The 72,089-nt window shown below is 39.2% G+C and overlaps 3 protein-coding genes across 3 annotated transcripts; 1 reads left to right on the forward strand and 2 right to left on the reverse strand.

Annotated features, from left to right (window-relative positions):
* The first annotated feature begins 3,696 nt into the window (after window positions 1-3,696).
* Window positions 3,697-6,968, forward strand: LOC111894799 (probable alpha,alpha-trehalose-phosphate synthase [UDP-forming] 11). Its single transcript, XM_023890897.3, has 2 exons — window positions 3,697-6,344; window positions 6,500-6,968. Exons 1-2 carry the CDS (start codon window positions 4,038-4,040, stop codon window positions 6,809-6,811), a joined length of 2,619 nt encoding a protein of 872 aa, XP_023746665.1. The 5' UTR covers window positions 3,697-4,037; the 3' UTR covers window positions 6,812-6,968.
* Window positions 6,969-36,604: 29,636 nt separating this feature from the next.
* On the reverse strand, window positions 36,605-38,222 carry LOC111894785 (uncharacterized). Its single transcript, XM_023890884.1, has 2 exons — window positions 37,869-38,222; window positions 36,605-36,628 (listed from the first exon to the last, which is right to left on the reverse strand). Exons 1-2 carry the CDS (start codon window positions 38,220-38,222, stop codon window positions 36,605-36,607), a joined length of 378 nt encoding a protein of 125 aa, XP_023746652.1.
* A 2,113-nt stretch (window positions 38,223-40,335) lies between these two features.
* On the reverse strand, window positions 40,336-41,889 carry LOC128127806 (uncharacterized). Its single transcript, XM_052766504.1, has one exon. It carries the CDS (start codon window positions 41,887-41,889, stop codon window positions 40,336-40,338), a length of 1,554 nt encoding a protein of 517 aa, XP_052622464.1.
* Window positions 41,890-72,089: the final 30,200 nt, after the last annotated feature.

Below are 72,089 nucleotides of genomic sequence, written 5' to 3' on the forward strand. Positions count from 1 at the left end.
TACAAACCGATGTGGTATTATGGAGTTAGGTACCTAAACTTATATAAGGTTGTTAGGTATATTCACTTTTCCATATATATATATATATATATATATATATATATATATATATATATATATATATATATATATATATATATATATATATATATAAAACTTTTCTTCATTTTCTTTTTAAATAATTTTATTGTAGTAGCTATTAGAAAACAATTTTGCAATTTGCAATAAGATATATTACAAAATTTATTGTCATTTTATTATTAAAAGAAAATCAAAAACAAACATTTTGTTAGATTTACGAATAAACGTGAGGCGGGCGCACCCGAGAAGTGGGTCCACTCTCACTCCCGCCGGCTGTCATGTTTATCTCGACAAGTCATCACCTCCACGTGTCAGTTTCCAAATTCCTAACCTTTTTCTACTAATGCCAATGATATTTTCGTTTTAGCCCTCGGTTATATAATTATTGCCCATATCCTACATTCTTTTACCAAAAAATGACAATTCAGTCATTCAGCCATTTTTAATTGGACTTTCAAGTTTCAACCGTGTCTATCCTAACAAATTTTCCAATTATCTTTATATCAAATATAATAATAGCGTTTTTATTTAATATATTTTTATCGATGCATGGACAACCAATGTATAATTTTTATTAAAAAAGTCCCTTATTAATAATTAATAAATATTAAATAGAAAATATTATACTGTTTACAAGGATTTACTGTATTTCAAGAACTCATTTAATAAATTAATTAAATAGATGTTCGTATAAGTATATTTATAAATTAATGAAATATTAGGTTTATATAATAAGTAAATTATATAAATATATTCATGCAATATAATAAATATATTATAATTATATGTTATTATTAGGTTATAGGCCCACAATATATGTGTGGCTTTGCAAGTGCCCTTATTAGTTATGTGAAATGGCTAAACTCACTTGTAGAACCTTTGCCTCATCGATGTTGTTGGTCTCACAGGCAAAGTATACTTTTGCAAAAAAGCTCACACTGTTTCGTGACAACAAGCAATATCACCTTTTTATTTAAGTTTTTTAGTAATCATTTGAAAGTTGAGGTTATATGACCTTTTGTTATAAAGAGATTTTATAAACACTTTTTTTTAATAAAATGTCAAATAAAGTAAAAATTATACAACACTAACAAATCAAACATAAACCTTTATTTGATACTTTTGACATAGGGTATAACCAATAGTCTATAACTTTCAAAAGTTATCAATTTGGAACAATTTTTGAACAGAAAGAAAGTAGAATATAAACATTTAAACTGTCTATGAAAATTTGATATAACTTGTAATTTCAAATGCCATAGCACCTCATTGTTCAAATATCTAAAATTAAATAAAATTATGAATCATATCGTCTCGACGGTTCACGTTAACTTGTATCATAGCTCATATAAGAGGTTAATCACAGATCAGTTGTTCAAAAATTTTAAAGTCTTTACATCTATTTATTTCAACTAAATCTATTGAAGGAGAGAACATATATAGATGATTAATATAGGGAAAATGGTCCAAAATGGTAACCAATAATAAAAAATTTACCCACTAGGTGACTGAAATTTTAATTGCACCCAATTGATCAACAAAATTTTTTTTGTTGTTTATTACTAGTTGTGAGACTCATGTATTAAATAAGTTTATTCAAAAAAAATACACATGAAGATCTAACAATTTAGAAAATTTTAATTTATAAGAAAAAAGAAAATTATTTAATTATTAAAATTAAAGTGTTTATTTATCTTATAATTTAATTTAATAATTTAAATACATAAACAAATAAAATAATTTGATTCAATTTAAAATTTTAGAAATTATAAAAAAAATGAATTGATGAATAGAACATGCATTTATTATTATATTTATTATATTTAAATATAATATAAATTTTAATAAAATGGAAAAAATCACAATGACATATAGATATAATTTAATCTAAATTTACCACAAAATGACATGTGACATAATATATATATATATATATATATATATATATATATATATATATATATATATATATATATATATATATATATATATATATATATATATATATATATATATATATATATATAAGAGGATAATAAGTGGCAAAAATGATTTTTATTTATTAGAATAAATATCATTGATATCGGAGATAGCCGGTTACCAACCTACGTGGAGTCCACGTTACCGGTTGTGTCTATGTAATCTATGGTATAATATAACAGAAAAGAAAATTTTGCTAGTCAATTAAATACAATTATAGTATAACTTTAGTGACTTAAAAAGCAAATAAAATGTTATTGGTTGTCATGTTATGACATTTTCATAGAATATATTAAAAAGTTTTAAACACTATATATATATATATATATATATATATATATATATATATATATATATATATATATATATATATATAATCTTCAATTTTGCATCGACTTACTTGTCTTAAAAATATTCATATGAGCCATATGACAGTTAAAATATTTTTCAACGAGATTTTTTTTTCTAAATTCTTGTTAAAGCCCATATAACTATCTTTAAGACTTAACAATTTAAGCATTATGTTTTCAAAGATATTAAAAATTATTTTGTTTATTACATTATCTTTTTCCCAAACCAGTCCACTAAATATAAATTGTTAAGTCTTAGAAACAATTATATGGGTTTAATAATGAAGTTACAAGTAAATGAAAAATTGTCATAGAAAAATATCTTAATTGCCTTATGGCCGGTCTGAATTTTTTAAGATAAGTAAGTTGAGGCAAAATCGAAGATTTTGGATATATAAATGGTGTTTAAAAGTTTTTTAATAATTTTTCTATGAAATGTCATAAAATGGCAACCAGTAACATTTTATTTGTTTTTTTAAGCCACTAAACTTATATAATTGCATCCAATTAACCAACAAACTTTTTTTAATTGCTCATATCAATTAACTAATAGAATAAAGACTCATACAAATTAATCATATGTCGGAAACTAGATTTGAACCGGTGACACGAGGATTTTCAGTCCTTTGCTCTACCAACTAAGCTATCCCACCTATTCTTTATATCTCATATTCATTTTCATTTTACTAGAGAACTTGTTCTATTATATTATCAAATTACATGAACACAACCAGTGACATGAATTCCACATGAATTAATAACTGACTATCATTAATTGTATAATATAACAAAAAAAAAAGTTTGTTGATTAATTGGGTGAAGTTAAAACTTCAGTGAACTAGTTGGTAGATTTTATATTTTCCCATTAATATGTACGATATAGGTATAGAAATATAGTTAATTTGATATCCTTGGTTGTTATCATGAAAACCATGTGGGTATATCTGGTATGTCTCTTAAACTATAAGGGGTTAAACTGTAATCTTGTAAACTAAATAAAATGCTCACTTTTCCAAGTCCAAACTTACTAAATCCACAAGAATTTACAAGTTTTAATACAAAAAACACAAATCAGTAAAAGACTAACGTTCTGGTTCTAGTCTCTACAGACTTGGCAACATTATTAGACAAATCAAAAACGATCAAGCTATAGAACTTGTACGCGATGCAGGAGGATTTGTACTTTGAGGTGATAACCAGTTAGCGAAAGAGAGAGAGAAAAGGAGAGAGAGTCGGTTACAGTTAGAAGGTGAAAGGAATTGATGATGAAGAAACCGGGTCAAATGTTGACCCGAATTCTGTTCCCGTTTTTTTATTCAAATTAGTCTTTAATTTAAAGGTTTTTTATTGATTTCAGCAAGTAAAGTCGGTCTCTCTACTTCCTTTCGTTCTTATCCTCTTCACCATACCACCACCTTCTTCCTCTTTGCGTTTAATCTACAAATCTTTTCGAATTCGAATTCGAATTCCCCCAATTCCCATGAAACCCCCATGTCTGGTTTCTTTTCATTATTCAAATATCCATTCACAGCTCTGTAATACCCACTTATAGCATCATCTTTCAAGAAATCAAAATCTCATTGTTTTTCAGTCATTTCTGTTGACAAATCTTGATTTTCTGTTATAATGTTGTCAAGATCATCGTTTAATCTGCTTAACCTTGACGATTATTCGTGCGTTGCTGATCGCGCTCGAATACCCAGAATCATGACGGTGCCCGGAATTCTGACGGAGTTTGAAGAAGATAACATTGCCGGCAACGGGGAAACGAGAACGAGAACGGGAACGGAAACGGAAACGGATCAGGTATCCGACGTCGTTTCATCTGTTACTCCTGAACGCCGGATCATCGTTGCAAATCAGTTACCGGTGAAAGCCCACCGCGACGGAGAAACGAACAAATGGGTGTTCGAATACGACCCAGACGCACTAGTGCTCCAACTGAAATCCGGGTTCGGACCTGACGTTGAGTGCGTTTACGTCGGATCCCTACCCGCCGATATCGACCCGTCGGAGCAAGAAGAAGTCGCTCAAACGTTGTTGGACAAGTTCCGGTGCGTTCCCACCTTCTTATCTCTAGAAATCCAGAACAAATTCTACCATGGATTCTGTAAACATTACCTTTGGCCTCTGTTTCATTACATGTTACCCGTGACCCTAACCCATGGAGTACGGTTCGATCGGGTCGCATGGCAAGCTTATGTCTCTGCTAACAAAGTATTCGCAGACAAAGTAATGGAAGTAATCAACCCAGATGAAGATTACGTCTGGATACACGATTATCATCTCATGGTGATGCCCACTTTCTTGAGGAAAAGATTTCACAGAGTTCGGGTCGGCTTCTTCTTGCACAGCCCCTTTCCCTCATCCGAAATCTACCGAACTTTACCTGTTCGTGACGAAATCCTTCGAGCTCTATTGAATTGCGATCTAATCGGATTCCACACATTCGATTACGCCAGACATTTCCTTTCATGTTGTAGCAGAATGTTCGGACTCGATTACAAGTCTAAAAGAGGCTACATCGGCCTCGAATACTACGGAAGAACAGTGAGTATCAAGATTTTACCAGTCGGAATCCATATGGGTCAGATAGAATCCGTCAAATCATCGATCAAAACAGCCAAAAAAGTCGAAGAATTAAAGAAAAAATACCAAGGGAAACAAGTAATTTTGGGTGTCGATGATATGGATATGTTCAAAGGAATCAGCTTGAAGTTCTTAGCCATGGGACAACTCTTGGAAGACTACCCTTCACTCAGAGGCTCCGTCGTCCTGGTTCAGATCGTGAATCCGGCTCGCAGCCGTGGCCATGACATTCAAGAAGTCGAATACGAAACCCGAAAGGTGGCTCACGAGGTTAACCAGAAGTTCAGTCAAGATGGATACGAACCCATCGTGTTCGTCAATGGTCCAGTTTCAACCCAAGATAAGGTCGCATACTACGCCATTTCCGAATGTGTTGTAGTGAATGCTGTTCGCGATGGTATGAATTTGGTTCCTTATAAGTACACAGTCTCAAGACAAAGTAGTCCCGAGTTAGATAAAGCATTAGGGATTGATGAAAACGAATCGAAAGAGAGAAAAAGTGTGATTATTGTATCGGAGTTTATCGGGTGTTCGCCGTCGTTAAGCGGCGCGATTAGGGTTAATCCATGGAACATCGATTCAGTGACGGAGGCGATGAGTTTAGCGCTCACGATGCCGGATAACGAGAAGAAACTCCGGCACGAGAAGCATTACAAGTACGTTAGTTCTCATAACGTTGGATATTGGGCGAAAAGTTTCGATCAAGATCTGGAGAGGGCGTGTAAGGAGCATTTTCACAAACGGTGTTGGGGGGTTGGGTTCGGATTAGGGTTTCGAGTGGTGGCGCTAGGGTTTAATTTCAGGAAACTTTCCGTCGAACACATCGTTTCTTCTTACAAAAAGACAAATTCCCGGTTGATTCTACTGGATTACGACGGAACAGTGATGCCGCAAGCATCTGTCGATAAAACTCCAAGCAAAGAAGTGATTTCGATTTTGAATGTTCTCTCCGGCGACCCAAAGAACGTGGTGTTCATCGTTAGTGGAAGAGGGAAAGACTCGTTGAGCAAATGGTTTGATTCGTGTAAGAATCTTGGGTTGTCGGCGGAGCATGGGTGGTTGACGAGGTGGAAGGGTGATTCTGAGTGGGAATGTTGTGGTGGTTTAGCGGTGGATGCTGATTGGAAGAAGGTGGCGCTGCCGGTGATGGAGCATTATACTCAGGCGACCGATGGATCTTGTATTGAGCAAAAAGAGAGTGCTTTGGTTTGGCATCATCAAGAAGCTGACCCTGATTTTGGCACGTGGCAAGCTAAGGAGCTTCTTGATCATCTTGAAAGTGTACTTGCAAATGAACCTGTTGTTGTGAAACGTGGTCAGCAGATCGTGGAGGTGAATCCACAGGTAAATCTTTTCTTACTTTTGGAATCATTGTTAGGGGTATAAAATGTTAATTCGGTTTTTTAAAGGGTAGAAACTATCAATTACAAACTTTGTAGTAGTATACAAACTGACGTTTTTTTTATGGATTCTAACTGATTGACTGTTTTTTTTTGTAGGGTGTGAGCAAAGGGGCGGTAGTGGAGAGTTTGATTACGAGTATGCAAAGTAAAGGAAAGCCGTTGGATTTCGTGTTATGCATCGGAGATGATCGGTCGGATGAGGAAATGTTTGAGAAAATTGCGAATTCGGTTTCTTTACAAGGGATTGCGGAAGTGTTTGCTTGTACAGTTGGACAAAAGCCGAGTATGGCAAAATACTATCTTGATGACACTGTAGATGTCATCAAGATGCTTCATGGACTCGAAGCTGCTTCGAGTCAAGCCCCAAAAGGTTTGGGACTTGGGGTCTCGTTTGAAACAAGTGTTTGAAAAGTTATGGGTGGTTTTCGGTTTATGTTTTTCTTTTTTAGTGTTTGAATCTTTTTTTTTTACTTTTGGTGGTTGTTATGTAGACACACATAATCTCTTTGTACAGAGCGTATACACATGGTTTTTACTTTTGTTTATGGAAGTTCTTTTGTTCGTCGCTTTGGGGTTCTTTATTTTAACCTTATATATAAAGTGAGATTTATGTGTTAACTTTCTTGCTTTAATAATATCAAAATAACTTTTAGAAAGTAGTGATTTATGGCAAAAGTATTAAAAAAAAAAAACGTTCGATAATTACAATGACCATCATACTATGGGAGTCCATGGGAGTCCATCTTAAATGACATGTGGATTATCATATATGTTGTCGAGGGTATGTAGGGGCGGACACATGATTTTATTCTAAGGGTGTCATGGGAAAATTAAGGGTTGCACGATAGTAGAAAAAAAATTCAAAAGAATTTGGAAAGTTTATACTGCGTCCGGAAAAATCAGGTGTTGCATGGAGTTATATATTTGTGTATTGATAAGACCATTCACTATTTCTTGAAGCTCGATCTCTTGTACCCTATATTAAATCTCCGGTGAGGGTATGATTTAATTTGGTATTTAGGCGATAAATCTACAAGAAATAATGGATAATATGTTTAATAGATTATACATCGTTATAAATACGAGGAACGATGATGTTTTCAACTTTTGCTCATATTTGTTCCTCTTTATCATAGTAGCAAGGCTTGTTAAATGTAGAATTGTAAACACTACATGATCATTGGCTAAATGTTCATCTTTTAAGTGGTTTGGAAGTTGGAACCTGTTCTGGTTGTATTGTCTTTATGGTTAAGGTATCACCACATTGCCTTCCATTGGGCTTTAGCAAGCCCATATATTGTTGGTAACTGAATGACATAAATATTCAGTAATATAAATTAATGATGGGGATAAACAATTGGGTTATGTTATTAATCATGGGATAAATAATTTGGTTGTTGACATAAAAGCTTTTATATTTTTATGAAATGTATGGTTATGTTTTAATTCTGTTTTTATGTTCATTCATGTCTATATTTGTTTAATTTTGTTCATTTTAACTTTTAAACAAGTTTTGCATCCTCTTAGCGGGTCACCAAACCATAAAAGCCATAATATTTACATGAAACGTGTGGTTTTGCCACCACACTACCACACTCTGCCATTGCCACCGCCACCACCTCCCATCTTCGACACCATCTTAATCACACTTTTTGCCTTCACCACCATCCCCACAGACGAAACTCTAGTCGCATTGTAACATCCCGAAATATCAAGAGTAGAGTGGAAGGGCTAAAAGAGTAATTGGGAATGAGTGACTCGGCGAGTCCATGGGTGGACTCGGCGAGTAGAGTCGCGACTGGGTCGCGTGTTAAGTGGCCGACTCGGTGAGTCAGTAAGATGGACTCGGCGAGTAGGCGCTGAGTGGAGAAAACCCTAATTCTCGGGGTTGAGCCCTATATAAAGATCATTATGTTTTCCTCCCAGCCTCTTTGTTCCCCCTTAAGTTCCAGAAACCCTAAAATCGTGGAGAAGCACCATGGTTGAGCAATTTGGAGCTTGAAGGGGTGGTTGTTGAAGAGATTCCAAAGAAGAAGAGGCTTGGATCAAAGGGCTTTGCAAGGATTCAGGATAATCTTCTCCTGGAGCTTCCTTTTGAGGTATCTTTCCATTGTTTGAGTTGCTATTGTCTAGATTCTTCATTTTGGGGGTGTTGAGATCATATCCTTTGGATGTATTGGAGTTTAGAGGCTAGATCTGAGGTTGCTACCTCAGATCTGGGATGGAGAAGAGTTAGAATGCATGAAAGTCCCTGTGTTAAGTGTTGGATGAAGCTATCTTGTCCCAAACCTTAGCCATAATATGCAAAATGCATAGATCTCTTTGGATTCACGTAAAGTTTGCCACTTTACGTGATGGATGAGTTGTAGGAGGCTAGATCTACGTTTTGGAGCAATTGCATGGCCTGGAGTGCTTCTGTATGGATTCAGACTGGTGGTACTCGGCGAGTCACATGGGTGGACTCGACGAGTTTCTTGAAGATGGCCTGGAACTCGGCGAGTTGTATGAACAACTCGGCGAGTAGGATGAAGATTGCCTGGAACTCGGCGAGTTGTATGAACAACTCGGCGAGTAGGTTGAAGATAGCCTTAGACTCGGCGAGTCTGTTCTTGGGCTCGGCGAGTCTTGTCGAAGAGTCCCAATATTTTCTGGTCGAGTCGAGAATCGGTGAGTCAAGGGATGACTCGGTGAGTTGTGTGCGAGTGGACTTAGAGTTGTTGAACTCGACGAGTCTCGGGGTGACTCGGCGAGTTAGGTCGCGGATTGAGGGAAGTTCTGATTATGGGGACTCGGCGAGTCATCGGGTTGACTCGGCGAGTAGAGTCAGTCAGGGGTTGACTTTGACCTTGTCTTTGACCAAGGGTTGACCAGTGGTTTCCAGGGGTATTTTGGTAATTGTTGATTATTGTTTTGAGTTCAGTGCATTGGTGGTTGTCCAGTGGTGGAGATCGTATCAGTGATCGGAGCGGCTTGGGTTATCTGTTCAGTCGGCGGTATCGAGGTGAGTTATCCTCACTATATCAACAGGGTCTAAGGCACCAAGGCCGGCCCTTATCGGATTGAGATCCGGGTAGTTGTTGTTATGTTGTTGCTATGTTATGTTTGCATCCTGAGAGCTAGGATGGTATATAGAGACCTGTTTGAGATCGGTATCCTGAGAGATAGGGTGATGCTATGCTAGTGACCTGTTAGGTCGGTATCCTGGTTAGGATGATGATATGCTATGTGATCTGTTGATCTGCTTGTTGACTGTGAATTGCTATATGATTGTATGTATATGTGCACATGGTTGTTTGGACTGGAGTTGGGTTGAGGCGGGTCCTGCTGCGTGCTGTAGGCCAAGATACCCAGGGCGGACCGGTTGTCCCGAAGGCCCAACGAGCGGTCCGGATAGGCTGTAGGCCCCGAAAGGGCGGACCAGACGTGCCGAAGGCTCGGAGAGTGGACCAGATAGACTGAAGACCCGGTGCGGGCGGACCAGTCATACTGTAGACTTAGAGAGTGAACCAGGTGGATTGAAGGCCCGGGACCGGGCGGACCAATCACACTGTAGACTCGATGTATGTGGATAGACTCAGAGGGTGGACCAGGTGGACTGTAGGCCGGTGCGGCAGACCAGTCACACAGTAGACCCGAAGTGCATGGTTGTTCTGTGATCGGATATGTTATGGCATGTTATGCGTGTATGGTATTTGTGGTTGGTATTTTGGGGATATCTCACTAAGCTTTCGGGCTTACAGTTGTGGTTTCATGTTTTTCAGGTTCTTCAGGAGACTGTGGCAAGGCGAAGGCGTGATCGTACCGCTCCTCACGATTTCGTAGTATTGTGATTCTGGGAACACATTAAATGTTTTGTATTGAAAACCTTTTTGTAAAGATTTAATGGAATCGAAATGTTTTTGAAAAATTTAAAATTGGTTGTACTTTTCGGTCGTTACAAGTTGGTATCAGAGCCTTGGTTTGAGTGAATTCGAGGAACATTCGTGTGACTCCAGTCTCAAATCGAGGAATGTTTTCAAAAGAGTATTTAAAATGGTTTTCAAAATGAGTAAGGGAGGACGCGGAGGGTACGATCAGCCGGAGCCAGTAAGTAACCCCAAAATACCATGCATGTTATGTGTTTTTGAGCTTTGATAGAACAGCATGCTAGTGATAGGCTAGGGATCTTCAGGATTTCATGATATGTTGCTTGATTTGTGATGCCTGTAGCCTAGGGTTCCTTATGGGATATTTTCAGTGTTCCTCTAGTGGTGAGGGTTGAGCGTTGTTATGCATGTTTCTCTAGGGCGTTGTGGTAGTACTTCATACAAATATGGGTAGGTGTGGAAGGTAGTATGGGCCCGTACTACTGAAAGCACAAGACCCATACGCATATCAGGGAAACCATGATCTCTAGGGTGGGGTTGAGGGAGTTGGATCCCAAGATGGTGGGATGAGTCTGAGATTTTGTGTGGTGTTTTTCAGTATGGAGATTCCGAGGCATGATGAGAGTGGATCCGGATCAGGATCGGGAGCTGGAGAGAGAGTTTCGGGCGGATCGGTGCCGCCCGAGGTTATCAGTCAGATGAGCACGAGCGAGTTGGATGCGAGGATTCGTGAGATCCTGCGTGATGAGATTGCTGAGTTGTTCCGGGCTGAGTTGCCAGAGCTTTTTGGGTCGATTAATACCACCATGGTTGAGTATTTTGATGAGCGCTATGCAGCTCTCACTGAGACGGCTGCCGCGGCGGCTACAGCGGCTGTTGCAGCGGCAGGGGGAGGAGCTAGTCGGGGTTTTCAGTATCGGGACTTCGATAATACGAAGCCTCCCACATTCGATGGAGTTCAGGACCTGATTGTTGCTATGAGGTGGTTATCAGACGTGGAGGGGTGTTTCTTCACGTGTTCATGCCCTGCTGATCAGAGGGTGAGGTGTGCTCTGAACCTGTTGAGGCTCGGGGCGAAGGATTGGTGGAGACTGACCACGGGGTCATATTCGGATGCGCAGAGGGCTGCGGTATCATGGGATCAGTTCCGAGAGATGTTCATCACTCGTTATGTTCCGCAGGTTGAGAGGGAGAGATTGGCTCAGGAGTTCCTTGAGCTGAAGCAGGATTCGGAGTCGGTGACTGAGATCACCAGGATGTTCACTGAGAGGGCGATGTTTTGCCCAGAGTTCGCTTCGGAGTAGGCTCAGATGTCTCGATATCTGAGCATGCTCAAGAGGGACATCAGGCAGTTTGTGTCTGTGCAGAGGTGCGAGACATTGTTGGAGTTGTAGGAGGCCGCTAGGCGGCGTGAGTTAGAGATTGAGTTGCAGTTGCGTGAGCTGAGGCAGGCTCCGGTGCAGTCACAGCCGGCGCCGAAACGGTCCAAGACCGTTGATGTTAGAATGGGGGATCGGAGCAGCCACACTTGTGGGAAGTGTGGGAGGGGTCACACCGGAGTTTGTAGGTCCGGTGGTGCATGCCGTAAGTGCGGAAAGGAGGGGCATTATGCGAGGGATTGTCGGCAGTCAGCGCTAGTTCGGGATTTGAGGATTTGCTATCATTGTCATCAGGTTGGGCATTTGAGGGTCAACTGTCCACAACTTGTTGCAGGACCGGTGCAGGCTCCAGCACCGGCCACTTTAAGGATCACAGGTGGAGGTCAGGGTGGAGCAGAGCCCCCAAGGGCTCAGGGTCGTGCTTTTCAGCTTGTAGCAGAGGAGGTCAGGGCAGTGTCGGATGCAGCTGCGGGTATGTTTCTTTCTTGATGTCTTGTTATCTTGTGATTATTGTGGTGTATTGTTTTGTGCTGGTATCTTTGCGTGGTTTTCGATGCGGTATTCATCATTTTGCGGGTTATGGTTTTGGTTATGGGTTTTGGTTTTGGAAATTCTGTTGGTTATCATTCATGAGGGTTATTAGTGGCAACCCGGCATTGGGTTTCAGGCCAGGTAGCATCTGCGTTCTGAGGAGTGGTTGATGCAGATTGAGTTCTTTCGAGCAGGATGATCGGTGTTGATGTGAGATCTCGTTGAGGTTGTTTATGCTTGTGGGAAGCAGTCCGCGTGTAAGTGTTTTCTTTGTGGAAGAGTTGTTCTGGGAGGTCGGTGATGGCGACCGGTGGTTGATAGTTAGTGCCCAAGTGGGGGAGAATTGGAGAATTCTCCGGGAGATCGATGAGTAATTGTAAGTGCTTAGCTGTTGGGATTCAGCAAGTGTACTGTCAGCCCAGAGTATAGGCTGATAGGAGTAAGAGTCGGACATGCGAGGCGGGATTCAGACCTAGGGCATTTGATTGTGGAGGGCCTGGGAGCAGGCTGGGATTGAGTATGTATGATGGAGTTAGAGTTCGGAACCGCTAAAGGGCTAGAACGGTATGCATGGGAGGATTTCTGGGGGGATAGCTCGGAATGTTGAATGCTAGTTGAGCGGTCCGGATAAACTGAAGGCCGGAAGGCGTACCAGTCAGGTCGAAGGCTCGGAGAACGGTCCAGCCAAACTGAAGGCACTGAGAGCGGTCCAGATTGGCTGAAGGTTCTGAGAGAGTGGTCTAGATGGGCTGAAGGCCTGGTGAGGCGGTCCAGTCATGCTGAAGACTCTGCAGGTATTGTTGGATCAGTGTGAGGTTTTGGGTTGTGTATGCTGCAGTGTGATTGCATTAGAAGGTCTGGCCCCGGGTAGTGATCATGATTAGTGGAGATAGTGCATGGGCTTGAGAGTCCCTGCGATGAGAGTCAGAGTATGTGTGTTGGATGGATAGCAGATACGCTAAAGGGTGGTGTAGCATTGGGCGAGCACCGTGGCACTTGTTGGAGTGGCAATATGGCCAAGTGGATTCCTTAGTAAAGGAAGTGAGAAAGGTGTGTAACTCCGAGAGGGAGTGCAAGTCCATGGAAGTGAAAGTGGCAAAGCAGAGTTATGATTAGAGTAATCCGAGTATGGTTTTTGAGCAGCGTGTTTGCGGCAGTGGAATTGAAGCACATCCGGTTTGGGATGTCTGCTGACGTCGCGGAGGGAATTCCGCAGGTGTAGAGCCAAGAGACTCGGAAGGGATGTGGAGGGAGAGTCTTGGGCTCTCAGTGTGATTCTGATCAGGGTATTGGATATGTATTAGTGGTTCATCCTGGGGGATGTTGGAGGATATCATCAGTGTATTAGGTTTTTCCCAACCTGAGGGTGCTGGAGAAGTTCAGCATGTGTATGTGAATGCAAGAGGAGAACTCGTGGGAGTTGCTCTGAGATTGAGAATGGGTCTTTCCGTCGTCGCGGAATGGATAGAGTGGGATTCGGATCGGGGATCCGATGGTTCATGGCTTTCTAAGCCCTTATGGGTCGAGTGAATGTTGGGATTTGGGTCAGTGATGCGTCTTGAGAAATTCTCGGTTGTTGAGGGTGATTATCAGAGGGTACAGCCGATGCCCGACTCGAGACGGTGGTCAGGACACCGTAAGGAAAGAGAAAGTGTGTTTGAGTTTCGATGGGTATGCCTTGAGGGACTTGGCCCGGTTAAGTCCAGGCGGCACGTTGTGGGAGTATCATTGGGATTGAATTGCTATAGGCTTCGAGGACGAAGCCTAATTTAAGTGGGGGAGAATTGTAACATCCCGAAATATCAAGAGTAGAGTGGAAGGGCTAAACGAGTAATTGGGAATGAGTGACTCGGCGAGTCCATGGGTGGACTCGGCGAGTAGAGTCGCGACTGGGTCGCGTGTTAAGTGGCCGACTCGGCGAGTCAGTAAGATGGGCTCGGCGAGTAGGCGCTGAGTGGAGAAAACCCTAATTCTCGGGGTTGAGCCCTATATAAAGATCATTATGTTTTCCTCCCAGCCTCTTTGTTCCCCCTTAAGTTCCAGAAACCCTAAAATCGTGGAGAAGCACCATTGTTGAGCAATTTGGAGCTTGAAGGGGTGGTTGTTGAAGAGATTCCAAAGAAGAAGAGGCTTGGATCAAAGGGCTTTGCAAGGATTCAGGATAATCTTCTCCTGGAGCTTCCTTTTGAGGTATCTTTCCATTGTTTGAGCTGCTATTGTCTAGATTCTTCATTTTGGGGGTGTTGAGATCATATCCTTTGGATGTATTGGAGTTTAGAGGCTAGATCTGAGGTTGCTACCTCAGATCTGGGATGGAGAAGAGTTAGAATGCATGAAAGTCCCTGTGTTAAGTGTTGGATGAAGCTATCTTGTCCCAAACCTTAGCCATAATATGCAAAATGCATAGATCTCTTTGGATTCACGTAAAGTTTGCCACTTTACGTGATGGATGAGTTGTAGGAGGCTAGATCTATGTTTTGGAGCAATTGCATGGCCTGGAGTGCTTCTGTATGGATTCAGACTGGTGGTACTCGGCGAGTCACATGGGTGGACTCGACGAGTTTCTTGAAGATGGCCTGGAACTCGGCGAGTTGTATGAACAACTCGGCGAGTAGGATGAAGATTGCCTGGAACTCGGCGAGTTGTATGAACAACTCGGCGAGTAGGTTGAAGATAGCCTTAGACTCGGCGAGTCTGTTCTTGGGCTCGGCGAGTCTTGTCGAAGAGTCCCAATATTTTCTGGTCGAGTCGAGAATCGGTGAGTCAAGGGATGACTCGGTGAGTTGTGTGCGAGTGGACTTAGAGTTGTTGAATTCGACGAGTCTCGGGGTGACTCGGCGAGTTAGGTCGCGGATTGAGGGAAGTTCTGATTATGGGGACTCGGCGAGTCATCGGGTTGACTCGGCGAGTAGAGTCAGTCAGGGGTTGACTTTGACCTTGTCTTTGACCAAGGGTTGACCAGTGGTTTCCAGGGGTATTTTGGTAATTGTTGATTATTGTTTTGAGTTCAGTGCATTGGTGGTTATCCAGTGGTGGAGATCGTATCAGTGATCGGAGCGGCTTGGGTTATCTGTTCAGTCGGCGGTATCGAGGTGAGTTATCCTCACTATATCAACAGGGTCTAAGGCACCAAGGCCGGCCCTTATCGGATTGAGATCCGGGTAGTTGTTGTTATGTTGTTGCTATGTTATGTTTGCATCCTGAGAGCTAGGATGGTATATAGAGACCTGTTTGAGATCGGTATCCTGAGAGATAGGGTGATGCTATGCTAGTGACCTGTTAGGTCGGTATCCTGGTTAGGATGATGATATGCTATGTGATCTGTTGATCTGCTTGTTGACTGTGAATTGCTATATGATTGTATGTATATGTGCACATGGTTGTTTGGACTGGAGTTGGGTTGAGGCGGGTCCTGCTGCATGCTGTAGGCCAAGATACCCAGGGCGGACCGGTTGTCCCGAAGGCCCAACGAGCGGTCCGGATAGGCTGTAGGCCCCGAAAGGGCGGACCAGACGTGCCGAAGGCTCGGAGAGTGGACCAGATAGACTGAAGACCCGGTGCGGGCGGACCAGTCATACTGTAGACTTAGAGAGTGAACCAGGTGGATTGAAGGCCCGGGACCGGGCGGACCAATCACACTGTAGACTCGATGTATGTGGATAGACTCAGAGGGTGGACCAGGTGGACTGTAGGCCGGTGCGGCGGACCAGTCACACAGTAGACCCGAAGTGCGGCGGATCAGGTGGACTGTAGGCCGGTGCGGCGGACCAGTCACACAGTAGACCCGAAGTGCATGGCTGTTCTGTGATCGGATATGTTATGGCATGTTATGCGTGTATGGTATTTGTGGTTGGTATTTTGGGGATATCTCACTAAGCTTTCGGGCTTACAGTTGTGGTTTCATGTTTTTCAGGTTCTTCAGGAGACTGTGGCAAGGCGAAGGCGTGATCGTACCGCTCCTCACGATTTCGTAGTATTGTGATTCTGGGAACACATTAAATGTTTTGTATTGAAAACCTTTTTGTAAAGATTTAATGGAATCGAGATGTTTTTGAAAAATTTTAAATTGGTTGTACTTTTCGGTCATTACACGCCTCTATTAGACGATTCCAACGATTCCAACGACAATCCGACGATGATGCAGATCTGAATCAAATGGAATGTGTGTCAATTTCATGGTTTGTGTATGTCAACTTCTGTAGCTATGTGTGTTTCATGTCGATTTCTGATGGTGGTGGCCAGTGGTGGTGGATTGTGTGTGTTTATGTGGATTTCTAATGGTGGTGGCCAGTGGTGGTGCTTTGTATGTGCTTGTGCTAATTTCCCAGTGGTGGTGGTGGTGGTTTATATGTGTTTGTGTTTGATTTCTTGATGGTGGTGAACAGTACACGTGGCAGTGGTTGTGGTGGAAGATAGTGGTGATGGTTGTAGCAGAGCAGGTGCTAGTAGACGGTGTTGTTAGTGGCAGAGGTTAGTAATGGAAAAGTGTGGTGGCAGGTAGGGATAGTAAAGGTGTTGGGTGGTGGTGCTGGTGGAAGAGTGTGATGGTGGCAAAATTACACATTTCATGTAAATATAATGACATTATGGCTTGTTAACCAGCTAAGAGGGTGTGAAACCTACTAAAAAGTTAAAATGAACAAAATTAGACAAATGTGGAACATTAATGAACATAAAAACAGACTTAGGACATAACCACATATTTCATAAAAATATGAGGACTTTTATGGCAATAACCCTAAATAATTATATAGTATAGAAGTGAATTGAAACAACAAAACTTCTACTTTATAATAAATTATTGTTAAAATATTATCAATTTAAAATATATAATCTTGAGCAAGACAAATGATTGATCAAATTACCTCAATATAATTTATTTCCAGGCACTCTACGCTCATGTTTCTTATTTTATATATATATATATATATATATATATATATATATATATATATATATATATATATATATATATATATATATATATATATATTAAAGTTTTCTTCCCTTATCTGCATTCTCTTTTGGCTTATATGGCCCTTCTATTTTTCGTGTCCTCTATTTCATTCATTCATTTTAAATTGTTGTTTATCCCCCCTGTACTTATGTTTATTTGTCATTCCTTTATTTTATATGTTAAGCCTTTTGTCAACGTAGACTGTTGACTTGCTTTTAAATTTTCTACGTGTCTTTCTTTCCTGTCGTTTGTTGTCCACGTGTTCTTCTTCTCTCTTTCTTTTGGGTTCGATGTCCCCCGCTCTTCGCCGCCTATCTCTCGATTACATTAGTATGGTTTCACATTTTACTTTATCCTCCCCAAATCCAGTCTCCTCCCTTCTTCTACCAGCTACCTCCACCGCTTCAGGCGATGTACCGACAACCAACCATCGGAGTCCGCCGTTTACCCTCTGCTCCACTACTGTCTCCACCAGAAAAAAGAATGACACCCCTGATATACCATCGCTTCCTCGCTTTTTTTATCTCACTAATTTCCACATTAAATTTGTCGACTCTGCTAACAGAAGCCACACGTTCTTCTCAACCTAGCGGCTTCTGATTGGAAATCAAGAAGGAATTTAGGTTGCCCCGTCTCCGATGAAGAAGCCATCGTCACTGTTCGTCGCGAGAATCAACGGAGATTCGGTCGATGGGTTTGCAAATTCTAGAGTTTATCATGGTTTTGTTGATTGATTAGATTTTGATGACCCCACGACCCAATTTATGATCAACGATGAGGTTGATAAATGGAAAAATGAACGTACGAACCACAAGGGTTCTCGATTCCTCTATGATGACCACCGGCGAGCGCCGCCTCGATTTTTGATAGCCTAATATCAGGTAATACAGATTCAAACAACTGTATATCCATTCCTCCTCGCTTCCTTTGGATTACATCTACATGAATAACCTGATATCAGGTGATTATCGGGTTTTTTCTTTTGACGATTTTTCTTGATGTTGTTTATATTTACTAAAGTTGATATGTGCTTAAAAATTATTTATGAAATTCGTTGGTTGATACGAAATCAGGTACGCAAACGACAGAGGATTTTTTGTTGTTGGACATCATATCTTACCCAGGTAAAATAGTCACTTGCTTCTTTCTCTCATGTTTCTGTCCATGTTGATTTCCTTCTTTTTTCCATTTCTAATATTTTAAGGAACATGGGACGACAGAAAAGGGGAGGCAACCGAGTCTACAAGAATAACTAATTCCATCATTTGAAGCTGACTACGTCTTCTGAATCGCCTATTACCTTTTCAATTTTATCATGTACGTTGTGTCATCCTTTTTGATTTGGTCCTTATAGATTATGAATTCCTTTTCGATTTAATCATTTATCGTCTAAACCCTTTGTGCCCGATCTGAAGTCATGGCACCAGATAAAATCGAAAGGAAATTTGATGAAAAACCACACAACATCAGCAACACTCGATTTCAGGTACAACATCTACATAGCAGTATGATTTTGTTCTGTCTGCACTCATACACACACAAACACGATTAAATGAAGCCTCACTTCTACTTCTTTAAATGTTTTTTTTAGAGTTTCGGCTAGAATCTAGATAAAAAAAACACCCTCCAACTGTTTGACAAAATGTCACAATGAAATATTTGTTCAATAAAGATAGAGTAAAATGCTTTATTTATTTTATTTATTCTAAATCAGGTTTTGGTCAAAAGTGGTTGTAGTTAAAAAGATAAATGGTTTAACATTTTATCAACTTCAGATTTTTATATCATGGGTATTAAGCAAGGATTCGTTTAAATCATGGGAGCGTCTTTTAGAAAATCCCTCTAACATTGTGTGTGTGTGTGTATGCTTGTATGTTTAACTGTTTATGTGTATGTGTTTGCAACTACAGGTCTGTAACATAACTTGATCCGGACGTAGTAGTGGTGGCGAAATCAAAAGCTGTAGCAGGGGATATCAGATGTAGACACCTGCATCGGTACCGATTTTTCTTTATTTACTTAAATTGATCCTCATTCGTGATGTTATAGTCTTATTCATTGTGCATCATCTTCTTTTCCATCAATACAAATTGATGACTTGTTTTTATGAACCAGACTGAACAAAGACGGAGGCTACATCATCTTCTTTTCCACAGGTACACATTTTTGTTTGTTTACTTATATATGATTTATCCATCATCTATAATCCTCATAATAATTTTTAAACCATCTTAGGTTACTAGAACTTAGGTAACCACATTAGAAATCAATAATTTCACCTGTTATGGTTCTTTACGATTTTGCCCTTCCTCTTGTGTACAAACCTAGGGTTCTGTTTTGTCGGATACCGGGTGGTGGGTTGGTAAGTTTTTATCATGGGTTTGGTATGATAAATATATTTTTTTATATTAATAATTGATTCATAGTCTGCATCCTCTTATTCTCTTCAGTAAAATAATTACTTTCCTTTGATCTCTCAGATTCCAAAATATAAGTTGGATTATACAAAAATGATCTAACATACGACAACAACATTCCAACTCCATCTATTTTGAGATTTTCATTGACCCACACACTTTGGGTACAGTTCTCAACTTTCCCCTCTCAGTAGACACACTTATCTGTGATGAATCTGTGGAATTTGTGTGACTGATGACTCTTTTGAAGCCCAAATTTGTGTGGAGGATGCAGAAAGTATGATGATGTGGGGTAAAAAAACAGCATTTTAGTGGACAAAGACATCATTTCCCTGCTTAGTCTATTAAGACATTATGTATTTATGGAACTCCCCTCGATCTCTTGTGAATGAAAAAAGGTAATTGCCCTCATACTAATTGTTAATAATAACCCTAGATAAGTGTGTCTACTGAGAGGGGAAAGTTGAGAACTGTACCTAAAGTGTATGGGTCAACGAAATAGTAATGTACCTTGCATTTTTAGTATGATTTTTTTTACCAAAAACCAAATAACATTGCCATTTAGTACATTTTCCATATTTAAATGGTAAATGCAGTAAATAGCAATGTACTTTGCATTTACACATTTTTTTCCTGTGTTTTGTAATTTCTTTTGATTTTTTTTCCAAAAAACTAACTACATTGCCATTAGGTGTATTTTCCATTTTTAAGAGTAAAATGTCCCAAATAGCAATGTACTTTGCTTTAACCAAAATACACTGCTACTAGGTTCATTTTCCATTTTTTGGTTATTAATGCATTAAATATCATTATACTTTCAATTTACAACTTTTTTTCTTTTTAAATTTTCTTTTATTCTTTCTCCAAAAAAAACACTAACTAGCAGTTTACTTTTGGTTTTTGTTTTCAACAATTTTTTTTATTTTTTTGACCAAAAACGAAAACACTTTGTTATTTGTTGCATTCCATCAGTTGTATATTTGTTGGTCAATCATGACGCCTATTTTTTTTACAGCTCTAGATGAAGGGAAAGGATGATAATATTATTCAGATGTTGGATTCGTTGGTCAATCATGATGCCTACTTTTGCATACATTTTTGTAATGAAAAATTATCAACCACTTCTACAACATCCACCACTATTGTACGCAACTATGTAATGAAAAACTATGTAACCACCATCTAATGAATGAATTTGATCCATATCTTATTATACAATCTATACGTGAAACACTAAAATAATCAAAAAACAAACAACATACCCTTTAACTGTAAACCTTAAACATACGTGTACCATCTAACCCCCGCGTAGCGGGGGGCTTGTATCTAGTTATTATTATTATTATTATTATTATTATTATTATTATTGGGTATTTTCTTTAATGTTTTTTTTACTTTTCAATGTTTTTTATTCTAAGTGTGTTTATACTAATTGTAGTGAATAAGGTAATAAATTTGTAGAATTGTGATGGTGGAATATAAACAAAACGAAAATTTACAACTTCAAACTAACCATTTTTTAATTTGAAAAGTTCATTAGCTTAAAAGGTAAATGGCAAAAAAGTCACTAACTATTTATTTTTTGTGATTTTGACACCAAATTTTTTTTCTATTCCAATTAAGTCCCTGTGATTTTTAGTTGTTTCAATTCGGAACAGTTGACTGGTTTGTTTCAGGTCATCCGGATGCCACAATTAATGTGACATGGGGTGCTGACGTGACACGCTAGTTTGATACTATTTGGTTATGTGATACTAACTTGACATGATTGCGTAATTTACCCTATAATAAAAGATGTAAACCTTAAATATTACCTAATACAACAAAAATTCAAATGTTGATGTATGTATAGACTTCTACCCGGTATGACTAAAATTAAATGTAGATGTATTAGTCTTCTATTATGATTCTTGACACTTCTACTCATGCTCTTCTCCATGCTCACATATAAGGTTTAAACGAAAATTTGATTTGATTTTTTTGGTCGAAGATTTTGAATTTCTTTTCATCAGATAAGGTTAAAATGATGAAAAAAAATAATCATTTAAATCGAGTGTGTCTTGATAAGTTAAAAATAACTAACCCAACGATCTTATGTTATATTATGATTTGATATATAAAAACCAACTTAGTGATTTCATAGAGACCGGTGCTCTTTATGTTATTTCATGATTTCATATGATTGTTATCGGTTGAATTTCTTAAGAAACAATTAAGTGGATCTATAAAGTTACTCTAAAAACGATACATAATTTTTTATATACACAACTTACTAATTATATTACGTTATCTTTATCATTGGATTCATAATAAACACTTCATAATTTTTTATGATATTCATTCTTTCCCCTACTCTTTTTTTTACCCGACTATTTTTGCATCAATTTCTATTGCATCAATCTTATAAGTTAGGGTGTCTATTTATTTTGCTTTATGTATGTGGTCCAAGTTTTGGTTCCACTTCAAATGGTTTAATTGCAAGAAATAGCTATGTAATTTGCCAAGAGTTTCTGGTTGTGTAAACCTACTTTCAAATTCTATGTAACAATTAATGAGACTCAATGAAAATCAATTTATGATTTTTAATCGAGCGTGTCACATGAACTATAGTTTCTTTTTGTTTGTCTTTGCATATGTTTATTTCATTTATGTTGCAAATTTGAGAAGATTGAAAACTTAGTGTCAAAATTAGAAAAGATTAAAAAACTTAGTGTCAAAATCATAAAATTGAAAACATAGTGACTTAAAAATGCCCAGTTGGTAGAATTGCAACAAATTAAAAATTTGGTGATTTAATTGAAAAAGAAAAAACTCGGTGTCAAAATCGTAAAAAAAATAATAAAATAAAAAATAAAATAAAGTGAAAAGTTAATATGTCATTTACTCTAACTTAAATGAATAAATACATAAGTAAATCTGAATGCATAATTGGAATTACAATGTGATAAAAAAAACGTCTTAATACATAAATTATTAGCTCTCTATAATTAAATTTTGGACACATAAAAATTTATTCGAATGTTTTGATTGATTTCTATGCTTACAAATGTATAAAAAAGTTAATCCTCATATATTAGGTTTTTAATTAACCAAATTGCAAATTTGATCCATGTGGTTCGTAAAAAATTGGGACTTTGGTTCAAAAAGTTTTGAAGTTGCATCAGTAGTCCAAAATAAGAATTTTATTGCAATTTTAGTCCTTGGTAATTGTGAAAGTACTATTTTTCCCTTATCAATTTTTTTTTCTATTTCTTCTACTTACTTAATTATTTTTAGAATTAAAAAAAAAACAAAAATAAATTAAACCTTCCACCTAACAACCCAGCCAACCTTCATCTTCTAATATACACACTTCTCTTTCTTCCATATCCCATCGAACACCACTAGACCATCAGAAATCACCACCATTCTCATTGGAAACCTACACCAAATCACCGTCACCTTCTGGGTTCGTCTTCTCCATCGGAAATCACCACCATTGTTGACAGAAACCATCACTAACTTCACTATTCTCGTTGTTATTTAGTCACCACATGTAACATCCAAAAAATTTCATGAAAAATTTAAACTTATTAAACCAAACCACAAATCGTCATTGTTTACAATATGGTTTTCAAAATATGTTTAATATCAGAGGTTTCCCAAAATCATAAATCAAAACACAAGGAGGTGTAAGATCACGCCTTCGTCTTCCCGCGATCAACTGAGGTACCTCAAACATAACACAAACTGTAAGCCCAAAGCTTAGTGAGTTCCCCCAAAGTACCAACACAAAACATAATTATAACAATAACAATATAAAACATACATACAGAGCCTTCAGCCTGACTAGAACACTCCACCGGCCTATAATCTATCTGGTACACTCACATAACCTACAACATGACTGGTACGCCACACCCGGCCTTCTGCCTATCTAGACCGTTCTTGTAACATCTCATTTTTCAAGTAGCTTCAAATTCCTCCCCCAGATTAATTTTTGTCATCTTTGGCCCTTGGTTGGAAGGAAGTGGCAAGAAAGGACCATGCATGCAAAGGTGGCAGCTGGGTGTATATGCCCAGCGTAAGCTGGGGTATGCCCAACGTAGGAGGTTAAATGGTCGCAGGTGTTGGAAGACGTACGACCATCGCACGCTTAGCGGCACAAAACCCTAATTTTAGGGTCAAGCACTATATAAAGAACATGAGGACTGGAACCCTAGCCCCTTATCAGCCTCCCCAACCTCAGAAAAACCCTAGAACGTCTCATCCCTTCATTCTTGTGTGATTTTAACCTTGAGAAGCCCATTTTGGTGGTTTTTAAGCTTGGAAGAGGAAAGAAGAAATTGGCAAGGAAGAACTTGGGAAGTTGGAGCTCATAGATCTAGAATAGCATCATCATTTGAGGCTCTTTGTAGGTATAAAGTTCATAACTTTCCTCAAGAATGCTTAGATCTAGTGTGGTTTGATTTTGAAGTCATTTTGGTCCTAAGTATAGAACTTTTTGGTTCAAATCCGATTTCTGGACTTAAAGTTGCCACTCTTAGTTCAAAATGAGTCCCTAAGGCAGAAAGTTGCCATCTTGAATGTCTTATGGGATTCATTCATGAGTTAAGATCATTTCTATAAGAATGGAATGCTATTTTGGAGTTTGGGCTTATTAGGGTCATGCAAAGTCACCAAGTCAGTGACTTTATGTATTAAAACGTTGAAAAGGGCTTGGATCTGTGATGGTAGCTTCTGGTTTGGGGCATTAAGCACTTAATGGGACAGTGACTTAACAGGGGAGTACGCTGAGCGTAAATGCAGGTAGGCCCAGCGTACTCACCATTTAGCTAGTACGCCCAACGTACGTAGGAGTATGCCTAGCGTACTCACATATATGGGCCTTGGGAGTTTTGGGCCCCGGATTGGGCCATGTAGGGGATTTTGGTCCTTTAGGCCTTGGAGGGCCATCAGAAGTCAATTAATGTGGGCCAAGAAGATGTTTGGGCTCAAGTTAAGGCCCATTAGAGGGATTGGGCCAAATTTAGCAAATTAGGCCATTAGTGGGCTTGGAAAACCTACCTAGTGTGGGGTTTTGGTTTTGTTATTGGGCCTTGGCCCAAGTTAGAGAAAAGAAAAAATGGACAATATGGACCCCTTATTCAAGATTGATAGCCCATATGTTGACTCAGTATTCGTTATGTTGGATAGTTTAGGATTTTCGGTGAGACAGCACTTCGGGATTCGATACTCCATTTCAGACCGGCATTGCGAGGTGATTTATCCTCACTATATCAACAGGGTCTAAGGCACCTAGGTCGACCATTTATCGGATTTGTATCCGGGTATTTGCTTGATATATTTATTTTGATTTGCTAGATTTGCATCCTGGTAGTTAGGGTGATATTACGTTAGTGACCTAGTTTACGTCGGTATCCTGGTATATAGGATTATGCTATGTTATTGACCTGGGTTAGATCGGTATCCATTCCTGGTATATAGGATGATGTTATGTTAGTGACCGGTTATGTTAGTATCCTGGTTATAGGATGGTTGTTGTGTTGGTGATCTGTTAGATCAGTATGATTATCTGTTATATACATGCTAGTGTATGATATTATGTGCAAATGATTGTTTGATTAGTATGGGGGTTGGGTTGAGGCGGGTCCTGCTTCGTGCTGTAGGCCAACATACCTAGGGCGTACCGGATAGACTGCGGGCCTAGGAGGGCACATGGTCAGGCCGAAATCCCAACGAGCGGTCTGGATAGGCTGAAGGCCCGAGAGGGCGGTCCAGACATCCGAGGCTCAAAAAGTGGGCCAGATAGACTAAAGGCCCAGTGCGAGTGGTCCAGTCATACTGTAGACTTAGAGAGTGGACCAGGTGGACTGAATGCCCAGTGCGGGTGGACCAGTCACACTGTAGACTCGAGATGCATGGTTGTTATGTGTTTGTTATATGATATGTTTATGGTTATATGAGGTTAGTATTTGGGGGTAACTCACTAAGCCTTCACGCTTACAGTTGTTGATTTTGTTTCAGGTACTTCTTATGATCGCGGGAAGGCGAAGGCGTGACCGTACATTTCCTCATATTTTGACTTGGATTTCTGGGATAATCTGATATAAACTATTTTGGGAACCTTTTTGTAATAACTTTTATTATTTGAAATGTTTTTAAAATTTTAAATTTGGCATGAATTTTATGGATGTTACATTTCTCCAGGCATCTGGCCTAACTGGTACGCCCCACTGGCCTTCAGTCTATCTGGGACGCCCTGGGTCTGTTGGCCTTCAGCATAATGTAGGACCGCCTCAACCCAACCATACATACACCGTGTCAACACACACATAACAGACAAGCATACAAATAACCAGCCAATAACAAACAGACAGATCTTATAGATCACTAAGCATAACATTATCCTATTTACCAGTGTATAGATCTAACAGATCACTACAGTGCACAATCATACGATAAACCAAAATAACAATCCAAAGGGTTGGTCTTGGTGCCTTCGACCCGTAAGTACGGTGAAGAAAACTCACCTCGCAGATTGAACAAAACTGATGAGGTCCGACTCCGACTCTCATCTCTCTAACCGATACCTATTTCCACCAAGTGCTCAATTCCATCAAAATCTCAAAATACCCTCAAGGTCCAACTTGGTCAAATTCAAAGATCAAGGTCAAAAGTCCACGTTGACCCAACACGCCGTGTTCCCCTTGGCCATGCCATGTTCTGCCAGCATCCAAACATTCAGGAAAACCTCAGCCAACACGTCGTATTGACTTGCAAACACGCCTTGGACGCCTGAGTTCCAACATCTTAATACATCCAACTGCCTCTTCAACTCCAAGATCTCCAAAGCTCAGATCTATACCAACATGTTAATAAGAAGGATAAAGTTTCCAACTTTATCTATTGGGACTACTAAAAAGGTCCAAAACCCAAACCCTAAAACTTGATAATGCAAGAGCTTAACCAAAACTCACTTAATCCTTAAAGTCTGAAAGTCCATCCTTTCCAAAAGTGATTGTAACACCTGAACCATCCTAAAGGTTGGTGCTTTTTAGACATACATGTCCAATGCATGTCTTGAACCCATATTAGGTCAAAATGAGGATTTATGACCTAATCTCTATGCATGGCATAAAAACTTGATTATAGACCAGATCCAAGACACAACTAGGTCACCTTGACCTGGAGATTCATAAAGTTGCAAACTTTATGAGATCTAACCGCTTCAACATTCAAGAACAATAAGAAAAAGGGACAAAACCCAAGATCTAACAACTTTGAATGATAAAAATCGAGTCTTAGATACTTACAAAGGTCCAAAAGAGTGCCAAACTGAAGAATGGGGGCTTGCTTGCTAGATCTTTGCTTCCTCCCTCCACCTTCTTCCTTCTTTAGCTTCAAGAACACCAAACTAGCTAAAAAGTAAGAGGGAAAGATGATTAAGGTTTCTTTCAGGGCTTGAGGGGATAATGGGCGCTAAGGGTGAACAAACCCTAGCCTCCTCATTCCTCTAAATAGGGAGCAAAAACCCAAAAGATTAAGGTTTCATTCCAGGCATCAACACGTCGTGTTCCAAGAGGCAACACACTGTGTTTCCCATAATGAAACCCGTGATTCTTCTTATCTGGACACACAATGTTGGTGCCTCCAACACGCCATGGCCAATCCTGAAAAGGTGATTTATACCCAAAGTTGCTCCTCAAATTTCTGGGTGTTACAACTCTCCCCCACTTAAATTAGATTTCATCCTCGAAATCATTCCTTACTATTTCCTTTACCGAACTAAACGATCCAGATTGGACTCCCTGAATCCCAAACGTGAATGGGGAAGTCACCCCCTCTGATGGCCGCTCACCCTTACTGATGTTGAATCCAAAATAGAAGATATCACGAGTCCTAACGAAGAATGAATCTCAACTTTTCCCTAAGCCAACAAGTATCCAACCGCTATACCTGAAATTGAAAACCCTGAACAATTTCGGACTCCAAGATAGACAGAACCAATCAAAGTTGCTCCCTCAAAGACTCAACTTCAGAACCCAAACCGAACAAACTATCAGGCCTAAATGAATTTACAGATACCCAAAAACATATACCCATGACCACCTACCAGATCCCTGATAAAATTCGACCCTAACATACAGTGACCTTCCATTAATTGAACCCATTCTAAGCAGAACTCACATACTGACGACAGACGAATCCTTGCTCTTGCTGACGTTAACTGATAAAGGACAACCATCACTACTCAGCTCCAAAACCAGGAATCCAATACCTTATCTGAAAAGAATCCAACACATGAATTGCGAATTTTCCATTAATCCCAATTCCATAAGATGCACCAAAGGCCTTTAATTAATCCGTGACTCCCTGACACGCCATTCCAACCACTACTCCTATGAGCAAAGATGAGAATTCGATGAATTCCATATTTACCTCCAATCCTTAACAATTCAGGTGTACCCTCATCAAGCAAAACACTCGATACATTAACAAAGAACTTTTGATTGGAGGCTTCATGATCGGTTCCCAACCTTGATAATACCCCCCCCCCCCATAACAGCTTGCGAGCAAACGGAGTTATAATGCAAACATTCCAAGAGATTTTCTGATATACGGCCGATACTCCCGACAACCTTTAATTGTTCCCTTTATCTAAACCAGCTGATTGTGTGTGTCTCGACTTCAATCAATGCACCAATACCGAAAGTACAATAGTCAGATGAAATCAACAATCATGATTGTTGGACCTGCAGCCTATGTCTGGAATGCTCCCGTTATTACGTCGATCTTGTCGACGTTACTTATTTCATCTGGCACTCGCAACCCACAATACGGGCCAAAAGACTCTCAACCTCCTTCCACTTTCTTGTAGGTACCTAAACAACGTCCCTCTCAACACTAACCGCACAACAAGGCCAAGACTATACCATGCCCAATCCCTTTCACAAAACTAGCTGCTACCAATGTAGAGCCCGACAAAATCATGGTTGCCCACAACCCAAGAACAGGATAATGGTTGCACCCTTGATCCAATTCAAAAGCTATCACCCAAAAGAACCATGTTAATAATTCGATCCAAACCCCAATGCTATCTTGTCCGGCCCACATACACATAATGAATTACCACAATGCACATCCTTAGGGAACTCATAACCTCATCCAAAAGGGCAGAAATACCAAAGTTCTATCGAACGATGAACCTCAATCATTAACAGAAGATATCCTCATGATCGATTGAAACAAGATTCCATACTTGATTGAGACTGAACAGGTTCCACCAATACGCAACCAACTCGAGAAGACTTCTGAAGTGATCCTGAGTGCCACCCAACCCAAGCCTGCTATGAACCAAAATTCCACACCGCCATTGAGGGTAAGCATACCCAGAGACCATAGGAACATAAAACATACTAAATTTTATGATAAGTTGACACATCCATAGAACTTCAACTGCCACACTTAAAACCTTCATAGAACCTTTCATGAATGACAAAAGATGTGACCATTAATCATAAAATGGTTGTTGATTTAAATACTAGAGATAGAGTTGGGGAAGCTGCAATGGTCCTCGATTTAATGGTGGCAGTGGAGAAAATCATAGAATAATGATTTAAGGTTGTGTATTTATAGGCATCCGACAGGGTTTACCTGGGCATACTAAAGCTTGCGTTTCCGTAAGATGAACTTGACGAATTAGGGTTAGGGTTTGTGACGGGGGCATGGACGAAAGTTGGGAGAGAAGGATCTGATAGTGATGAGGAAGATGGTCATGATGTATGACCATGTGATTCATCAAGGGTTCTTCAAAGATGATGAAACCCAACAAAAACAACTCAATAGTTCATGAATTTATGTTATAGTTTCAACTTTTCTTTCCTTAAATTCACATGAATATTTTTTTTTGAATCTTGGTAATAGTAGAACGTTGACCATGGTTGTCTAATACAAGGAGAGGATATTTTTCACATAGTAGAACTTACACACACTATCACTCAAACACACACACACATATAGTGAGTGAAAGAGAGAGAGAGAGAGAGAGAGAGAGGACCATTTTTATTTTGAGTTAATTAAAAGCATTAAAATAATTATATAAAATGAAAAAATGTGAGGGGTATAATTGTCTTTTCAAGTTAATAGGGGACCAAAACCACTAAAAATATTCAAAATTAGACCACTCGTACACAAAAAATCATAGTTTTTTAACAAACAAAGACCATTTTTGCAATTTTTTCTTCTAAATATAAATAAATAAACTGTAAAAAGAAGATTGAATAATAAAAATTATAAATAACAACACTTGATGTGGTGTAAGTTAAATCCTCACAAAAAATAATAAAAACAATATTTTTTCTATAACGATGAATAAACAAATGCTAAGCACTCTAAAGATTGATATCTAAACATACACATGCTTGTATTACTATCTATACACGAATAAAAAGGATCATGAGTATGGGGAACTATATCATTCAAATAACCATTTCTAGTGAAAGATACTTTTAGTTGGTGGAAAATACTTTTTCCTTTCTAAAAAGTATGTCTATTTTTTCATGTTTTTTTTTCTTCTAATATTAATTTAATACAACTATAACCTTAAAAATATAGAACACCAAGAATCCATTAGGAACTATGTAATTTTGGAGTAAATTACAGACATAGTGCTTGTGGTTTGTTTAAATTCATAGGTTTAGTCCAATCTTTGAGAATTTGATAGGACTAATCCCCATGGTTTAAAGAAATTGCACCAATGTCCCAACGGTTATGAGAAATTACACCATTGATCCCTCCATCCGTATTAAAAGACTACTTTACCCTTTCTAATTTCTTTTTTCTTTTTCTTACTTCTTTTTATATTGAATAAATATAAAAGGATAAATTATGTCAATCGTCCATCGTGTATGTGTCAAAACGTACGTTTAGTCCCTATTCTTAAACATTAACTTGGATCGTCCCTCGTGTGCTTAAAACTTGCATTCTTCGTCCCTGATATGCGTTTTTGTTGCAAATGTAGTCCATGCCAGATCTAAAATGATCATAATGCCATCTGTATATTTCTTTTCTAATTAATTTAATGTTATTATTATTATTATTATTATTATTATTATTATTATTATTATTATTTTAAATTAGAAAAAAGAATTATGGCCCTACATACCCCGTCTTTTTAAAACTTTTATTATAGTATTTATTTCTCTCTCTCTCTCTCTAGATACCATCAACGGAAATATTCACCACCACTATTGTATATATGTCATATATCTGAACTACCACTGAAATCTCCATCTCCGGTGTGCTGTCGTCAACTACCACCATCTCACATCTTCGTCTAAAACCCTAAAACACACTTGAATCTTCGTCTCCACCACCATCAAAAGCTTCATTTTTCACAAACGCTTCACCTTCTTTGGAATTGTTACGTTGTTTTGATTTCCACCTTGCTGGAGAAAGTGACCTCTTCCTCATATCTATACCATCGTTGTCTCTGTCACCATCGCCTTCATCTTCGTGATTGTTTCTTTCCCTGAAAACCTTCTTCGTCTCAGATCTATACCATATCATATCTACACATTCCACGTCACTAACTATTCGCTTGAAAACCTTCATCTTCGTCACCATCTGTTCGTTGGAGCTTGCAGATCTCGAAGTGATTGTTCGATGGACTCGCAAATCGGGAGACTAAGGTGGTAGTTCGTCAAAGCTCATAGATTTGGAGGATGATGTGCATAATTTTTGTCACAAAGGTGAGTTGCTTCGAACCTTCATTGTCTCAGGGTTGGAGCATCACCAACTTCACCATCTCTAGGTCCGATATGAGGGTTGTTAACACCACCGCCTAGGGTTTCGAACACCACCTAGGGATTCAGTATTGGTTTGGTTTGGTTAAGTGGCGGTAGATGGTTCTTTCTAGTGGTAGTCGATTGGCGGTTGTTCACTAGGTGTAAGCGATGATAGGTGGATGGTGGTTGTTGAGGCCAACAAAATTAATAACCCTAAATCTTTTACACTTACATAGTGTATAGTAGTAAAGGGGCCGAATCCACGGAGATTGTTTCAATTTTATAACTCTATGAAAATCTCTTTGTAAAAGTACTTGTAAAATGACAATAAAAGTAAAAATGGGGGGTTTTGTTCTTTTGAAATACTTAAAATAAACTAGAATTAAACTAAGATTTAAATAGAAAATTTCAACAAAAACAAGGGTTTGATGTAAAATCAATAAGAGAAAGATTGTTGACTTAAGTTTCCTCACTTTAACATTTGATGAACATATCATTAAAATCCAATGGTGCAATACTTGTTTTAAATCTTTAATTTGGCTATAGTAACCCAAGAAGCTTGAGATTACCTATACTTTTCTTAGTTTTTAAAATGGTTAAAAAAGCTCATAACAATTTCCTTAGTCAAAGTCACAGTTTCCATTAAGCATGTAATTAGTGAAAGTCAACTAGCATTAAGAACCAAAAGTCACCAAATCCAAGAGGAGTCAAATGCTTTCACGTCAATGTTGGAGAAAGTGTTTTTATGATTATGTGAAGTAAAACCAACACAAAAATCATTTTTTGGTTGCTAATTTGAAGATCCTTTACTTAATCAAGAAATTAGCCAGCTAATCATCACAAGCACATTTAAACTCATGAATAAAAACATACTAGTAGTAATAAGATGTTATAACACAAGACATTCTCATAAAGATTCAAGAACAATTTCATGGAGTCTTTGTTAATACCGCTATCGTGCACGATTTAACAAATAAAATTAATAAATAAACTGTTTTATTGCACTAAAAGATAGTATAGGTAAGCAGGGTTAGATCCTCAGGGACACGTCCTAATGTTTACACCTCTTTGCGTAAAGTGTGATCTAATTCTTGATGAATGCAATAAACATAAAAGGGGGGGGGGGGTTGTTTCTGAAAATTAAACTAATAGAAATCAAAAATGACAAAAGAATAACCAAATTTAAAGTGGTGAAAATTCAAATAGAAGAAAGCAATTCCAGTTTCGCGGTGACTCCCGTAATCATATAATTAACCTTTAACACAATATTCGACTATGCACTTGTTTAAACTGGTACTAAGGTTCATTAACAAGCTCTAATGACCTTTATTACAAAATTCATTTAATAAAAATAAGCTCTTTGAATTAAATCTAACTTTTTACTAAATTAACCAAACAAGCTCTTGACTAATAAAGAAAAGTTGCATTAGACACAGTGTAATTCCCAGTAAAGTTCAATACCTCTCATAAGCTCGGAGGTGTAAAAACTTGTTTGATCATTTCATATTAGAGTTAACCCTAAACTCAGAATTAATCTAATACTTGTCACTTTTTACTAATTAATCTAGACAATTACGGGTCTAAACAATTAGATGACTAGAGTGATTCACAAACAATTTAAGTGGCCAACAGAAACTGAAATCAAAATTAAACATTCAATTTAACACATAACTGATCAAACTAAACAGTAATCATAGTCAAACATAGTGCCTAATGACTAATCATACGAAAAGGTTGTGTCTTGCGAAACTGAAATCTGAGTTTTTAGCCTGACATGGCTAAAAACGGATTACAAACAATGAAAATAGAACCTAAACGATAAATCTTACTAACCTATGAATTGGAATCGAATCGTCTCCTTCATATCTGCGTTCTTCACTTGAAAACCTCTTAAAATAGCCTCTGAATCGCCATGAATCGCCAAATTAGGGTTAGTGGAAGGGTATCAGGCAATATTTATACATCTAGCTGTCAAAACGACATACATGCGATCGCAAAGGCACAACCTGCGATCGCAGGTATCACCCAAAAAAGTGTAACGGGATTATTTAATGAAGTATGTTGCTATTTTGAGGCAATTTGACCAACCTGCGATCGCAAAGGCACAACCTGCAATCGCAGGTTCTCTTTTTTTCCCATCTGATGAATTTTATGACTCGTTGGAACCTCGATTGCAACCTGCGACCCAACCTGCAATCGCAAGGGCTATACCTGCGATCGCAAAGTCATAACTTGCGATCGCAAATGAGACTTTTTGGCTCTTTTTGTTCGTCGTTCCCCTTCCAAGTAGTTCTCGATCATTTCCTGGCACCCTTCCTTGGTCTAGACTCCAATTAAGCTCGTAAGCATCCCCAAACGCATCCTGAACTTGCACAATCATCCATGTGCTCCAAATGGCCTTGAAAAATCATAACAAACGTGAGCAGTACGGGCATTTCAAAATAATCATAAAACACGAAATACATAAGAATAATCGGGAATTAGTTAACTTTTTATAATGAAATACGTAGGAAATTGTGCTAAAAGATGCATATAAAATGCATCTAACAAACCTCCCCAAGCTTAGACCTTACTTGCCCTCAAGTAAGGAAATGATAACTTTAGAAACAGAATTAGGGCTAAGGCAATAACTACACAACCTAGACACACGCTAGCTAAAACTAAAAAACGAAAACCTAAATAAAAAGAACTACCAAAGCTAAACATAAAACATGCATGCAAAAATGAACAATGAACTAAGAAAAATATGCAAATGAGAAACAAATAACTAAATGAAACATTCCTTTTTTTCTTTTCTTTTTACAATCAGACTTTACATCGATAATGGGCTCCAATCACTAACACCAAAGCAACCATCCTGCTATCTTTCATGTATCACAGACTCCCAAAGTAAGGAAGACCACAAAACGGTGTGACACAATAATCCAACTCTAGTTTTATTTAAACTTTGTACCTTAATTAGCTTTATGGGCGAAAATAACACAGTCTGGATCTTATGTCCTTAAGACTAGATGGCCAAGAATCAGAATCGACACATCCTTAAGAACCTGCATGACCAAATCAGCTTTCGCCAAAGCAACAAGGGCCAATCCCCGTAGGAGCCCGAGCTCTATGCTTTCACTTTTTTCGAGAGCCACAAGTATCATATCACACAGTTCTTTATTCGCCATATGTAACTTTGGAACGGCTTCTAATTTGATTAAACTTGATTTATACTTTGTTTTGAGCTTGATTTCTTCAATCTCTTTTTTTTTCTTTTTTTGGAACTTCTTGAAGTTTCTTCAATTGAGTGCTTGAAATTCTTTGATTTGGGTACTAGATATAACGTTGTACCCTTTCTTCATTTTGACTGTGTGGATCTGATACTTAAGCTCTTTGTTACCACGAGCGTAACGCGTGTCAACAAATATGGGTTCAGAGTTGCCGATAAAGATTCTTTTAAAACATTAATAAGCAAATCATCCTAGAGTTGTTATTACCGCCTAAAAACATTTCAGTACGCTATTTTTTTATTATCTAAGGTTAGGGTCTCGAATCACGGTGTCTTGGGTCCCCTGGTTATGACAGTTGATTCTACACTTCCAATAACAATCAAGTCGCTTTGGATTTTTTTTTCATTTTCAATTCTAAATATCCCACTTCATGGAGCTATCGTATGCAAAAAGTGTCATCATCTCGTAAAAAAAATTTTAATGCAAAGGCAAAATGCAACAAAATGAAAATATTTTAGAAAAACTAGAAAGAAATAAAATGACAAATAAAAGAAAACATAAATGAAAAATCTTTTTGGATTTTTTTTTAAAACAAAATAAAAACTTTTTACAAAAAGATAGGAAGTCCCCTCCCCGAGCTTAAAATTAAGCATTGTCCTCAATGCTTAGGGAGGAGTGGAAGACGACTACTCGGACGGGGGAGCATAGCGACGGAAGAACTCGTCGCGGAAATCGTCGCGCAGACCTAAGAGCTTGTCACAATAGTCGGTGACCTGAGTGCTATATTGCTGATAGTCGAGGCGAAGACCAGTCATCGTCTGTTGAAGGGAAGCAATATCCTAATGGAGGTAAAGATAATGCTGGTAGGTGAAGGGAGAGTTGGGGTGAGGGTGGGCTAGGGGTTGATCCTGAAAGTCAGTCTGCATAGGATCAGGTGGGCTAAAGGATATGTGTGTGGCGTCTGTGTAGTCTGGGTGCTGAGTGGATGAAGATGGTCGATCAGACTGTGGGCGCTGAGCCTGCTGTGCCCTACGTGGGCGAGGAGGTGGTGGGATGTTCGAAGGGAGCACCCACATAGTCTCGCTGACGGGCTCAGCGAGAGTGATGACATCAGGTCTAGTGACCTTGAAATATGTGGACCGACCTTGCATCCAAACACACCCACCTGGGGCAGTACGAAGCATGTGCATAGCTCAAAAGTTCTGCAGGGTCAGACGAAAAGAATCACCTGTAAAAAAGGTATACTCCGGAGGAGATTGCGGCACGAGGGAGCGGGCAATGACATAAATCAAACCACCACATCGAATTGCATTGCCAGTGAGAAGAGCTATAACTCTATGGAACCGCCTAATGATAATATCACCAAAATGTGGACAGTGTGACCCAGTGATCATGCATCACAAAAGAAAAAGCTCGGCTTTGCTGGTTTTCGTAGTCTCAATCTGTGCATAAATGATATTGCATATAATTTTCAATGCAATTTTGAGAACAGGGTGCACGATGCTAGTCTGTACGGATGAGGCAGAATCATAAGATTCCAAACCGGTGATGGTGTACCAAAACTTGCGTACGTCAAAAGCGGGGGTGGGCTGGGATAAACTAGTGATGGGGGTATGGAAGATAGTACATAACTGGTCTACGTGAAGAGTGTGAGGGGTGCTAAAAATGCAAAAAGTTATGTTTCCCTCATGATTTATCTCACTAAGCATGGCTAAAAACTCTCGGGTCAATAGGGGACAAGTGCCAAAATCTGTAGATAATAGGCGCTCCCAGCCAATAATGGCAAAAAGAGTGCGAACACCATCATAAATATAGAGTTCCTGCATTAAGGTGCGGATAGGGGCCCAGACCTGTGGCAAAATCCCGCAGCAGAGAAGTCGCTGGTAACAGTCGAGTGCGGTCTGGTACAGTGACATTGTCCACCTAGACAGTGTATGATGGGTATGAGGTGTCAACATGTCTGCGTGAACAGGAAGGTCTTGGGGGCATTTTGTCAGGTCACAAAAAATGGTACAAGGCAGGCACAATTTCCAGGTAAAAATCTAAATCAAGCAAAAGTAATTATGTCTAACTACTCCCAAGCGGATACACAAGCCTGCACAAATATATGACAAAAACAAAAATTTCAGTTTCAGAACGAAAATACCTGACTGTGCGCTGAGCAGCAATATATTTCTCGCTCGGATTTTTATTTTTGATTTTTGAAATTCCGTTCGGATGGATCTCTTCTAAATTGTGTCGGGAACAAACATATCTACTTTTCGTGGCCTACGAGTAAGTAACGGAGTGTAGATCTGAAAAAGAAACTCGCAAAAATTCAAATGAAAAAATGAATAAAATGGAATTTTTGGAGAATTTTAACCGTTAAATCATGATTTCGTTACCGTAAAGATGTTGTAGAAGTAAAATAGAGGAGATTGATATTTTTTTTCTTGATTTGGACAAAAAAAACGAGCGATTTGGGTGTTTGTTGGTGATAGAACTCAAAAATTAGAGGATTTCATAGAGTGTTTTTGAAATGTGGTGGTTACAAATGAAGGTTGCGATCGCAATTTATAGGGAAAACACAACCTGCGACCGCAAGGAGGGAACCTGCGATTGTAGGTTTGACTTTTTTTTACCGTTAGGCATGTTTTCCAATGCAAGGTAACGGATACTTGTGATCGCAAGGGGGAACCTGCTATCACAGGTTTGACTTTTTTGACCGTTGGGCATGTTTTCCAATGCAAGGTAACAGATAGAATTAAAAAACGGATACCTGTGATCGTAAGGGGGGAACCTGCGATCGCAGGTTTGTAAACTCAAATTGATTTTTTTTCTTTCAAAAGTGAGCCAGGAAGAAAAACGAGATACATGCGATCGCAAGGGGAAAACCTGCGATCGCAGGTTTGCTGATTATCTCAAAATTTTGATCTTAAAAGGGTCGAGGGTAAAATCGTCATAAATTTTGTTACATGTGATCGCATGGGCTATACCTGCGATCGCAAGTTTGTTTTTTTTGTGAAAAATGACCCAATAAATCCTCGACTTCGTGCTGTGACCTTAATCCGTATAACCTACGATCGCAAAGACTGGACTTGCTATCGTAGGTTCCACCAAAACCTTATTTTTCAACTTTTTACAAAATCTCTCTGTTCCTTTTTATTTTAAAAACACGATTCAATTAAAAAGAAACGACCTAAGTAGCTAAAAACACACAAAAATTAAGAAGTTTCAAAAACGAAAACCAAAACAAACGTCTGGGTTGCCTCCAGGTAAGCTGCCCATTTTTATTGTCGTTGGCTCGACATTGTTACTTGGTTTCCTCAATTGCGGTAAGTCGGGACCTCGACTACCTCCACTTCTTCATTTGTAACATGAAACCCTTCGTAAAATGGTTTGAGACGGTGACCATTTACCTTAAAAATCTTTCCTGATTGTTCACTCTTAATTTCTATAGCACCATGATCAAACACGTTACTAACAATAAAAGGTCCCACCCAACGAGAACTCAATTTACCGGAAATAAGTTTGAAACGAGAGTGATATAAGAGTACCTTTTGACCAGTAGTGAATACCTTTCGCAAGATCATCTTATCGTGAAACGCTTTCGTCTTCTCCTTATAGATTGTCTCGTTCTCGTAAGCATCGTTCCTGATTTCTTCTAACTCTTGAATATCCAATCTTCTTTTCTTCCCAGCTTCATCCATGCTCATATTCAAGTTTTTGACAGCCTAATATGCTCGATGATCCAATTCAACCGGTAATCGACAAGGTTTGCCAAAAACAATTCTATACGGTGACATACCAATAGAAGTTTTGTATGCTGTCCGATGAGCCCATAACGAAACATCCAATCGAATGCTCCAACCTTTCTTGACCGAATTGATGGTTTTCTCTATAATGCCCTTGATTTGTATGTTTGAAGCTTCAACCTGCCCATTGGTTTGCGGGTGATATGTTGTGGATACCCGATGTGTGACGCCATATTTCTTGAGGACTGCCTCGAGGGTACAGTTGCAGAAATGCGTGCCCCGATCATTAATAATAGCCTTTGGTGTCCCAAACCTAGCGAATATATTTGTCTTGACAAAATCAACCACAACCTTGGCATCGTCTGTTCGTGTAGATTTTGCCTCGACCCATTTGGATACATAATCCACAACAAGTAAGATGTATACAAACCCAAAAGAAGGCGGAAACAGACCCATGAAATCTATACCCCAAACGTCAAAAATTCCACATACCAAAATCGGAGTAAGTGACATCTGATTACGAGATGTCAAAGACCCAGTCATTTGACATCTTTCACAGGTTTTGCAAAATAGAAAAGAGTCACAAAAAATATGAGGTCAATAAAGACCGCTGTCCAAGACCTTGCGTGCGGTACGTTGTGGACCATAATGCCCTCCATAAGCTTCTGAATGGCAGAAATTCAGGATTGACTTGACTTCATCTTGAGGTACACATCTTCTAATCACCTTATCAGCATAGTGTTTCCATAGATACGGTTCGTCCCAAACATATCTTTTCGCCTCCTTCTTTATTTTATCTTTCTGGGCCCGAGTGAGATCTGGAGGGAGTTCTCTGGAGATCAAGTAGTTCACAATATCAGCAAACCAAGGAGGATTCTGAACAACGAATAGTAGCTCATCAGGAAATGTTTCGCGGATCGTGTCGGGTCTTCAGGTGGGTTGAGTCGGCTAAAATGATCATCTTCCAAATTTTCTCACCCACTTTTGTCCCTGATCTCTATATCAAATTCATGTAGCAGCAAAATCCATCTAATCAACCTCGGCTTTGAGTCTTTTTTGGCAAGAAGGTACCGAATGGCTGCGTGATCTGAAAAGATTATGACTTTTGTGCCCAAAAAATACTGTCTGAATTTTTCCAATGCAAAAACAATTGACATCAACTCTTTTTCAGTGGTGGAGTAATTTTCTTGGGTGTTGTCGAAAGTCTTCGATGCATAATATATAACATGGGGAACCCGACCTTTTCTTTGTCCTAAAACAGCTCCAACAGCATTGTTACTGGCGTCACACATTATCTCGAATGGTAAACTCCAATCTGGGGGCTGAATGATGGGGGCAGAAGTAAGAAGATTTTTCAGCACATCAAAAGCTTTCTTGCAATCTTCATTGAAGTCAAATTCAGCGTCTTTTTGCAACAAATGGCACATGGGAACTGTTATCTTTGAAAAATCTTTTATAAACCTCCTGTAAAACCCTGCATGGCCAAGAAAGGAACGTACTTCCCGAACATTCTTCGGGTAGGGTAAGCTCTTTATAACATCTATTTTTTCTTTATCGACTTCCAAACCTCTTTTTGAAACAATATGCCCAAGAATCAGACCTTGGTCAACCATAAAGTGACATTTTTCAAAATTTAAGACCAAGTCTGTTTCTATACATCCTTGTAAAATTTTTGTGAGGTTTTTTAAACAAATATCAAAGGAGTCTCCATAGACGTTAAATCATCCATGAAGACTTCTATGGTATTTTCAACATACTCAGAAAATATACTAACCATACACCTTTGAAAGATAGCGGGTGCATTGTAGAGTCCAAATGGCATACGCCTATACGCGAATGTCCCGAAAGGGCAGGTGAAAGTCGTTTTCTCCTGGTCTTCTGGAGCGACTAGAATCTGGTGGAAACCTGAAAATCCATCCAAGCAGCAGTAATGGGATTTTCCAACAAGCCTCTCTAGCATCTGATCTATGAATGGGAGAGGAAAATGATATTTCTGGGTGACTGTGTTTAATCTTCTGTAGTCTATACACATGCGCCATCCGTTCTAAACCCGAATTGGAACCAACTCTCATTCTTTGTTCTCTTCCACTGTCAATCCAGCCTTCTTGGGAACAACTTGAACTGGGCTAACCCACTTGCTGTCAGAAATTGGGTATATCATCCCAACATCCAGTAACTTCATAACTTCTTTTTTATCCACCTCCATCATTGGTGGGTTTAATCTGCATTGGGCCTCTCGCGATGGCTTATAATCTTCTTCTATCAGAATTTTGTGCATGTAGAGAGATAGGCTGAGTCCTGTAATGTCTGCAATAGTCCATCTAATTGCACTTTTGTACTCCTTCAGAATTCTGATCAGCTCTAACTCTTCTTTTTCTGACAACTTGTTGGATATGATAACTGGTAATGTTTCTTTTTTCTCAAGATATGCATATTTCTGGTGTTCTGGAAGTGTCTTTAGCTCCAAGATGGGGGCTTTCACTACAGAAGGAAAAAGCTTGGAGTTAGAAATTGGTAATTTAAGTGTTTGGGTACCATATCTCAACTTTCTCTGTTGGTCCATATGAGCTGCCATCTCTTGAACTTCTCTATCAACTACATAGTTTTCTAATATAACCTGAGCTACATTAATAGACAAATATCTGTGGAGCACTAATGCTAGTGACTCACGGTTAGCAATCTCAAAATATTCTGCAGATAACGGTTCAATTACATCAATGAAATTAAGGGTTGAAACATCATCTGGGTAATGCATGGCATCATAAATATTGAAGTTGATAACTTCACCATCAAATTCCATTGAAAGGGTACCATCATAAACATCTATTTTGGTTCTTGCGGTTTTTAAAAATGTTCTCCCCAAAAGAATGGAACCTAAGTTTGGTGAGTCGTCATCTCCTATATCCAAAACATAGAAATCAGCTGGGAATATGAGTTCATTCACTTGAACCAAAACGTATTCCAGTACACCTTTCGGGTGCACCAGAGAACGATCAGCTAACTGAATGATTACTCCTGTTCTTTTTAAAGGCCATACCTCGATAGTTTTAAAAAGTGAATATGGTAAAACATTTATAGAAGCTCCTAAGTCCAACATAGCTCTTGGCACTGAAAGGTTCCCCAACTTGCAAGGAACAGTAAATACTTCTGGATCCTTACACATTGGGGGTAGCCTTTTTTGTAAAACAGCTGAAACATTCTCGCTTACTTTAACTGTTTCGTTTCCTTTTAATTTTCTTTTTGAAGTACATAACTCTTTTAAAAATTTATCATATCGAGGTAGTTGTTTAATAGCATGAAGGAGGGAAATATTTACCTCAACTTTTCTGAAGAAATCTATAATCTCTTTGTCTTCCTTTTCTTTTTTCGTGTTTTTCAGTCTTGAGGGAAAAGGAGGAGGGGTAATTTTCACTTCAGCTTCAGCAGGTCCATCGTTTTTCTGCACCTCTTCAGTTGCCTCAGATTCTTGCTCAACCACGATCTCTTCTTCCTCATCTTCTTGCTGAACTGGTCCTTTGTAGTTTTTACCACTTATAAGGGTGACAACACAAGCATTGTGCTTCGGGTTCTTTTCATTCTGAGATGGGAATTTTCCTTGTGTTTGTGCTTCTAATTTGCTCATGGAGTTCGCGAGTTGCGATACCTGCTGCTCCAGATTTTTAATGCTAGACTTTGTTTCATTCTAGAAAGCTTGGAAACTGGTTGCAAGACTTTTAACTATGTCTTCCAAGGACATGATGGAACTACTAGCTTGTGACTGTACAAGTGGTTGCTAAAAATTGCTATGGTGCTGATTTTGCTGAAAAGGTTGCTGAAACACGGGTGGAGCTTGATATTGGTTTCTTTGCTTAAAGTTCTGTTGAGGTCTTGGCTGGAAATTGCTATTTTGAGGCCCTCCCAAAGCTTGGTTGTTGCGATGATGATCAAATGGTCTTTTCTGAAATCCTCCCATAGCTTGCACATATTCATTATCTTCTTGAAGTATTGGGCACATATAGGTTGGGTGCCTGGTTTTGCAGCAGATCCCGCAAGGTTTGACCTTTGGCTCTACACCTTTTTCTTTTGTTAACTAAAGGACAACTTTAGTCAATTTTGAAATCTGAGATTCCAGGTGGGCATTTCCTATCTCCTTGAATCCTCTTGGATGGTCTGGGTACCACTCTTCCTCAGTTGCTGAATGTTTTGATTCATTGGCCAGCTTCTCTATTAATGCCCTGATCTCTGTTGGTGTCATGTTTGAAAGTGACCCTCCACTGGATGCATTTATTAGTCGCCTCTCCATAGGTATCAATCCTTCCCAGAAACACTAATACAACTGGTAATCACTAATTCCATGTTGTGGGCATCGGACTAACAACTTCTTGAATTGCTCCCAATTAGTGTGGAGAGTTTCTCTTTTGCCTTGCTTTATACCCAAAATCTCCCTGCGTAGATTTGACACTTTCGCCTCAGGAAAATATTTTTCTAGGAAGAGTTTGGCGAGTTCATTCCAACTTGTTATTGAACCAGATGGGAGATCATACAACCACTCCTTTGTTGCATCTTGAACTGAGAAGGGAAACGCCCTGAGTTTGATTTGGTCTTCAGTAAATCCATGGGGTTTCATTCTAGAGTAGACAACATGGAATTCCTTGAGAAATTTATGAGGATATTAATTCTCAAGGCCTCGAAATGGGGGCAACAGATGGATTAAACCGGATTTGAGCTCAAAATTTCGAGCTTCTAGAAAGGTGATACACAAGGGCTGTTGGGTAACCTCTTGTGTTGCCCACTCACGAAGAGTTTTTTCAGCTTCGTCTCCGTTTACGCTCATGATGGATTCTGATTCAGTTTCAGAAGAATCTGTGAGTTCGGGTTTGTCTGAAGATTATGATGAGTATGTTTTGAACGGGCTGTTAACGGGTGAGGTAGGGGGTGCTTTTGGAAAAGGTTGAAATGAGTGTTCAGGTTCGTTCCACAAGGGAGTGCCTTGTGGTATGGGTGAGGTTGAGGTTTCTGTTTGTTGCTTTCGAAGTTTTGCTTCCTTCTTTAGCTTCCTAGCAGTCTTCTCAATCTCTGGATCAAAAATCAGATTACCTATACGTGAAGACCTTGGCATAAAACTATTAGTGTTTTACCGTGTCCCCGACAACGACGCCAATTTGTTAATACCGCTGTCGTGCACGATTTAACAAATAAAAATAATAAATAAAATGCTTTATTGCACTACAGATAGTACAGGTAAGCAGAGTTAGATCCTCAGGGACACGTCCTAATGTTTACACCTCTTTGCATAAAGTGTGATCTAATTCTTGATGAATGCAATAAACATAAAAGGAGGGGTTTATTTCTGAAAATTAAACTAATAGAAATCAAAAATGAAAAAAGAATAACCAAATTTAAAGTGGTGAAAATTCAAATAGAAGAAAGCAATTCTAGTTTCGCGGTGACTCCCCTAATCATATAATTAACCTTTAACACAATATTGGACTATGCACTTGTTTAAACTAGTACTAAGGTTCATTAACAAGCTCTAATGACCTTTATTACAAAAATCATTTAATCAACATAAGCTCTTTGAATTAAATCTAACCTTTTACTAAATTAACCAAACAAGCTCTTGACTAATAAAGAAAAGTTGCATTAGATACAGTGTAATTCCCAGTAAAGTTCAATACCTCTCATAAGCTCGGAGGTGTAAAAACTTGTTTGATCATTTCATATTAGAGTTAACCCTAAACTCAGAATTAATCTAATACTTGTCACTTTTTACTAATTAATCTAGACAATTACGGGTCTAAACAATTAGATGACTAGAGTGATTTACAAACAATTTAAGTGGCAAACAGAAACTGAAATCAAAATCAAACATTCAATTTAACACAGAACTGATCAAACTAAACAGTAATCATAGTCAAATATAGTGCCTAATGATTAATCATACGAAAAGGTTATGTCTTGCGAAACTGAAATATGAGTTTTTAGCCTGACATGGCTAAAAACGTATTACAAACAGTGAAAATAGAACCTAAACGATAAATCTTACTAAACTATGAATTACAATCGAATCGGCTCCTTCAATTGAAAACCTCTGAAAATCTCCTCTGAATCGCCAAGAATCGCCAAATTAGGGTTACTAGAAGTGTTTCAGACACTATTTATATGTCTAGATGTCAAAACGCCGTACCTGCGATCGCAGGTATCACCCAAAAATGTGTCACGGGATTATTTAATGAAGTACGTTGCTATTTTGAGGCAATTTGACCAACCTGTGATCGCAAAGGCACAACCTGCGATCATAGGTTCTCTTTTTTTCTCATCTGATGAATTTTATGACTCGTTGGAACCTCGATGGCAACCTGCGACCCAACCTGTGATCGCAAGGGCTATACCTACGATCGCAAAGCCATAACTTGCGATCGCAAATGAGACTTTTTGGCTCTTTTTGTTCGTCGTTCCCCTTCCAAGTAGTTCTCGATCATTTCCCGACATCCTTCCTTGATCTAGACTCTAATTAAGCTCCTAAGCATCCACAAACGCATCCCGAACTTGCACAATCATCCATGTGCTCCAAATGGCCCTGAAATGTCATAACAAACATGAGCAGTACGGACAATCTTCAAAATAATCATAAAACACGAAATACATAAGAATAATCGGGAATTAGTTAACTTTTTATAATGAAATACGTAGGAAATTGTGCTAAAAGATGCGTATAAAATGCATCTAACAGTCTTCAAAATTCAACAAACATTCAAATGATTTCACCAAATTCAACCAAGTTTAGTCTAGCTTAACATGGCTAAACACAAGAAAACAAAGTAAGGATAGATTATACCAAACATTTAACAAGAATCAAGAGCGAAAAGATGAAGTTCTTGAGGTATTCTTGGTCATCAAAATGCTCTCTCTCCAGAGAAATGTTGTATTTTTGGATGTGCAAGAGTGTGCAAAAGATGCACACCAACCTTCCTCAAATAGCCTTCCAAATGAAATTCTGAAAATACCCCTGCAGTATCGTGTGCGACCGTGCATCCCTGCACAGGTGGTATCTAAATGTATGCTTCTTTGAGTTTTGGGGCTCCATAGCTTAATCCACTGGCCCAGTTCGAGTTCGATCAACTTCTAGCCCATTTTTCTTGAAGTTCTCTTTATTTTAAGCCCAAATTGGTTTTTCCAAATGATCCATAGCTCCCGTAATTGCCCGGTCAATAATCTACGCACACTCAAAAATTCCCCCATATCTTGCAAATTTAAAGTTTATTTCCTCCAAGCCTTCAGTTAATCAGCAAGCCCACTCCATGCATCAACTCCATTAGCTATCAAGCCCAAAATTTTTATTGTCCTTTAAGTCCAATCGCTTCCAAAAGATCACGCTCCGCTAGTCTCCTTAAAATCTGCATTTATGCTCACAAAACTAGAAAAGTACCTAAAATACTCATAAAATAACAAAAAAGGAAAATATGCATGGAAATTAACTAAATTATGAATGAAATATACTAAAATAAACTATAAAAAGAATTAAATAAAATGAAACTATCAAATCACCCCAAGCTTAAAGCTTACTTGTCCTCAAGTAAGACATGACTAAAATGAACTGGGGATGAATTATCCTAGGAAAAATAAAAAGAATGGATAGAACCATTGAACCTGATCACTGTTAGTCAACATGATCAGAATTGATTTTGCTATTATCTCATGAATTTTTCATCCCATGAAAATGGAACCATAAACCACAACCATAACAACTCCTTTAGGTGAGTAAGGAGGGATGGTTAGTCGCAGCCCCAATGGAACATGCATACAATGAAGAATATTTGTATTAGGGAGAAAGCAGATGGATGGGCTCGTGTGAAGCTCTTCTTTAAGTGTACACTCTTATCACGAAGGTTGTGTGATCTCACATTTGAAGTCTACTCTCACATGTGATTAGGTTTCATCGCTCTGGAATCATTGTAGGAATCACTTCACTTAGTGTTGGCCCGAACCTCCCGTAGTATCCGGCTCGACAGACTCCTTAACATCACCAATTTTTGAAAAAACAACTCGATCTATATATAATAAAACAAACCTATATAAATGAATATCAAATGTCGGGTGACCAAAATGTAGGAAAATTTGTTCAATAATTGAACCGTTCACCCCTCTAAGATAATCGCAGTCTAGAATTTGCTTGCTTGAGATTATTTTTTGTTTTTTTTAAATAAGAGGACACTTGAAGGTAATGCACTAACATGTCAAATTTTTTATCAAGAAAACTGTTTGACTCTAAATTTGGTTCCCAAAAGTAAGTAAGTGGAATCGAAGGGTAATGATAATAATTTGAATGGTCTAAGTGTGAAAATGACCATGTATGGAGCATAGAGATATACGCTCATTTTTTAAACTTGTGATTTTCCAAATATAATGAAAATACCGAAATGAGGGCTAAAAGTCTCTCTAAAATCCTAAGGAAATCTCAAAAAAAAATATAGTGACGTAAAGAGACCGAATATGGATTCTACTTGGGGACAAGCAACGGTGCTTCATCCTAACGATTCAAACATGATCAAGTGTGATCCTCTCAGAGGTATGGACCACAGGCTAAAACATCCATTGATATAGTATATCCTAAATTTGTTAGTATTACATGCATAATTCTTCATGAAAACTACCTGACTATGATCACTTACCCCTTTAAGCTCCAACAGTTAATCCCAAGTATGAAGTCCCAAACTGCGGCCTAATGGTCCTGGTTCGATGTGTGAGATAGCAACAAGATCATGGACCAATAATGATACAATAACTATGAACTTGTTCCATGACATCCAAGGGGGTGAGAATAAATAGAAAACAAGAATGCATGCATGCTAATGTCCTAAGCTAGATGTTATGCAAAAATAAATTGGAAAAGAAGAAAATAAAATATTTTTGGAATTTTACAAAATAAATAAATATTAAAAAATGAATACAAATTAGTCTAAAACTAATATTTTATGCAACCTAACTAAAAAAAATAATGAAAAAGAAAAAGGGAATACCCCACCCCAAGCTTAAGAATAAGTATTGTCCTCAATACTTAAGGTAAGGGTAGAAATGACCTAAATCGGAGGATCGGGCGGTGAAAAATGTCTATGGTGGTAGTGGTAGTCCCACATATTCTGGACCTGAAGAGAAGTGGATGGGAAGGACTTCTCCAGTCTACTAATGTGTGTCGCCATATCCTGAAGGGCACGGGTGTTCTTTTGAGTTTGTGTGTCGATTCGTTGAACGATGGAGAACATTGTGGTGAACTGGTCAAAGAACGTAGGGGGAAATATGTTGGGATCTCGTGTCCCCCCTGCTGCTACGGCTGATACTGAGGCTGGTCAAAATGTTGTGGAGGAGCCTAAAAGTGGTCATCCTGAAACATCTGTTGCTGCATCGGAGGTTGGTCAAAATGGTATTCCACCTCGGGAAGCTCTTCTTCATCTTCTTATTCTTCATCCTCAGATTCAGGTAGCACACCCAGCTGGAGTCTGTTGATCCGGAGGAAAACAAGTGTTGGGTTCATTCAGATCGAATGAATCACCGACCCAACTAAGGAGGATATAAATCAGATACTTGTCACCGTCAAGCCAAATTCATTTCAATGCATCTTTTCAAAATATTGGTGAGATTGGTCAAACATTCTTGAAAGGAGTTGCCAAAGCTGAGAGCCTCTCAGTTACTCGGGAGCGGAGCTTGGAGCCTATTGAGGATCATGACGAGGGACGGGGTAACTCATTTCGTACATTCACAAACCACAACCCCCTGTCTTTTGACGAGGGGAGGACCCAACATTGTGCATACAATGGTTGCGCAAGATGAGGCAGATTTTTCGTTCAAGCGACTTCACTAAGTCACAAAAAGTCAGTTATGTAGCACTGAAGCTGGATTGTGAGGCCCTTCAGTGGTGGGAGGCGTTGGATTTTGGTGTTCCTAAGGCTAAACTTCGTGTCATGACCTAGGAGGCCTTAAAACAAAGGTTTCATGAGCGTTTTTGTCCACCTGTTCATACGAGGAGGATCGAGAGGGAGTTCCTTGCCCTGGATAAAGGAATCATGTATGTTGTGAAATATAATTCCATGTTCTATGAGAAACTAAAGTTCGGGAAGAATTACTATCCCACCGAGGAAAATCAGGTGGACCACTATGTTGAGGGGTTACCGGAAGAGTATCGGGCTACTGTGAGGTAGTACAACACTTTAGCAGATTCCATGGATGAGGCTATTCGGATTACAGTGAATCTAGATACATTGAGACGTACCGTTGTCAAGAGTGGAGAGAAGAAGAGGTGGGAGCGTCAACCTGACTCCTCCAAGAAGAAGAAGAGCTTTTCCGGGAAGAAAGAAGACAGGTTGAACTATTATAGGAAGTGTCAGTCTTTTCACAAGGGTCCTTGCAGCAGCAGCATTATCAGTTGCCGACGTTGTGGCAAACTGGTCTACAAGATATCTGAGTGTACGAGTACCAAGTCTATTTGCTATAATTTCAAGCATATGGAACACATGAGCAAGCAGTGCCCTAATCCAAAGGCTTTTGTTGGCAGTTCAAATTAGAAGACAGAAAGGCAAAGCTCCAATACATGCTTTTCAAATGACAACCGAAGAGGCCAGACGTGATGATGGGGTGATTCTTGGAACATTTTTGGTTAATGATTTTCCTGCTTTGGTTTTATTTGATGTTGGTGCTAGTAGATCGTTTGTATCCCCTACATTTTGTGCTCGGTTTGTGATACCTCGTAGTCCTTTGAGTCGTATGTTAGACATTGAGGTAGCAGTATGGAGTTCTGTATTGGTGAGGGAAAAATTCGATGTGTGTTCGATCATTATCTTTGGTCACACCTTTCTTCTTACCCTGATTCCAACTGAAATCAAATCCTTCGATGTTGTTTTGGGTATGGATTGGTTGTCCGCGTAATTGAGTTGAGATCCTTTGTTTTGAGAAATGTTTTCATATCAAGCTTACCAAGGGAGGGAGTATTATGGATCAGGGGCATAGGTATGTGGGAAATATACAGATTATTTACGTGATGAAGTCATACAAGTACCTGGCAAGAGTATGTGAGGTCTTCTTGGCTCATACGATCGAGAGCCCAAGGAAGACAGTGGATCTTGCTGACGTGGAGGTGGTCAAGGAGTTTAGCGATGTTTTCCATGATGAGTTGTGTAACATCCGGAATTCCAGGTATCATATTTTAATTATTTAGTTTGTGTCAAGAAGAGGGACTCGACGAGTTGACGCCTAGACTCGTCGAGTAGGATCGCGATTGCTGATTGGATTTAATGAATGGATTCGACGAGTCAGTGAGTTGACTCGACGAGTCCGCGTTGTGGACAAAAACCCTAAATCCTCGGGCATGTGCCCTATTTAAGGGATCTTATGGCCACCTTCACCCTTGAGAGCACCAGAGAACCTGAGAGCATTATGAGTGAGAAAAAAAGCCCACTAACGGCCCAACAACACAACCTGAGGCCCAAACCAAACCTAAGGCCAACTCAAAGTCCAGAGGCCCAACCAAAGCCCAAACAGATAATTCATAGCCCAAAGAAACAACCCAGCCCAATCGAAGCCCATTCCAAAGAGTCCAAGTCCATAAAGCCCAATACCTATCTGATTAGACGTACGATCAGACGTACGCACGGCGTACATGGCTTGTACGTACGGCGTACGTCGTCGGTCCAAAAACGGGCATCATAACCAGAACGCACGGTGTTCCCCAATGTTATGCACGACGTTCCGGAAGGCCACCCAAAAGTCATTCTAATGACTTAATCCTTTAATCCAAACGTCCGAAACCTTATAATAGCTAAATATAAGTGACTTAATCCATAAAGTCGAAGGCTTTAAGCCTTTGCATGGCTTAATGAATCCCAATCACCAAATGTGAGCTCCAAAAGGTCAAAATCACTCCAAAAATATCTTAAAACTTCTTAATACCTTAAGACCTCAATCCAAACTTCCAGATCTGATTTCAAGGGACTTCTTAAGTCATAAAGTTTCCAACTTAAGTCCCAAACTTCATCAAATGACTACCAAATCATGCATGGCAGGTTTACACCTATCAAGATCCAAATTTTATGATTCCATAACTTCAACAAGGACCAATTATGAAGCTCAAAGGTTCTGGAGTAACTTCTACTAACAAGAACCACCTCAAAGGGAGAAAAACCATAAAAAATACCACTTAGCTAGATCTACATGAAAGGGTTGTCAAGGTTGAGACTTTATACCTCTAGAAGATAAATCTAGGTGCACAAAGCCTAGATCCAAAAGCTCAAAGTCAAGCAATGACTCTTCAAGAAGTTCCTTTTTCTTCCTCAAGCACCAAAAACACACATAAATCACTTTGAAGCTCAAGAATCACTCACATGGAGGCTAGAGTTTTGTTCTTAGGGTTAGAGAGGATGGAGGCTGAAGGAAATGAGGGTTGGAGGTGGGTTAAAGTCTTTAAATAGGGTCCAAGACCCTAAATTAGGGTTTTAACTTGGCCTAGCGAACGCATCGCGTTCCTTTGGGGAACGTAGGGCATTCCCAAATGCTCCCATGTCCAAATTCCTTTTTGAACACCATGCATTCCTACATGGTACGTCATGTGTACCCGTTTTGGCCCAACACCCCTCTAACTTCAAATGGTCATAACTTTTGCATCCCTTATCCGTTTTCGATGCTCTTTATATCCACAAAAAGGTAACAAGAATCCCTACACTTCTATCAACTTTATTTAGCCTGAAAACCAACCGAACGAAAATCCAAAATTCATAAAAGGCCCAAAGCAACACCTTTATCGATACCCTTAGGCTCCAAAACACAAACCGAATACCCAAATCATCCAAATTACATCATCCACCTCCAAATGAGCCCAAACCTCAATTATTCAAGGGTTCTAAGCCTGCTAATACCCACTCCTTGATCACTACCCCGTAATGGGAAATGATTCGAAACAGGGCGATACACATTCGGCCCAACCCATAATAATGGGCCTAGCCCTTCCTATTCCATAGGCCCCACCCAACATACAAATGGGCCTAGCCCAATATATAATGGGTTTAGCCTGACATACCATGGTTCTAGCCCAACATCTTAATGCAAGAGTCACAAAGACAACTAGCATCCTACATAACATATCCTAGTGGGCCAACATTGGTGCCTTCAACCCACAGGTATCATGAGGAAACTCACCTCAATCTAGAGATAACCGAATCACACGCTCTGCTGCTACCGGGATCCTCACACTGAATATATTCAAATTATCCCTGATAAAAAAATTTAGGCAGTTTCCCATAATCCAAGGACCAAATCATATTCTGTCATACTAACGGGTAAAAGACCATTTTACCCTTCCCATACCCGACCTAACAACTCATGGCACAAAAGCCAAATGACCTAAGGCCCAAAATTGGCCCATAAAGGCCTGTGGTGAGTACATCCCACGTACCATCTTGGTACGCCCAACATACTGCATGATCGAAAGAGGGGCACCAGGTTGAAACCCACTACGCGCAACGTACTAGGAAGGTACGCCCAATGTACTACTCGGCTACCCAAACTCAACTCCAAGCTTCTTAATGCCTTAAGAAAAAATGTCTAACTTCTAGATCTGATTCATTTGAGACGTCCTAAGTCATAAAGTCCCTGACTTTATGACTTTGCATGGCTTAATGATGTCCAAACCAAAGTCCTAAATGTTGGATTAGTTGTCTAAGTTCATAACTATTCTGGGATGTACTTGACCCGATCAGCATGGTCCATTTGGGTTGCATGGAATCATGTATTTGGATAAACTAAAATGAGAGAAATAACACTTATGGTTTATTAATATATTGTAAGTTCTAATATATTAATAATATTATTTAATTAGTATTGATCAAGAATTAATCTACGATTAATTAAGTGATCAAAAGATGACTAATTAAATATATGGGTTGATTATGTAAATCATCCATAACTTGTATAGTGGGCTAATGCTCCATGCATTATCAAGTTGGGTTAAAACCCATAGGATGCTCCACGGGAGTTAGAAACCCATGGGTCATGGAAATGAAGAGTCATGTCACATTAGGGTTTACATGGTGTAACCCTAGATGTGACACACTATATAAAGAACATGATGCTCACCAAAATCGGTTACACTAAGAATATAAAGAGGGCAAGCCGATTTTAGAAGTGTTATACATTCTCTCAAAGTCATTCCAAAGCACTTGGTGTTGTGTGAAACATTTGAGGCATCACACTTGGAGTGCTAGGCTCTCAAGGTTTTCAAGGAATCAAATCAACTACAAGGTATGTAATTCTAACCATCTTTTATGTTAAAAGTTCCCCATGTATGCTAGATAGGATTATAAACCTTGGAAATCATATTTTGCATGTATTTTTAGACAAACATAGATCCAAGGTTTTCTAGGGTTGCATGTACACTTAGGGGTGTTAGAATGCTCATAACCCAACACTAAATCCATAATTTCATCAAAAGGCCACGAGCTCATGTATGGAAGGATACTACTCATTAAGATCCGATTTTTATGACTTAATGACCTCAACCATGATGAAAAATGATGCTGAAAGGTTCTGGAGTAGCTTCTACTCACAAGAACCATGACCATCAGACTAAAACATAGCAAATCATAACCTAAACTATATCTACACGAAAGAACCATCAAGATTAAGACTTTACACCTCTAAAAGCTTGCAAAAGGGAAAAGAGTTCTGGATCTTCAAGCTTTTAGCTAACCAAAACTCCTCCAATGAGTTCTTCTTCTTCCAAAAGCACCAAAAACACTAAAAGGCTCAATAATCTTTCAAATGGGTCCAGGGTTTTGAATATAGGGTTAAAGAGGATGGAGGTTGGATGTAAGAAGGGTTTGGAATGAGTTAAGGTCCTTAAATAGGGTCCAAGACCCAAACATCAGGGTTTGACCCTGTTAGGCGTGTCTGACCCAACAAATAAAGGGGTACAATAGACTCCAAATACACTACTTTAATGCACTAAAAAGTAGTACAAGGCAAGCAGGGTCGAACCACAGAGACACGGGACAAAAGTTTATACCTCTTCGCACAAGGTACTTTGGTCACAAAGGGGGGTTTGTTTGCAAAAGTAAATAACTAAATAACAATCTACTTTAAAAGCATGCACAAAATGAAATAGATTTGTAAACAAATTGTAAAAGTGCTTCTAGTTCTAGTTCTCAATGTTGTTGTTCAACTTGATTATGACTTGATGTAATTCATGATTGCTATTCTAAGTTGGTACTAAAAGATATTAACACGCTCTAATACCTCTCGCTTGCCAAATTATCTAACCAAAACACGCTCTTTGACTAGACCTAGCTTTAATAATTCAACCTAAACACGCTCTTAGATTGCATTGAAAAACTGCATTAAGTTTTGTACAAGCTTCCCAACAATGTTCATTTCTTTCTCATACGCTCGGAAGTGTGAAAATATGTGATATATGTTTTACAATAAGAAAACTTATTGCTTGTTACCAATTATTAACTCAATAGAACGATTAGGTGCCCTAAAAGTTAATTAACTGCACAAAAATACAATTCATGAAAGTGGTCAATCAAACACAAATCAAATTCAAGGATTCTAGTTTAAACAAAAACATAATCACTAGAATAGAATCACAAATCAAACATCAAATCATATGCTTCAAGTCAAGCAATCAACATGTTTTGAACAAGAACTAGAAACTAGGGTTTCTTAGCCACACATGGATAAGAACAAATCAAACAAGAGTAAACATGGAATTGGAATGTTTAATCCTTACAAAAATGAAATCCAAATGTTTGCAATGATTAAGTCTTCTGAAAAGCTCCAAGAATTCTCCCAAAATTGCCCTAGATCGCCACAAACTGCTCCCAAAATGATGTTCTTCTGCTATTTTAATTAAAGTTCACGTGCATACCATGAGGCCATGCGGTTTTGGCATGGCCATACCTTTTGCCCATGTGTTTTTGGCATGACCATTTGTCTTGACCATGTGTTTTTGGCATGGCCCATGCTTTTTGCTAAAATTCCAAAAAGTCTTCAGTGTTGACTCCATCTTCAATCTAGCTTCACCACGAGTCTTGACCATGTTCTTCAATTCCAAGAATTCTCCCAAAATTGCCCTAGATCGCCACAAACTGCTCCCAAAACCGTTCGTCCTTCAAAATGATGTTCTTCTGCTCTTTTAATTAAAGTTCACGTGCATACCATGAGGCCATGCGTTTTTGGCATGGCCATACCTTTTGCCCATGTGTTTTTGGCATGGCCCATGCTTTTTGCTAAAATTCCAAAAAGTCTTTAGTGTTGACTCCATCTTCAATCTAGCTTCACCACGAGTCATGTTGCTCAAATATGAGATGATAAAGGACAAACACGGCCTGTGTCAGTGTGACAAGAACCGCATTTCAAACATAGTCCTTTGCTATGATGATAATGCAATAATGACTCGGGTTATGTCTTCATGCTTTCCTCCATGGAATGACCGGTTCATCTTCTCTGCATGCTCCAAAGCTCCAAGAATCCAAGCTCCATGCATCCATGCATCCAAGCTCCACGTTCCATGCTCCATAATGTCTGCAAAATAAATCAAAAATAGTGAAGTACCAGGAATTCTTAATGAAATATGTAATTGCCCTAATAATCAACTAAATGCAAGAATTATGAAGTAGAATGCTATAAAAAGACGAAAATAAACATGCAAAATAGGTGCATAAAATGCACCTATCAGACCCTGACCGACGTATGCTCAACGTACTGGGATGAACTTCATGATCACTTAAGCTTTGTACGTCCAACGTACTCCCTGTACGCCCAACATACTAGCTTAAACCCAAAACCCTCCTAACTTCTAATGATCATAACTCTCGCATCCCATATCCAATTTTGGCGTCTTTTATATGATCGGAAAGAAAAAGAAAAGCTCGACGATCCCATCAAGTCTCCTTTGACTCAAAACCTTCCGAACCAGAATCCATAATTCAATAAAGCCTGAAGCACCACTTTTACCATTATACCCTTGGACTCCCAAAACGTAATCGGAGGCCTAAATCACCCAACCATTATATTCCACACCCAATTGGGTCCAAAACTCAATCCTTTGAAGTCCAGGGTCCTATCTTGATTCATTAATGTCCATAATTCCTGAAATAGGATGCTTCTCGAAATCGAATGTTACAAAAATAACAACAAAAATGAAACGTCCCAAAAATATGACCATTTAATAGAACATTAATCCAAACATTGTGATACAAACCCAAAAAGATCAAAGTATGTCAATACATCAAAACATAACAGATTAATTCTCAAAATGCGAAAAAACGTGGTGTGTGCTTTGCAATTATCCCGAGGTCTTCCCTTTCGATCCTGAAGTACCTAAAACATAAACTGAAAACCTTAAGAACAAAGCTTAGTGAGTTCCCCAAAATACCACATGTCATACATAAATAAACACATAATGGGCCATGTCCAATTAGTGTAATGGGCCCCGCCCACACTTGTAAAACAGGTCCCGCCCACTAAGTATAACGGGCCCCACCTAAAGAGTATAATGGGCCCCGCCCAGACTCGCATAATGGGCCTTGCCCATATACAAGTATTTTAAGCATAATAGATAATAGCATACAAAATAACCATCAGGCCCCGCCCAGTAAGCATACAAGCACATACACATACAAGAGTCACACATACATCTAGTAATGTAGGATAACAGATCACGGGCCGACATTGGTGCCTTAGACCCGCTAAAGATGGTAAGGAAACTCACTTCGCACTGCTGAATCTCACAGAAAAATATATGGTTGTTGGCCCGCTAAAATCCCCACGCTATCAATCACAAAATAACATCCAATTAATAATTGGATCCTGACTCACACTAAGAGTCCAAACCAGGGTAAAAGACCAAATTTACCCTTTTCCCCAAATTGGCCCAAGGCCAAAGCCTAATCCAAATGTCTAAAAAGCCCAAACTACAAAATAATCACCCAAAGCCCAAATATGGCCCAATTTTCCAAATTGGTCCTAAACCCCTTTCTTGGGCCTTCAACCAAAAGAGTCCAATAAAATATCAATAGACCAACAAGAGAATTCTAATGGCCCAATAAGGCCCAAGACAACAAAAACCCAACATGGACCAATACCAAGAAGCCCACATGTCCGAAGCCCACTACTGAGTATACAGGGCGTACTCATCTTGTACGCTTAGTGTACTTGCTTAAGGGCTTGTACGCATAGCGTACCTACTTGTACGCCCAACGTACTCCACCCTCTTAGCCAACTTTCTCTTTCAACTCTTAAACGGTTAAGACTTCACTCCAACACTTAGATTTGACTTCCTTAAGGTGTTTTATCATGTAAAGTTGCCAACTTTATGTGCATGCATGGCTTAATGATGCTTTTAGAGCTTAAAAATGACTTAACACATGAATGAGACCACAAATACCATAAATCTTGCATTTTTATGGACAAAGGGACCTAAAGGACCCTAAATCTACCATCAATCACTTCTAGAATGAATCAAGAGGCTCAACAACCAAACCATGGACTCAAAAAGCACAAAATGGCACCAAACTAGATCTAGCATTGTGGATTAGCAAGATGGAAGCTTTTTACCTCACAAGGAAAACAAATGAAGAACAAATCTCAGATCTTCAAGCTCAAAGCACCACTCAAAATGGTTCACTTCTTCTTCTCCTTCACAAAGCACCAAAAATCACACTTTAAGGCTCAAACTCCCAAGATCTCACTTAGGGTTCGATTTTCTAGACAAGAGGGGATGGAGGCGGTTTAAAAATGACCTAGTAAGCCTATCACAAGGTTTAAATATGGTGCAACACCCTAAAATTAGGTTTTTACTAAATCACATGTATGTCATGCGTACCCTTTGTACGCCTAATGTATGTAAACCAAAGGCACGACCAACCCAAGATAGTACGCCAAGTGTACCTCCTAGTACACCCCGTGTACTAACTTAAAGACCAATTTGCAAATTTTTTAATTAACAAGGGTGGAATAAGAAACTTACAAAATCCAAGTGTTACAAAAAACGAATATATTGGAAAGCATTTCTCGGAAGTTTCATCTTGCAGAAAAAGTTGAAAAGATGCGTCATAAATTTTGTAAAAGGCTAATCTTGAAATACGTGTTCGTCAGCTGGTAAATGACTCTTTTATCTGGAAAAGCATGTATCGGTTATCATGTACAACTAGAAAGTAGTTTTTTTAAGACCGTGTTCGTCTTGGAAATCACATCTCGTAGAAAACGAATTTCTTAGAAAAATGGGTTTCATATATACCCTTGATTTCGCAATTTGTACTAGATATCAGTTGCGGACGAACTTTTGAAATTTGAAGATTTTTTGTGACGACCGCCGAGATGATGCAAGCGTCGGAACCAATCAAAATCTCAATTTTTTAATTTGATTTTTTGGAGGTTTGGTTCTCTCGCACTTTGAATATTTTATTTCTCACCTCTAAAATTCTTCGTAAACCCTTTCTTAAGTTCGTTTCTTATCTTTTCTTTGTCTAAAACACTTAAATCCCTTCTTATTTTTATTTCTTATCTTTTCGTTATTTCTGATTCTCAAAAACATGAAAATCACAAAAATATGTTTTTGCTCTTTCTTTCTTTCTTTTTGAAGCCTCAAAAAATCGAAAATAAAAAAAAAATCATTTCTTTTCGTTTTAACATCTGAAAAACTCGAAAAACCAAAAATATTTTGTTTTCGTTTGTGTGCTTGACTACTGTTTGGAATTGATATGTCAACATCCTTTCAGAATTTACTGTTCATCTCCGAAATGTTCTGATCTTCAGAGGCATTCAAAATTTTGGTGTTCTTACGCGTCGGTGAAACCTATTATACATTGGTTATTTCCGTGTTTTGCCGACTTTTTGTTGGTTATTTGAAGTTTATGATGTTATTGCCAAAGAATGGGTACAAAAGTGCAATGTTTCAAAGTCATATCTTATATGCACGAATTTTTGAAGATTATTTCAAATCTGATGGGTTTTGAAGATCCATGTTAGCCATGAGAAAGCTTTCATGTTTGCTAGTCAACTTGCTTGTGATTAGAGTAGGTTGCTGATGAATTTGATTCTTCTTAACTTTCCAGATCCTCTCCATATTATTTGTTGAAGATTCAAGGGGAAGTGATGTTTATTCAAGGGGGAGTTCGCATGTTCAGATGTATGTACCTTGTTGATGATATTTTTCAAATATGTTCCTCTCTCTTTGAAGACCTCATGTTTTGATTAGTCTCACAATTTAAGGAGGAGTAATGCCAAGAAGATGTAAATTGTGATCTTCATCAGTTTCAACATTTAGGGGGAGATTGTTGAGTATTGAAAATATTGAAATTGATGTTGACATTTATGAAGGTATTTGAGAAAGTTATGTTGAAGACTTTACTTGGAGTATCTCTTACTTAGTGGTTTATTTTATTTATTCGACATGTGATGTATCTAACCATATATATCAAGGTTATAAAAATCGTTTTGTGGTAGCTCGACAGTCGACTGGTGTTAAAGGATTAATCGGTCTTGGCGAGGATTAATCGATGATTAATCGGGGACCACAAATTATTAATAAAATATTAAAATTAATCAAATGGTAATATATCTTAAGAAAAACAAGTACTTCAAAATTAGAAAATAAGAAAATTTGTAATTTGAAAATACGAAAATATGAAATTTTTTGTATAATGTTTGAAAATTTGAAATTTTTGGAATAAAAAAAAGTTGATTCTTTGAATTTTTAAATTTTTTTTTATATTTTTTGACTTTTGTTGACTTTTTTTGACCGATTAATCCTGCCAAACCCGATTAATCCAAAATTTCCGATTAATACCCTAATCATCGACGATTGGAGAACGCCGAACGATTAATCCCGATTTCTGCAACTATGATATATATATATATATATATATATATATATATATATATATATATATATATATATATATATATATATATATATATATATATATATATATATATAGCCTTTAGCTTAACTTGTTAGGTAAGCTTCCCAAAAACTCTCTTTATGCATCAACATTAGTTAGGTTGAGCAAAACTCCAAAGTCTCTTTGTATGTTCCTTTTCTCAATCAATAGTATACAAGAGCTTTGAACAAATTATTTGCAAATTTATGTGATTGATTCGTGATTCTTATTCTATTTCCACACTCGTCATTTTGTTTTGGGCTTCACATATTTATACCACACTAAATCCTAATCCGGGATTAATATCTCATTTATAGCCAACAAACCCTCCTCTAAGCCTCCATCTTCTTTAGAGAGTATTCTAGGGTTCTTGTCATTGGTGGTGTGTTGAAGTGAAGAAGAAAGGTGGAATCTTTGGTGTACTTGGTGGACTTATGGTGAGATTCAAAGAGCTTCTTCCTTAGCATCCTTTTGGTGGTTCATTTCTGGATTTCCAGAAGGCAAGACACCTATCTAAAGTTCATTTTTGTTGTCCCACAAGTCACACACAAGGAGAAGCCATGAATGATGCAAAATTCTTGGTTTTGGTGTGTTTGATTGTCCCACTCATGTCCCTATCATTAAGGTCACCTAAAAAGGGTCTTTAGGGTTTAAGAACAACCCAATGGATGCTTTGATCGGACCCAAATAGAGCAGAAGTATGGGATCAATCAATGATCAAGATTATGTAACTCTCGGTTTTCACAACGTAGGCATTGCCTTGTCATGTCGCGAGGATGAGTCTTGAACGATTGAATTTATGACTATTTTTGTAGTAATGATGTGAGCAAACCATTTTTCATGTCGTGATGACGTGGAATGGACTAGTCAAACCCTAACGGTCATTTGATGTCATGACGTGAACACCCAAGTGTCACGGCGTGAAAAATGGAACTAATCGGGTTTGAATCACGAAGGAGCCTGAGCTCATGACGTGACACCCCCTTGGTCACGATGTGAGACTTATCTGGACAGAACTAATTTGTTTCTATGAGTTTTTTTATTAGTGCATTGGGTATTCTTTTAGGGGCATTAGAGTGCTTGTAAGAAGGTGGTTTTCCTCTGTTCATATATTCACAACACTTGGACTAGAGGTGAGTCATTTCTTGTGTGGTTTAAGCACTAGTTTGGAAGGATAACATACACCTATGTTTGTGTTCTTGTCTTTTGATGTTATTTGAAGTTAGAAACTAAATGTCAAGGATAGAATAACACCTGTACATATAATGTTATTGATGATGCAATTAAACTTAGGTAATTCATGCATGCTAGAATCCTTGAACTAATCAATTGGTGCAATATGTGAGTGTCTTGTCCATGCTAGAAGTGAGCGCTTTTGTGTGGTTATATTGTGATGTTATAAATGATATATTTTCTATTTTGTCACCCTTAAATGAAACTAGGAAATACATGCTGGATGTTGTGTGGTTGAAATGTGTATCTCATTATATGCCATGACATATTGTTATGTATACTTATATTGATGTAGCTTTGATGCATGTTGGTATATGTAGTATGCCATGGATTAATAATAATAATTCACTTGCATGATTAAATAATGATATTGGTGAGGTGTGTGTTTTACCTATGTGAGAGAAAATTAATTAATTATATAATTAATTAAATAAAAGGGTAAATACACATAGTGGTGTAAATGGTAGTAACCTAACTTACGTACCTGCCCTTACGGGATATTGCGGTGGAAGGGTATCATTGGACGAAAAGAGCTTAAGCCGAGGCGACGTAAGACAGTTTTCTAGCTGGCCATTTAGAGACATGGTCCTGGTGCACGATGGTATACTGGGACTGGAGTAATGTCTGTGATCTTGGATGCCATATACAAACATCACGTTTAGGAGTAGGTATGCTTGTGGAGGTACCCAATACCACCTAAGAACGACAATACATCATGTTCGTACATGCAAAGTCAGAGTAGCGAATGTGGAGAACCAGGGACAGTGTTACGGGTAGGAGTCGCCCCAATTTGGTGCATTGGGTCGCCAGCTCATGTTATTAGTGAACGGGGTCTTTATTTAGGGATGTTTTAGTGATGCTTTAGACCCTAATTTAGCGAACGACATTAATAGTAATTATAGCAAAGCAAATAAATCAATAATTACTACAATGAAAGAATGTTTGGATTAATGTATACACGTACATATTAATAATTAAAGATGAATATTGCATGGATTGATGTGTTGCATGACTTAACATGATATATGTGTATGCTTTGTTTCCATGCTTATATGCTCGAGATTGGATCATTGTGTTGATGCTGACACTTGTTTCTTGTCTGTTGTTGTAGCTTTGCATTGGTACAGGTAGCTTGATTATTGATGACCTGGTGAGGTTGGGATCTCATCGGTAGTTATAGTCTTTTCTTTAGTAGTGATGATACCAATTTGAGACTTTTTGTGATGCTTCATTTACACTTGGTTTTGGTGTTTGTTTTGGTTGAGTTTTTACAAATATGGATTTTAATGGGTTGTTTTTGAAAGATTTTCTAAATAACTATTGATGGTGATTTTATAAGACTTCTGCTAACGTTTTTATGATAATAATTGGTTAAAATGAAAGAAAATTTTTGGTGAAAAATCACGGTGTTACATTAGAGCCAATGGCAGAGTACAATATATGACTCGTATGATTTTTATGTATGTATGTGGATAGGAGGTTTGGTTTTTCGGTGCTAGAGACGAGGACCTTGCTCGTATGCATTGTATGTATGGTGGAATATGTGGTATACTGGGAAACTCACTAAGCTTTATGCTTACAATTATGAATAAAATTATTTTGCAGGTCGTTCGTGAGAAGAGCTCGGTGATATTATACACACACATCAGAGATATTTGTTTTTGTAGTTTTATAAATTCAACTCTGATAATGTATGGTTTCAATTAAAAAATATCACTCAATGGTTTTTAGAATAAAAGTTTTAATCGGCTAATTTTTTAAAAAAGAAAAAATCTCTTTGAAACTTTTGGGACGTTACAACTGTTCTCTCTTCATTATTTTCCATCTCTCCATATAGACTTTTTCTTGATTTCTCAGTTTTGAAGACATAGTGCATTGTTTGGTAATTTTTCGGAGATCTAATGGTCGGAATGTCTAGATTTTTGGATAGAGGTTTCCTAACATCCATATCAACATTATGTACAGTTGAATTTTCGAGATCAACTCCATAGGCTCCATAAACTCTTCTTTTGTTTGTTGGACAACATCATTTTCTAGGCTCGCTTTGACATCAAGAAAGAGTAAGGATGTTGTTTTTTGCTTGATTATGCTATTGGGGTGCTTCCACATTATAAAAGTTCTGGTTTGGGCTCTCCAATTATACAAACGAAAGCAAGAAACCGTTTAAAAAATACCATTTGACCCTTTTTCTAGGGTTTTAGGTTTTTTTGCATTTAGATATGAAATTGTCATCCTTGATGCAATATGATGGTAACGGTTTTGATGTTGCTTCTTTGGCATTTGTTTTATAAAAAACCATCATATTCCAACAATTATGTGTAACACCTGTTCCAGCTATCATTTAATTTTTCCAAGTTTTAGGGTTTTATGCTAGGGCTCGATAAGTTGGGGAGCTCCAACTCGTCGAGTAGAGATCATTTATGAGGATGTGGGATTTAGATCCTACTCGACAATTCGGAAGGCCCCGACTCGCCAAGTAGGCATTGTAAAGGAAAACCCTAATCTGGACTCCTCTAAATCCTTAGAGTTATAAAGTTGTTGAATTTATCAAGCTTTGGTCCTTTTCTTTGGCTTAAACCTCTCCCTTAGCTTGGTTTTGGCATTTAAGAGCTTGCATGCACGTAAAGTTTCAAACTTTACATGGAAACCATGCCTTAGGAGGCTAGATTTGCAATTTGTAGCTTTGGGGTAGCTTAAAAACGTCTGAACAAAAAAAGGGCTGAAGGGACTTGATGAGTCCCTTAGCCAACTCGACAAGTCGAGTAGGGTTTACCCGTTTTTGGGATTCTAATCTATTTCGATGAAGGATTAGAGTTTTCGGCCTATATGAGTTTTCGGTCTTCTGGACAGTAAGGAAATCGACGAGTTACTTAGGTATCTCGGCGAGTTGAAGAGTTACTCAGGTAACTCGGCGAGTTGCTGGATGCACTCGACGAGTTGAGGTCAATATGGATTGTTGACCTTGACTGTTGACCTTGACTTTGACCAGGGTTGACTTTGAGGGAATTTATGGTACTTTGGGATTTGACGAGTTATTCACATGATGGTTATAGGCAGTTGAGTTAGAGTTGTGCGTTATGACTTATCCGATCTTAGCAATTCAATATTCTTGAGAGGTGAGTCTCCTCACCATACCAATGGGTCGAAGGCACCAAGGATGGCCCATTTTATGATATGTGGTACAATAGCTGAAGTTATATTACGAGACATGATAGTTGGTTATGTGCTAGGAAGTATGCTAGTTGTATATGTGGTACGCTTGTATGGAAGACCATGGGAGAGCCCATGACACCTGGATGTAAGACCATGTCGAGAGCCCATGGATTTCCTACTAAAGACCATGGGAGAGCCCATTGGACCTGAATGTAAGACCATGTGGAGAGCCCATGGCTTTCCTATTAAAGACCATGGGAGAGCCCATAACACTTAGGTGTAAGACCATGTGGGGAGCCCATGGCATCCTATAGTAAGACCCTGGGGACGAGCCCACGTCATCCTTATATGTTGTATGCATGGCTTATGTGGTTTATATGGATTTTATAGCTAATATGATTATGTGATTATGTGGGTAGTGTAGGGTATGCTCCGAGGAACTCACTAAGCATTAGCTTACAATTTGTTGATTGTTTCAGGTACTTCTGAGCCTTAGGGCAAAGGAAAGGTCTGATGGCGCAACATGTACTCTTACAGGCATTTTTCTTTTGGGACATTCTCATATTTGAAATAAAGTTTGTTGATGTATAAATTTGAAAGCAATTGTTCTTAAGATTTTATGGATAATTAGAAATGTTTTGATAATTTAAAAATGAAAATTTTCTTTTGAAAATTTGGGTCATTACAAGTTGGTATCAGAGCCTTTGTTTGAGGGATTCAGGCACATTCTCAGGTGTGTCAGGAGTCAAACTAAGGAAATGTTAAAATTGTTTTCAAAAATAAAAATTAATTTTTTTTTGAATGAGAAAGAAGAGAGTGTAATGCGCACGATTGGCCGAGCCAAGTAAGTAGTTCCCCCAGTTTTAGCCATGTTATACTGACATGTGAGTTATGATAATCGTATGAATCTTACTATGTATATGCTTTCCAAATTGTATACGGTTAGGGTCTTATAGCCTCAGAATAATTGATTTGGCCTTATTTCTTGTTCCTTGTGTGGTTGTGGTCTTAGGGTAGAGTCTATTATTCGAAAGTCTATTTGATCATGTTCTGTGTATAATTTGCATGCATAAGGCAACCTGTTATGATTGAGCTCAGGTTTGATATGGATGGAGGAAATCTTAGGATAGCCAAGGATTTAAGCTATCCAGTAGCCTGTGAAATATGATTTGTTTTGGGGTGAATTAGAGTTATCAGGTAGATCCGTGGGGAAGGTACATGTAGGTGTTGAAGGTAGTATTGGGCCCATACTACTGAAAGTACATGACCTGTACCCGAACCAATGTTAGATCTGGAAGCTCTAAGGGGGACCGGTGTGGGAGGGTCCCCTTTTTGGAAATCCTAATCATTATGTTTTGTGATATTGCAGTACCGTATGGTGGTGACATGGTTCGGAGAAGGGGGATCAGGATTTGGGTCTGGGTCTGGTGACACTATCGAGCCCATTGATGAGAGTCTGCACGAGCTTATTGCAGCGGAGGTGACGAGGGACATCCTTGACGCTACCCCGGTTATCTTTGGGACGGTCAAGGAAGGTATGATGGAGATCATGGAGGAGAGGCTCAGGTCATTCAGAGCCGAAATTGTTGTGGGCTAGTTCGGGGCCTGAACTCCCTCGTTTTGAGAGTTCCAGGCATGTGGGGCGTCAGAGTTTTCGGGGTTAGGGACCCCAATATTATCCGACGCTGGTTGGCGAACATAAAGAATGCCCAACGCACAAGTTTCTTGCCCTGATGCGGCAAATGTGGGGTTTGCTTCATGTATGTTGAGGGATCGAGCCCGAGATTGGTGGGGAGAGGTGACTAGTCAGGTGGGAGCAACCGGTGTGGCTAAGATGACATGGGTCGAGTTTGTCAGGCAATTTGATCTGGAGTTTGCACCACCTATTAAGGTGCAACACTTAGTGAGGGAGTTTCATGAGCTCCATCAGACCACCGCGACTGTGGCGGAGATCACCACAAAGTTTCGGAAACGAGCACTATTGATCCCACAGTATGCTACGAATGAGAATATGAGGAGGACAAGGTATCATTCCATACTGAGGGATGATATCCGAGAGTTTGTGAGCTATAAAGGGTGAAAAACCCGGAATGAGATGGTGGAGAAGGCCCGTGAGCGGGAAATGGAGTTGAACTTCCGCACCAAGTGGAAGTCGGAGCACGCACAAACAGGAGTAGGTCAAGCTAAAAAGCCTAAGACCTCAGGTTCTTACAGTAGGGGACAGTAGGGTCGCGGCCGGTGTGCCAAGTGTGGTAAACCGCACAGTGGGGTTGGTCGAGAGGCAGGCTCGGGATGCTATGCATGTGGCCAGTCGGGCCACGTGATCAGGGATTACCCCAAGAAGGGCTTGCTTTGTTTTCACTGCAACCAGACCGGCCATAAATGGGCTGATTGTCCGAGGTTGCAGGGAGAAGGAGGAGCAGTGGCGGTGCCTGCACCCGCCACACTGAGGATTGCTGATGCCCGCCCTGCTAAGGCGGATGCTCCTGCGGTGAAGTGCCGTGCATTTCAGTTGACCACCGAAGAGGCTCAGGCAGTACCAAACGTTGTGGCTGGTACGTATTTTATCTTCCTGCTCTATATTTATTGCATTGCTTATGTGTATTTGTGCTTATGTATAGGGACTTTTTTGGTCAATGGTATGTCTGCCCACGTTTTGTTCGATTCGGGAGCTACCCAATCGTTTGTATCTCTTACACTTGACAAGAAGTTTCAGGATGCGCCGGAGACTTTGGATTCCCCGCTTGAGGTTGAGATTGCGGACGACCGCATTGTGAGTGTTGCGAGGGTGGATCGAGACTGTGTCTTGAATGTGATTGGGGAGAGGTTCTATGTTGATCTAGTCATGATACCGTTGCGAGGGCTGAAGGTGATTGTCGAGATGACCTGGTTGTCGGGGCCATGATAGATTTCCAACACCAGTTGGTGAGGGTTCGAACCCCAAGTGGGGAAGAACTATTATTCATAGAGAGAGGGCCTCGCAGCGGCCAACCCTCTCTTCAGCTACGAGGGTTAGGAGATTTCTGCAGCATGGCTGTATGAGATTTTTGGCATATATCTCGGATATGATGGTTGAGACCCCATGGGATTTGGAAAGTGTACCGGTTGTACAGGAGTTTTGGGATGTCTTTCCTGAGGAGTTACCTGGAGTGCCTCCGGAGAGGCAATTGGAGTTTCACATTGATTTGGTGTCGGGTGCCGCTCCGATAGCCAAGGCACCGTATCGGCTAGCTCCGCCCGAGATGCAGGAGCTATCTACACAGCTTCAGGAGCTGCTAGACCTAGGGTTTATCCGTCCAGTTCTCCGTGAGGACCTCCGATCCTATTCGTGAAAAAGAAGGACATGTCACACATTATGTGTATCGATTATCGAGAGCTGAACAAACTAGCAGTGAAAAACCATTATCCGCTATCGAGGATCGATGATTTGTTCGATTAGTTGCAGGGTTCGTCTTGGTTTTCCAATATTGATCTTCGGTCGAGGAACAATCAGATGAGGATTCGAGATGAGGATATACCGAAGACGGCTTTCAGGACTCAGTATGGGCACTACGAGTTTGTGGTGATGCCATTTGTGCTCACCAATGCCCCAACAATATTCATGGGTCTCATGAACAGAGTGTGTAGAACAATGTTGGATCGGTCAGTGATCATTTTTATTGATGATATTCTGGTCTATTCTAAGACCAAGGAGCAGCATGAGCAGCATCTGAGCGAGGTATTGGAGACACTGAGAATGGAATGGTTGTATGCCAACTTCTCAAAGTGTGATTTCTGGCTGTGTGAGGTACAGTTTTTAAGGGACATCATCAACCAGGAGGACATTTCAGTTGATTCGGCCAAACTTGAGGCTGTGATGCGGTGGGAAGTACCGAAGAATACATCTGAGATTCATAGCTTCTTAGGTCTAGTGGGGTACTACCGGAGATTCATTCAATATTTCTCCAAGATCGTCGTACCTTTGACCTGCTTGACCAAGAAGAATGTGACATTTCGATGGGGCACGGATCAGCAGTTGGATTTTGAGACCCTGAGACAGAGGTTATGTGAGGCTCCGATTCTAGTACTACCTGAGAGGCTGGATGATTTGGTAGTGTAATGTGATGCATCGATCTTAGGGTTAGGCGCGGTACTGATGCAGAGGGGGCTTGTGATCGCTTACGCCTCGAGGAAGTTAAAGCCTCATGAGGTAAATTACCCCACTCACGACCTGGAATTGGGGGCAGTGGTGTTTACCCTCAAGATTTGGAGGCACTACTTTTATGTAGTACGGTGCACTATTTATATTGATCATAAGAGTTTGAAGTACTTGATGGATTAGCAGAACCTCAACATACGACATAGGAAGTGGTTGGACGTACTGAAAGATTATGACTGCGAGATCTTATACCATCCAGGGAAGGCCAACGTGGTGGCCGATGCTTTGATCCGCAAGACGGTAGGTTCCCCGATCGGGAACGTTTGTTTGAGGATGAAAGTGATCTCTCCATTGTTGGATATGATCAAGGAGGCTTAAGTGGAGGGTTTGAAGAAAGAGAACTAGAAGATAGAGCGGATTCGGGGCCAGTTTCTCTTGTTTGTTCAGGATAGTCGAGGTCTTCTGACACAGTGCATCCGGGTGTGGGTATGTGTAACCGGGGGTGTGAGACATAAGATATTGGAGGAAGCACACAATTACATGTTCTCTATACATCCAGGGGATACAAAAATGTATAGAGACTTGAGACGGAGTTACTGCTGGCCCTGCATGAAGCTAGAGATCGCTTGGTTTGTTAAGAGGTGCTTGACCTGCCGGAAGGTCAAGGTCGAGCATCAGCGGCCTCATGGCAAGGTTCAACCGCTACCCATTCCCATGTGGAAGTGGGAAGAGATCACTATAGACTTCATCACGAAGTTACCAAGGACAGCAAGAGGTGTGGATGCCATATGGGTGATTGTTGACAGGTTGACGAAGAGTGCCCATTTTATTCCGATCTCTGAGAGCATCTCCGTAGAGAAATTGGGGGATATTTATGTACGAGAGGTGGTGGATAGGCACAGGGTGCCAATGTCAATAGTCTCCGACCGATATGTTTGATTCACATCTAGATTCTGGAAGAAGTTCCATGAGGAACTGGGTACTCAGTTGCATTTCAGCATGACATACCACCCCCATATAGATGGCCAAAGCGAGAGGACGATCCAGACACTCGAGGATATGCTTTGGGCATACATGTTGGATTTTGAAGGTAGTTAGGATACATACCTCCTATTGGCAGAGTTTTCATACAACAATAGTTACCATGCCAATATCGAACGACCTCCATTTGAGATGTTGTATGGTCGGAGATGTAGGACCCCGGTCTGTTGAGGCGTGGTTGGACACCGAGTCATGGGGAGCATCGAAGTAGTGCTCAAGACTACCGGGATGATTCAGCAGGTGGGCGACCGGATGCGAGTCACACAAAGCCGTCAGAAAAGTTATGCTGACCGGCGGCGATCGGATCTTGAGTTCCAGGTGGGGGACTTTATGTTACTAAACGCGTCGCCATGGAAGGGAGTCATCAGGTTTCGGAAGAGAGGAAAGTTGGGGCCGCAATATATTGGCCCGTTTAGGATCTCGACCCGAGTAGGCAAGGTGGCTTACCGCTTGGATCTGTCGCACGAGCTTAGCCAGATACACAACACCTTCCATGTGTCTCAGCATTGGCAGTGTGTCACCGACGAGGTCGTGGTCATTTCTCTGGACGACATTCAGGTGGACGAGAGCTTGAACTACATTTAGAGGCCCGTTGCGATTTTGGATAGGAAGACCAAGGTTCTTCGGAACAAAGAAGTGAAGTTACTAAAGGTGCAATGACAACACGGAAGGGGCTCTGAATGGACATGGGAGCCGGAAGAGGAGATGCGAGATCACTATCCAGATTTATTCGTGTCAGCAGACTTCGAGGACGAAGTCTAGTTCAAGTAGGGAAGATTTGTAACACCTGTTCCAACTATCATTTAAAATTTCCAAGTTTTAGGGTTTTATGCTAGGACTTTACGAGTTGGGGAGCTCCAACTCGTTGAGTAGAGATCATTTATGAGGTCACGAGATTTAAATCCTACTCGACGATTCGGAAGGCACCAACTCGACGAGTAGGCGTTTTAAAGGAAAACCCTAATCTTTAGGGCTTGCACACTATATAAAGGACTTAATTCGCATCTCTTGGCCTTTCTTACCACCTCATTACCCAGAGAAGAAACCCTATATGTTCTTTGTTGCTTCCTTGTGCTTGTGAGGCTAATAGAGTGTTTTTGGTGCATTTTGTTGAAGAAGTTAAAGGATGAGAAGCTTGGAACGGTAAGAAACTTGTAGACCCAACATCTACATCGTCTTGGCTTCCATTTGAAGGCAACAAGTTGTTACCTTGATCATTCTAGTATTAGATCTCCTTATTCTTGGGTTTAAGGCCATTTTTAGTATATTTGTGGAGCATTTCGGATGTTGGGCATGATCTGAAGTTGTAACTTCAGATATGGATTCCTCTAAGTCCTTAGAGTTATAAAGTTGTTAAATTTATCAAGCTTTGGTCCTTTTCTGTAATGCCCGCGTTTCCAGGCTAGGCATTATCATTAATGTAATAGTCTAGGTTAACCCTTGTAACTCTTTATGGAGTATTAATGATGAAATATTTGAGTATTATGTGAATTATGTGTTTATTTTCTTAATTATTATAATTTAATGAATTAAGAATAAAATAAGCTTCAAATTTAAAGTGTGAGATAAGCCCGATATCTTTGCAAAAAGATGTAGTGGTCGAAACAAGGATTCCAAAGATATAAAGAATGCCGAAATCCAAGTTATAACGAAGAAGTTATGACCTGTCGAAGTTTCGTGACAGAATCGGCAACGCTGAATGACGTAAAAAGTGAAATTTACGTTAGAGCGATATTCAGGCTTAGTGATCTAAACGAAATTCATAGAGTTCGTTAAACCGAGAGCGTGCATAAAAAGAACGCCCAAATCTGACTTCGTATGAGGAAGTTATGATTTTTCGAAGTTTCGACTTAACAATATGCAGCCCGAATACTCGATTTGAGATCGAGCAGTTTTTAGCCGAAACAATCTAAACGAGAATTGAATATCTCGTTAATTTTAGTGAAATGATGAAAAGATAGGCGAAAACAGACGTCGGATGAAGAAGTTATGATTTTATAACGGAGTTTTCCTGTCCCGGCCTACTAAAAATAAATAATAAAAATAAATTCAAAATTAGCCGACGGAGTCTAAACAAAAGTTGTAGAGCGTAGTCTCACCTACGCGTGGATATAAAAAACGTCGAAAACGGAGTTTGTATGAGGAAGATATGAATTTTTGAAGTTTATTAAATATTTTCGATATTTAATTTAAATATAAAATACCGATATTATCCGAAGGGGGGGGGGGAGTCAGCGACCCTATCCTCACTACGCCCAACGTAATTTCATATTATGCCCAGCGTAAATCGAAGTTCCAGCCCCCTATAAAAGGATGTCGAGGGCGGCCGATTCTTTTGCTCATTTCTTCCCTTTCTCTCGCGTTTTTGCATTGTTTTTCGTGCAAGAATTATCCCGAAGCCCCGGTATCATTCCCGAGCCCCGAAGCAAGTCCCGAGGCCCCGGAGATCCCGAGAACTGCAATTCCCGAGCCGAAGCTCTGCCCGCGAGGAGTCCGGTTTTTGTGAAGATCTTCCAGATCTACCGAAGAATACTACTTCTACAAGCCGTAGTGATGTTCGATCATCTTCTGATCAAGTGAGTGTGTGGTTACTTTCTTCTAACGCATAATTATGAAGTATTTTATATAAAATACGTGTTATGTGTATATTTTGTTGTTATATGTGTGAATGTATATTCACTTTCTTCTATCTCATGGATCTGATATATTCTCTATGAAATACGTGTTATGTGTGTGTGCCTCATCTGTTATGTGGAATATGTATTGATTAAACATGCTATACTGTTTTTAAACTATTTATAAAAATATATATTTTTATCTACTAATATTTTGGGTAGAACATGGGTAGATAGTTGATGTGTGATAAACAGATGAGAGGCCTCGATATTGCTTTTGATTTAGTCATCTAGCGGAGTTTAGATGACGACCATAGACTTTTCTAGACAGTCCTGTGGAACGCTAGCAGGCTCGCCACCTGTAGGTGTTAATGAACTTGGGTGTTCATTCGCTGTACTCCATCCCCCCTCATGGTTGCCTTATTTGACTTATATTGCTGAGGAACCCCCGAAGCATGTGTTGTCGCCCCGAAGAAATATTCTTAGACTGGGTCCCTTATGTTAGTTGTCTTAGGGACATAAAGTGAGAATAACGGGAATGGGTAATTGGGTTATTGTTGGTTGGTGGAATTAAATATAATTATTTATTGTGGGTTGAAAACCTTATATGCTCACCAGGCTCCCAAGCCTGACTCACTCAGTTTCTTTGTATTATAGGTAGTGGCGCCAGAGCATAAGTTGGATGATTTGTCAAGTTATTTTTGGATTATAGACATGTTGTTGTAAATAACTGTTG

Source organism: Lactuca sativa, chromosome 8 (genome assembly GCF_002870075.4).
Source record: "Lactuca sativa cultivar Salinas chromosome 8, Lsat_Salinas_v11, whole genome shotgun sequence".
Classification (NCBI taxonomy): Eukaryota; Viridiplantae; Streptophyta; class Magnoliopsida; order Asterales; family Asteraceae; genus Lactuca; species Lactuca sativa.

What these genes read in the sequence shown, in the direction of transcription:
- LOC111894785 (XM_023890884.1), bottom strand. Translation starts at nt 38,222, where the DNA reads ATGGATGAAGCTGGGAAGAAAAGAAGATTGGATATTCAAGAGTTAGAA. An exon ending in TTACAAATGAAGAAGTGGAG is followed by an intron (nt 36,629 to 37,868) that starts GTAGTCGAGGTC and finishes ATATTTGTGCAG; the next exon opens with GCTTGTGTATCCGCTTGGGA.
- LOC128127806 (XM_052766504.1), bottom strand. Translation starts at nt 41,889, where the DNA reads ATGAGCAAATTAGAAGCACAAACACAAGGAAAATTCCCATCTCAGAAT.
- LOC111894799 (XM_023890897.3), top strand. Translation starts at nt 4,038, where the DNA reads ATGTTGTCAAGATCATCGTTTAATCTGCTTAACCTTGACGATTATTCG. An exon ending in TCGTGGAGGTGAATCCACAG is followed by an intron (nt 6,345 to 6,499) that starts GTAAATCTTTTC and finishes TTTTTTTTGTAG; the next exon opens with GGTGTGAGCAAAGGGGCGGT.